At 41.9% G+C, this 71,575-nt stretch overlaps 3 protein-coding genes across 12 annotated transcripts in view; 1 reads left to right on the top strand and 2 right to left on the bottom strand.

The window, feature by feature from the left end:
* The first annotated feature begins 16,622 nt into the window (after positions 1-16,622).
* CDKN3 (cyclin dependent kinase inhibitor 3) lies at positions 16,623-27,125 on the top strand. 9 transcript variants are annotated; one of them, XM_042443156.1, is made up of 8 exons: positions 17,194-17,262; positions 19,256-19,338; positions 20,056-20,108; positions 20,676-20,720; positions 21,885-22,107; positions 24,033-24,064; positions 24,934-25,037; positions 25,511-27,125. In XM_042443156.1, the coding sequence occupies exons 1-8, from the start codon at positions 17,239-17,241 to the stop codon at positions 25,595-25,597; spliced, it is 651 nt and encodes a 216-aa protein (XP_042299090.1). In that variant the 5' UTR covers positions 17,194-17,238; the 3' UTR covers positions 25,598-27,125. The 9 variants fall into 9 exon arrangements, with proteins under 9 accessions (XP_042299571.1, XP_042299090.1, XP_042299255.1 ...); XM_042442982.1 differs by lacking the exon at positions 17,194-17,262 and adding an exon at positions 17,641-17,839; XM_042443241.1 differs by lacking the exon at positions 17,194-17,262 and adding an exon at positions 19,025-19,041.
* A 3,842-nt stretch (positions 27,126-30,967) lies between these two features.
* Positions 30,968-40,080, bottom strand: CNIH1 (cornichon family AMPA receptor auxiliary protein 1). The gene is made up of 5 exons (XM_042445028.1): positions 39,957-40,080; positions 38,228-38,296; positions 34,666-34,778; positions 32,858-33,001; positions 30,968-31,857 (listed from the first exon to the last, which is right to left on the bottom strand). The coding sequence occupies exons 1-5, from the start codon at positions 40,035-40,037 to the stop codon at positions 31,830-31,832; spliced, it is 435 nt and encodes a 144-aa protein (XP_042300962.1). The 5' UTR covers positions 40,038-40,080; the 3' UTR covers positions 30,968-31,829.
* A 13,118-nt stretch (positions 40,081-53,198) lies between these two features.
* The window catches only part of GMFB (glia maturation factor beta), a 25,444-nt gene continuing 7,067 nt past the window's right edge, over positions 53,199-71,575 (bottom strand). For both annotated transcript variants that reach the window (XM_042441263.1, XM_042441252.1), the window contains exons 2-7: positions 69,305-69,401; positions 64,655-64,704; positions 63,077-63,126; positions 62,044-62,126; positions 58,469-58,542; positions 53,199-55,254 (exon numbers count right to left, since the gene is read on the bottom strand). In XM_042441263.1, coding sequence (XP_042297197.1) covers positions 55,183-55,254; positions 58,469-58,542; positions 62,044-62,126; positions 63,077-63,126; positions 64,655-64,704; position 69,305 — 330 coding nt within the window. In that variant the 5' untranslated portion in view covers positions 69,306-69,401 and the 3' untranslated portion in view covers positions 53,199-55,182. The remainder of the gene's footprint in view (positions 55,255-58,468; positions 58,543-62,043; positions 62,127-63,076; positions 63,127-64,654; positions 64,705-69,304; positions 69,402-71,575) is intronic.

Genomic DNA, 71,575 nt, shown 5'->3' with positions numbered 1-71,575 from the left:
TTCCTTTGTCTGATAAACTCCAGAGTGGGAGGTGATGCCCCAGTATGGGGAAACTAAGGCCTGTTACAGACTGCCAAAACAAAGCTGCTTCGGGTCTCTTTGGAAGTATGCTGTTTAAATGATGCATGCACCCTAAGAATCCGGAAGCTGCACCAAAGCTGCACTCCAGTGCTTAGGAATGGAGTGTGGCTTTGGCGTGACCTCCGGACTCTTAGGACCCATGCATCATTTAAATAGCATACCTCCAAAGAGACCCGAAGCAGCTTTATTTTGGCAGTCTGTAACAGGCCTAAAGGACAGCTTGAAAAGGGTCTGGTTATCTCCACCCCTAATCCAAGTAAATCTAAACTCTTCTCTGGAAACCAAAATGAGTTCTAAATTAACTTCTCCCAGTCAAATGCCAATTTTCCTGGAGCCGGAATCCCTCAATAAAGTCAAGCAAATCAAATCAGCCAGGAAGCAGCGATGGAAACCAAAAGGAAGAGCAAGAGGGCTGCAAAATTAAATGACTATTTCTTTGCATGTGAAATTCGGTGTAAAATGTTTCCCTATAAATAGTAGGCCATAAACACAACTGCAGCAAACGTATTTGGTAAATGCCAAGGTCAAAGGCCTTAAATGTTTATAGCCTTGTAAACTCAAAGGCAAGTAAATTTATTGTTTGAATGAGTTTCTGAGTATTGGCCACCATAAAAACCCTCCACCCATGTACAAGAGGCCTCATCAATTCACTCTGTAGCTTTCCCATGGTCTGAGGACCACCACTTGCTTGTAATTTAAGCAAGTAACCAACAGTATGAGGCTCGCTGTTTTGAATCCATTTCACCAAAGAGGAGGCCCATACTGTGGTAGTTGTTACTGCCAGGACTACCCTGCAGCAGAGTAAATTGTTAACATCTAGAAACATACATTATTCAAAATGCAAGTAAATCCTTGAAGACATTGGCTGTGATCCTAGATCACTGTCTACATTTTCAAATCTATAGCTATGCTGCAGAAACGCAATGAAACCCTCTTAATGAATTATAAAGATGTGCAATCAGGAATTGGCAAAGAGTCATCCAGTGCACACCAGGCACCCCTGTTGTGCTCCAGCACTTCCTAGTCAGTATCCAGTTGTGCATCGGAGGGTGCCCTAATGCACCATCGGTGCCCATGAAACATCAGGCCACGTACATGGTGCATCAATCTTTCCATCATTGTGCAATGGATGCCCATGTGTTGTAATGCCACCTCCAGGTTAATAAGGACATTGCAGAACTACTCTTCCTCCTCTCCCAACTTTCTTTGGAAAGATGTTGAGATAAAGATTTCTTTTATCTGAACTATTAACTAGCTAGATGATGATATAGCCTTTTATGTAAATATAGATTAAGCCATTAGTAAACTTTTGTCTTGAACTACAAGCTACTTGTGTTGTTTTTGAAGTCAGTCTCAGTTCTTAGGGGAAGCATAGTTAGACAAAGGCACATTTCTGCTACTGTGCTAATTTAAAGCTAGACCCTAACAGGATTGGCTTTGATATTTTTCATATTTAAATAATTTTGTTTCCCTACAAAAGGCTGAAGCCTTGGGAAACTTAAAGTACCCTACACTAAGTCATCCAGTGGGTTTCCAGGGCTGAGCATGTATTCAAACTGTATGCTCCTAGTCCAATACTCAAACCAATGCATCATGCTGGTCGCATGTACCAGAAAATAATCTGAGGCAATAGAAAGGTCACCTGGATATGTAAAAATATAAATAAATAAATCCCAAGAACTACAGAAACAGACACCGCAGCCTCCTGACACATTTGCCCCTCTAAGAGAACCCCGTTACCTGTGACTTTTCTGAGCCTTTTACAAGATGAGGCTGACATGCTAACAGTCACTCAGAAGATGAATGAATGGATCTTTGCACAAAAATATAAATGCCATCCTGGTCTCTTAAATTGTATATGGTTGTACAAAAACAAATTACATTTTACAGAGAAGCAAGACACTCAGAAGGGCAACAAACACATGTTCAAATGGGCATTTGACTGAGCTAAAACCAGGTGTTCCACCAACAGCTGCAGCCAAGAGATTAAAACAGACATTTTTTTTTTAAGGGATTGGGGTGGGAATCAACCTTATAAATGAAATCTGCAACACAGAAACTCACAGGTGGTTCTGTGACACCTCCTGGAGAATACTGGTACCACAAACTTATACATCTCTTCACAAAGAAATATTTGAGATTACTGGAACAAAATCTAATCTTTTCTGTGGTATTTTAATAGGAGGTCAAAAGAATGTGTTTCCTGATTTAATCCAGACAAAATTCTGAATAAGTCTCTGTTTGGAGAAATTAATCCCTATCACTTTTAGCTGTCTTGCTTCCTAACAAGCCAGCATGTAAAGCACACTGGATAAAGCCTGAAAATGGAATCCAGGTTTTCCTCAGTGACCCTTTCTCACATTGCTCAAGAAACTGTGTCCTCTGTGGAATCACTGCATGGTGCCAGTTAGCAGCATACCAGTCAGTGGGGTGGTGAATCCCTTCCAGGTTTTTAGTTTGACTTTCAAAGGAACTACCTGACATGCTGAATTTTATCCCCCCCAAAATATTAGGTCCATCACCTTGGACATCTCCTTTAAAGTTCAGACTAAAACCCAGAACAGATTCACCATTAAAGTGACATGGAAACCACTAGCCACCACTAGGCACCACTGTTGGTACAGAGGATTCTGGGGCATGTTCTAGGGCAGTGCATCTCAGATTATCTGATGTGGGGAACCAGCAATTTTTCCACCAATGTGCCAGGACAACCAACATGTTTGCATCCATTGACTACAGTTCTTTCTTTCTTGAAAACTCTCTGGGGCAGCAGTCAGCTCATGGACCAGCACCAGTATCTATGAACTCACAGAATATTGCCCTGAACAAAATAAGAGTTCACTGTTACTTAAGAGCTACTACTTCCCAATAGCTAATTTCCTGCCTAAGGTCCCTTTCACAATAAATTACTGTATACGCTCGATTATAAGTCAAAAAATCTATGCCCAAAAATTGACCCTAAAATCCTGGGTTGACTTCTATACAGATCAATTCTGTTCAGAAAGGTACTAAAAGAAGCATCACTGCGATGCCCCATTCTTCATGCCTCAGCAGTGACTTATGAAAGAGCATCCACAGGAGAGAGAGAGAGAGAGAGTGTGTGTGTGTGTCTGTGTGAAACAGGTGATTCCCTTTTCAATCTGATGCTAAAATTTCTCTGGATTTCTCCTGACCACCAAACACCCCATTTCCCTCCAGTTCCTTCCCTTCTCAACTCAAGGTTAAAACCTTCTCCTCCAGCACCAGGTAAATGGTGTTCACTGGTCGGGAGAGGTCCAGAGAGGAAGGAGGAGGGAGAGCAGTGGTGTTTTCCTTTTGTTTTGTCTTTTAAATCCTTTGTTACATGCCCCTGTTTTACTCTTGATTTTTCCATGGGTCATATCAAAATCCATGATTTTGGCCCTAAAACCTTCCCTCGTCTTATACATGAGGTTGACTTGCACACAAATATATAGGATATATTGCTATGATATTTAACTGCTTGAGAACATCCTATGAAATGGACAGGTTGCATACCTGTAAGTATAGTTCTTCAAGTGGTTATCTGTGCCCTGACACATGTAGGCTTTCGTGCCTGTGGAAGGACCACCACAGAATGTTCCAGAGTTGAGTAACATGATAGGAACCCCGTCATGTTACTCATGTTTCCTGAAGGAACAGTAACTTGGTAGATTACAAACCCCAAGATGCCATGGGATGCAGCCCTGTCAGATGAGGTCCCAATTACATTGCTAGAATTTTGTAACATGAAAATTGAGACTCTCCAGGGATTGTACATGTTGATGTTGTTTATTGCCATCAAGTCAGCTTCAACTTATGGTGACGTTATGATTGAGAGACCTCCAGCCTATTATCAACAACCCTGCTCAGATCTTGCAGATTCAGGGCCATGATTTTCTCGATTGAGTCTATCCACCTGCAATGAGGTCTTCCTCTTATCCTAATCCCTTGCCAAGCAATGTTGTCTTTCCATGATATGCTTTTGGACATCTCAGCGGCTTTCGATACCATTGACCATGGTATCCTTCTGGAACGCCTGAGGGAGTTAGGTATCAGGGGCACTGCACTCCAGTGGTTCCGTTCCTACCTTTCGGGTAGATTCCAGATGGTGCAGCTGGGGGACGTGTGCTCTGACAAGAGGGCGCTTACATCTGGTGTCCCTCAGGGAGCTATTCTGTCCCCCATGCTATTTAACATTTACATGAAACCGCTGGGCGAGATCATCCAGAGACATGGGGCGCGGTGTTATCAGTACGCTGATGACACTCAAATATGTTTCTCTGTGTCTCCGACTGATGCAGTCACTAGGGATGGCATCTCTCCTCTAAATGCCTGTCTGGAGTCGGTAATGGGCTGGATGAGGAAAAACAGACTCAGTTTGAATCCAGAGAAAATGGAAGTACTCGTGATAGGTTCTCCTGACCCGGGAAAGGAGATTTCTCCACCTGTCATGAATGGGGTCACGCTCCCCCTGAAGGACTCAGTTCACAGTCTGGGGTTGCTTCTGGACTCGTCGCTCCACCTCACATCTCAGGTGGATGTGACAGTCAGGAGCACCTGTTATCAGCTTCGGCTGATACGCCAGCTGCGACCCTACCTGGGACGGGGGGACCTTGAAACGGTGGTGCATGCTCTGGTAACTTCTCGGTTGGATTTCTGTAACGCGCTCTACATGGGGCAACCCTTGTACCAAACCTGGAAGCTTCAATTAGTACAGAACATGGCAGCAAGGTTAGTCACTGGATGTCCCAGGACTAGCCACATAACACCTATTTTGCAAGATCTTCATTGGCTGCCTATTGGCTTCTGGGCGCAATACAAGGTGTTGGTTATTACCTATAAAGCCCTAAATGGCTTGGGCCCAGGGTACTTGGCGGACCGCCTCTCCCCATATAATCTGCCCCGCACTCTCAGATTGGCGGGGAAGCAATTGTTGAGGGTTCCTAAGTCGAAGTACACCTTGACTGCACAGAGGGCGTTTTCCAACTCGACCCTGCAGCTTTGGAACTCCATTCCCGGCGAGCTCCTCTCTGTCGCCTCCCTTGACCTGTTTAGGAAGAAGCTCAAGACCTATCTCTTCCAACAGGCTTTCCCCCATGTGTCGTGATATCTGCTCTCTCCCCATCATATAAGTTGTCTTCCAGCTAGTTTTGTTTTGGTTTTTATTCTCTGTAATTTTATGGTGTTTTTAACTCTAGAGTGTTTTTATGATGTGTATATACTGTTTGTTCAAATTGTATAATGTTTTATACCCTTGTTGTAACCCGCTTTGATCTCTTTTGGAAAAGCGGGCTATAAATAAACATTATTATTATTATTATTATTATTATTATTATTATTATTATTTCCAAAGAAAACCTTGTGGAGTTCATGGGGTCGCCATAAATCAACAGGTGACTTAAAGTCTCTCTCTCTCTCTCTCTCTTTCTCATACACACACACACACACACACACCAAAGTATGAAAGACACTCTCAATTTAGTCATCTTGGCTTCTATGGAGATTTCAGGCCTGATTTGCTCTTGGACCCATTTATTTTTCTTTTTGGCGGTTCATGGGATCCATAGAAGCATTTGCTTCTAGATTTTCTCTTCTCCTCCTTCTTGCCAATTCTAGCAGGGCTGGTTACACTCTGTCATCTACTCAAAGTGGTGATCCATGGGCTGGTGCCTGTCTACAAGCTATTGCCTTCTAGTCCACAGTTTCCAGGAAAAGGAAACAGTTGTTGTTAAAGGACCCCAATATGTTGCTGGTCCCTGGCACACTGGGGGGGAGGGATGATAGGATCCTCATCAACCTAATTTTTCCTAGACGCATCGGTTAGTATTCAGTATTGCAGTTATAGATTCACACCTAGAGTTAGCGTTCCAGAACTGTATTCAGTAAGACTGCAGAGTCTTTCTGCTAATCTATGGAAATGCCACTCCAGCCCGCCTTAAGACATAGCTTCTGGATAGGGTGAAGGAGGGTTTCCTGAAATAGGGTGCAAGGAGGGTGAGGTTTCCAGCACCTTCTTGTCAGGGAGTGAGCCTGCAACCATCAGAAACCAGACTCCTTTCACAAGTCCTTGTTACAGCATTGCTTCCTGGTGGGATCAAAAAGTCATCCTCCTTGTGTGTTCCAGTCATCAGGTGAATGGACCTTCTTCATCCAATCCAGCAGCTGGACCTTAAGGTGGCCTGGTGGGGTGGGAAGGTTAAGACAGGAGATGTTACTTGGTTATGTCCCAATCTAGTGTGGTTTAGAGTCATAAAGGGAGATGTCACAAAATCTTTGTAAAGTTGAATGTTTGTGTACCCATTCTACACTTCGTTAGTTTTGCAAACAAAATGGATGGCAGATACAAATAGTACATTCACAGCAATATACAGAAAGAGCAAGTGAGCACAAGAGTCAAAAGTGGTGGTCATACACATTAGGATGGGTGCACAGACTATGGATGGAGAATTCACAGCACCAAGCTCTTTTCCTCTTGCTTGTGTCTGCATTTTCCAAAGGGGTTCTGCAAGGCAGAAAGTGTGGCAAAGCACAACCACAGCAAAGGTTCCACCCATGTTATTTAATCTAGTCTGGTGGACATGCAAATACAAATTGTCCCTTCCTTGCCATCAGAACTGGACCCACCTCACTGAAATCAAGAACTGCCCCAGTGTAAAATGCCTTGTTTGGTTTTCTGTTGTTTTCACTGAGCAATGTGGCTTGCTCTGCAGGTACAAGAATTCCTAGGGAATACAAGCAGCAGCAGAGGTAATAAACATATTTGTTTCATTACAACCTCTTTAAACATGTAAAAAATTCTTTATTAAAAAAAAACCCAACCCAACCAACTGTAAGCTGACCTCCAGCCAAAGTACACATTAATTATCCAGCTTAAGTCAGGCGGATGCTCAAGGAAAGGGGAGATAAAGTTACCCTCAGCTGGATACTTTGTAGTTAGCACAAATGTAATATAAAGCGTACCAGAGTTTGTCAAGTGTCTGTCTGGATTTTCAGTTTTCATTAGTGCTCTAATTAAAACCACATTTCTCGACTATATTACCTATAACAAGAAAGGAATGAGAAATGAGGTTGTCAAGGTCAGTCACTTGCTGCTCTTTACGCTGAGGATCTGCAGGCCACGAGCTGGATTTTGGTGCACGACAAAGCAACCGGGGTGGAATGTCACATTACAACTGAAGCTTTGTGGTCAAAAAGACAAACTTATGAGGTCACTTCCTTCTAATCACCAACAGAACATGTTTATCTGAATGGCGTAGGTGAGAGACGGAGGTGGACAGCCTGATGACAGGCGGAAATGGCAGGCTTCCTGAACTCATGTCTTTTGACCTCTTAGGCTCAAAAAAGAGGGACGGGAACGGCTTAATTTGGGCTGGATCTCACTAGGAGTTAGTTCTACAACTCCTTTTGGATCAGTCCTGAAAGCCATAAACAACAAGGCATTGTTACTGCTGGAGACAAAGAGGGAGGCATATATTCTATGTGTGTTTATTCTATATGCTCCATAAAGGTGGAGTTATTATTAAATACTACTCAGGTAGTATTTAATAATAATAATAATTTGTTTTATTTATATACCGCTATTCCAAAGATTATAGCGGTGAACAGTGTGTATTTAGGTACACACATGCAAGTAATCTGGAGAGAGAATAACTGAGGCTTACACCTAGCCTTGCAGATTTGTAGCAAAGTTATGTAAGCTTGTGTAAGTAATACTAAAAGTTCCATTGTATTAAGCACATAGAATCATAGAGTTGGAAGAGATGCCAAGGGCCATCCAGTCCAACCCCCTGCCATGCAGGAAATCACAATCAAATCATACCCAACAGATGGCCATCCAGCCTCAGCTTAAAGATCTCCAAAGGAGACTCCACAGTCTCTGCTTGTCTGGTTGTAAAGGCATCCCTTCCCAAACAACCAGGCAAATGTAGCCTCCATCTGTCCTGATAAGGCAGGGACAGTCCCAATTCATCCTCTACCAGCCCACAAGCTACCAGACCTGAATAACTCTCTGCCATCCACTCTGCCATGCTGTGGATATAGTATATCTTGATTTCACTAAGGCCTTTGACAAGGTTTCCCATGACATTCTTGCAAACAAGCTTGTAAAATGTGGACTAGACAAGGTAACTGTTACATGGATTTGTAACTGGTTGACCGGCCGAACCCAAAGGGTGCTCAACAATGGCTCCTTTTCATCGTGGAGAGAAGTGACCAGTGGGGTCCCACAGGGCTCTGTCCTGGGCCCAGTGCTATTCAACATCTTTATCAATGACCTGGATGACAGAATTGGGAGCATACTTATCAAATTTGCAGATGACACCAAATTAGGAGGAATAGCTAATACTCCAGAGGACAGGATCAAAATTCAAAATGACCTGAATAGACTAGAAAGCTGGGCCAAAGTTAACCAAATGAATTTCAACATGGAGAAATGTAAGGTACTGCACTTAGGGCGAAAAAAATGAAATGCACAGATATAGGTTGGGAGACACATTGCTGAATGAAAGTACATGCGAAAGGGATCTAGGAGTCGAAGTAGATGATAAGTTGAACATGAGTCAACAGTGCGATGCGGCAGCTAAAAAGGCCAATACAATTTTAGGCTGCATCAATAAAAGTATAGTGTCTAGATCAAGAGAAGTAATTGTGCCATTATATTCTGCTCTGGTCAGGCCCCACCTGGAATATTGTGTCCAATTCTGGGCACCACAATTCAAAAAGGACATTGAGAAACTGGAGCGTGTCCAGAGGAGGGCGACTAAAATGGTGAAAGGTTTGGAAACCTTGCCCTATGAGGAGCGACTCAGAGAGCTGGGAATGTTTAGCCTGGAGAAGAGAAGATTAAGAGGTGATATGATAGCCCTGTTTAAATATGTGAAAGGATGTCATATTGAGGAGGGAGCAAGCTTGTTTTCTGCTGCTCCAGAGAACAGGACCCGGAACAATGGATGCAAGCTACAGGAAAAGAGATTCCACCTGAACATTAGGAGGAACTTCCTGACAGTAAGGGCTGTTCGACAGTGGAACACACTCCCTCAGAGTGTAGTGGAGTCTTCTTCCTTGGAGGTCTTTAAACAGAGGCTGGATGGCCATCTGTTGGGGATGCTTTGATTTGGATTTCCTGCATGGCAGAATGGGGTTGGACTGGATGGCCCTTGCGGTCTCTTCCAACTCTATGATTCTATGATTCTATGATTCTCATCAGCAACATTTTAAATGTCTCAGGTTCTCTCTCCTCCTCCCACTTTCCCCCTTTGTTCTCAACTTACTTCAACTGCTGCAAACTTTTGAAATGCAAAAGTAGTAGCAAAGTGCACTCAGTTATCTCAGCCGGTGGGAAAGGAGAAGAGGGGCCAGAGTCTTGCCAGGAAGTTCAGGCAAAAGCAAACTGTTACAGCCTCCCCTAGTTTATGTTCTTCCTCATTAATAACTTTTGCCATCTAGATCACACTCTGATGATAGTTGGCCATATGCATTGTGATTTGCATTTGTGAAATGTTGGAGTGCCTGGGCAAAGACATGAAGGAGATTATCAGATGGGGGATGAGATGTCCTTGTCCCGCCGTCCTTTTCCTATCCTTGTCCTGGGAAGGACTTTCAGATGACGTCACATTGACCCAGTCATTGTCCAGTCCAGGAAGCGTAAATAACCGTGATCATGAAAAAGACTTTCAAATGATGTTGCACTGATCCTGTCATTGTCCATCTGTGAGGTGGAATTGTCTCACCCTTGCCCTTCATTTTGCATTAACAGAAGAACCTGTTAATACAATTCCACTTCACTAACAGTTTGATGTTAATGATGTTGACTTTCGCACAATCTCTGTCACAGACAGGAAAAGGATGTCTGATAATCTCTGAAGACTATAAATGAAGGCCCTATATTGTTCAAATCCTTTCCCTGCATCCTTGTTCTAGTTTCACATTTTGAGATGATCAAATGCAAAGCACGACAGGACTCGGTTTATTTTTAATAGATAAACTGAGGAAGTGGACTCAAGTCTACAAATGCTGAAATTTATTTTTTCAGTTAATCTCTAAGTTTCCTTTGTATCTTTTTATACTGAAAGAGGCTAACATGACTGTGTCTTTGAATCCTATTGTAAGAGGAACACAGAATCTAGAATTTTGGCAGGTGCAAATTCTTATGAAAGGTATAGCAAGCTGCATGTGACCGAGAAGAGAGAGCCTATCTAGTGTACTGGTTTGAGCGCTGGACTCTGGAGACCAGAGTTCAAGTCCCCACTCAACCATGGAAACCCACTGGGTGACCTTAAGCAAGTCACACACTCTCTCAGCCTCAAAAGAAGGCAAAGGCAAACTCTCTCTGAACAAATCTTACCAACAAAAAGTCACCTTAGGATCGCCATAAGTTGATCACCATAAGCAGGAATGATTTGAAGGCACACAACAACAATGTGATGACCTGCCTTCTTCCACACAAACTTTGGCTGGGAAGGACCATGGGAATAGCAGAGAATTCTGTAAGCTAGAAAGATAGCTTTCTATAATGGGAGAGAATTTCATAATGAAGAGGGCAGTTCTCAGTTGAGAACAAGTCAAACATAATTTGCCCCATATGTGCCTCAGCCGACCAGGTGCTCTTGTCTGCCCCATTGTCTGCAGAGTGCTCTCTCCAGTCTGTGTTGTTGTTTTTCAAGCTACAGTAGCAGGTTTTGGGTAGAAAACTATCCTCATCTTTTACAAGGTGCATTAAAACAAAGCCACTGATATGCATTCCTGCTTCTCATCTCCCTTCTATTTTCATCTCTTTCATCATCCAGCCATCCTTTCTAAAAGCAATGCAAGATTGTTCACAAGCATATATGTAAACATCTAAATGTCAAGGCGGTTTATCTTTCCTGCCCAGCCACAGGGCCTGTTGAGATAAGGTGATCCAGGACTGTGAGGATCCCACTTCTTCAGAACAGGGAAGACCTTGGGAACAGTGAATTCAATTGAGGTTTTCACCAGTATTTTGTTCTAGACTCTTGAGTTATGGGACTCTTTATCCCTTCAAGCACAGACAGCAAACCTGAGCATCAGAATATGATCTGGGCACTGAGGTTATATTAGGAAAGGGTGACAACATTAGCTGCTGCACAATTGTAGCATGGATTCCACTTTAACTATCATGGCTCCATCCTACAGAATCCTAGGATTTGTAGTCTAGTGAGGTACCAACTTAGCATTCTATCTGATAGAGAGCTCTAGTGCTGTAGGGGAGGATAGTAGACCAGAGCAATCTGTCAGACAGAACATTAAATTGTTCATCAAATTACAAATCCCCAAATTCCATGGCATGGAGCCATGGGAATTAAAGTAGAATCAGTCTGCTACAATTGTGCAGTGTGGATGCACCTTGCTTTTCATTTTGTTTTGCTAGGGCTGTGTGGGGGAATGCCTTACCCAAGCCTTTGTACCTTGCCCAACCCTTTGAGAGAGTGAAAGCAAAACAATTTCCCAAATAGCTGCAAATGGAGTGGCCAAGGGTTTTTCTTATTTTGAATCATACCATGTTTCTGAAATGGGATTTCTAATATCTCACCTGCTGATTAATAGACAAGGCCATTTGGCCACTGTGATAAGAATCTTTGTTAATTAATCTGCTGGCAATTGGTCTTTTCTCTAGTGGGATACTTCCCAATGGCTCCAGCAAGAAACAATCCAAGGCAGTAAAGAGATTAAGATAACAATCATTGTGACAGCAGGCCTGGCAGAGTCAGCCTGAGGGAATGAAGACACATACCTGCCAAGAGAAGTATTGCCATCCTTTGGGATTTGAGGTTTGGGAATCAAAGCTGACCTCACAGACAAGAGGGATGGAAAACAAGATTGTGATTTATGACAAGTGAAGCTGAAATAGCCTGCCTGCTCTGAGCCTTGTTTGCAACACATCTTTTGTGTATGTGGGGTGGGGGGTGATCTGTGATATGTGGGGTAGAGGATATCATTTTTAAAAGTCTTCCTGGTTTTTTATACTATTCCCATCTCTTCTGTGAAAAGAATTCTGGCCATCACCCAGCTAAAGATTAAGCACTTGCTCTGATGGATTACAATGAGATTCTTAAAAAAAGTGCTTATTTCAGAACCATCCTATCATCTTTCTTTCTGTCTCCCTCCCTCCCGTCTGCCTTCAGATTCGCTATCCAGAAATAGGTTGACTTCTTATTCACTTTTAAAAGCTTTGTATAACTTGGGATATTAATGCCACCGTTCAAGTTCATTTTCAGGCTGCTCCCTCTGAGATTACAGAATCCTAGTTGGAAGAGAACTCAAAGGCTATCCATTCCAACCCCCTGCCATACAGGAATTTGTACAGGAATTTAGGGAAGACACCAAGAGGACTCCAATCAAGAAGAGACCTGCTGGATCAAGCCAAAGACCTATCTAGCCCATCATCCAGCTTTCTACAGTGGACAATCAAATGTCTATGGAAATCACAGAATTATAGAATCATAGACTGAGAGTTGCAAGATACCCCGAGGGTCATCCAGTCCAACCTCTTTTGGCCATACAGAAAGACACAATCAAAGCACTCTCAGATGGGCATCCAGCCTCTTTTAAAAACCTCCAGAGAAGAAGGCATCAACACACTACAAGGCAGTGTATTGCACTGCTGAACAGCTCTTACTGTCAGGACAGGAAACCTATGAGTTTGCAAGATTTGAACAGGGCTGTTAATAGCAGGTCTTGGGAGAGCTCTCATTCATTCATAGGATTCATTCATGGGATTGCCATAAACTGAAGCCAATGATGGAAATCAACAGCAACGTGTGTAACACCCTGTCGCACCCATCCAGTAACAAAGGGTCTCTTCCTAGCACAATTCCCACTTTGGGAGAAAGAATGGACATAAATCCAGTAAGTAAATAATTTCCTCTGTACATGGATGAGATCTCTGCACCAGTCTTACTGGACTGATGCATGTGTGGGTTTGTGAGTCCCCATAATTTCAGTGGAAGAGTTAAGCATGGGCCGCCGCCAGAAGGTCCGCGGGGGAGCCGGAGCCTTCAGACGGCCCGACTCCCGCGCGGACCGAAAAAAGAAGCTCCAAAATGGAGCTTCTTTTTGCGTCGCGTTTGCGACGTAGCGAGGCGCCAGGGGCGCGCTCGCTACGTCAGCAGCGGCGCGACGCGTCTGGACGCTGTGCGTCCGATACGCAAAGATGGCGGCGCCCATGTAGAAAGGGCGCCGCCATCTTGTACGCATTGACTACGTATTAGGGTTAGGGGGGTGCGGAAGCACCGCCCCTTCCTAACCCTAATACGTATTCAATACGTATTTTTTGGCGGTTTGTAACCCGCCTAAGTAAATAAAACAAATAAAACACAAAATCAATGACACTTAAGAGTGTTTATATTCAGCTGGACAGGGGCACTTGGGGCAACACCCCCAATGACGCACAGGGCATACAAAACATGTGTGAAAATACTGTGAATGTTTTATACTATTGTGAACACCTGTTTCTTCTGCAAGCGTGTAACATTACACGAGCAAAAAAAGATCTTTTTAAACTTTGATGTAAAAGCAACCTACATTTGTAAAGCAAGGCTGCCCTCTACTGTCGAAGGAGTCTTGTAACAAAAAGCCTTTCGTTTTCTTCTCTAATATTAATAAAGGGGAGAGAAATCAATAACTCTCAAAGTCATAAAACTCTATAATTAATATTTTCTCTGTGTTAGGAGGGTATCTAGGATTGTCTGGTTCAAGGCTGGCATAAGACATTTTGCTGGTTGAGCTGGAATATAACATTGCAGAGAGTCTTATGTTTGGGAACAAGCTAGACTTGCAGTTGCACACACTCCAACTTTTAACAGAGGAACACTGGGAAGCATGTGGTCAAGATGCCAAAAGTTATTACTGAGGAAGAACACACAAGCTAGAAGAAGCTGCATTTTAGGAGTTTGCTTTTTACTTCATTCTACTGGAAAGGGAAAGATTCTGGCCCTTCTCCTCCTCTTCATCCTGCCGAGTAAATATAGCGCAAAATACTGTTGTATTTCGGATGCCCTTTTGCAGCAAATGAAATAAACTGAAGACAAAAGGAAAAAAAGGCCTAGGCAGCTTTCCTATACTTATATATTTTCTAGGAGCATCCTCTGCTGGAGTCAATGGGATTTACATCTGGAAGAGATACAGAGGGTTGTGCTTGTAATTTAAATACTGTACTTAAATCAGCCTCCCTGTCTGGAAATAAATATGCATCTAAGAATTGTTCAGTCAACCTGGGCTTTTCAGACACATATCTTTCCTCTTCAGTAGTTGTGATCTTTTATAACAAATGCACAATGCCCAAAATGCAAATCTGAAAAACAAAATCCACCAGACCATTCATTTCATTTAAAGGTTCCTGTCTTTTTGAAGGCAGCCCAGTGGCTTGTTAGGCTTAGAAATTATAATTCCAGTGCGCTAATATGCACAAGTCATTCACAGGAGTTCTCTCTTTGTCTGTCCTCATGGTGTAAGCCAGGATGGTTTTTTTCTGTGTGTGTATAAAAACATGCATGAATCATAGAATCTGTTGGAATAATGTTGCTTTAAAGTGTTGTAAAATATTTTGTATGGCTGTAATTACTAAGACATAGCACTTGGCATGATGCAAATTCAGCTCCCAGAATTCCTGACTATTGGCCAAGCTGTCTAGGGCTTCTGGGAGTTGAAGTCCAAAGAAACCTGGAGGCCCAAAGTTTGAAAACCATTGAGCTAGAGCATCCCCTCTCCAGCCTCTTTTTGAAGCCCAGAAAAAGAAACCTCACTACCTCTCTAGGCAATTGGATCCATTGCCGAACTACTCTTACTGCCAAGAAGATTCTTTCAATGTTCAATCGAAATTTACTTATTTAGCTTCAAACCGCTAGGCCTTGGAGTAAAAAGAGGCTGGATGGCCATCGGTCGGGGATGCTTTCAATGAGAGTTCCTGCATGGCAGAATGGGGCTGGATTGGATGGCCCTAGCAGTCTCTTCCAACTCTATGATTCTGTGATTCTATGATTCAATGCTGGCCAAGGAGGTCAGACCAATGACCTATTTCAAGAGTGGGGGATAAAACCTCTGGGGCAGCAGAGAATAAATCTTCTCTCTCTCCTGTGACAGTTCTTGAGGCATTGAAAGAGTGCGATTGTGTCACCTCTCAGTCTTCTCTTCACCAAGCTGAATAAGCCCAGTTCCTTCAGTCTCTCCTCATATGTTTTGTTCTCCATACCTCTTCATCCTCCTCATTACACTCTTCTGAACTCATTCCAACTTGACTCTATCCCTCTTAAAATGAGGTGCCCAGAACTGAACGCAGTAGTCCTGTGGGGTAATTTAAGTTTCCTAAGGCTTCAGCCTTTGGTAAGGAAACAAAAATATTAAATATATAAAAAATGTCAAAGCCAAGGCTGTTAGGGTCTAGCTTTAAATTAGCAGACTAGCAGAAATGTGCCTCTGTCTAACTATACTTCCCTAAAAACATGCAGGGGTAGCCATGTTGGCCATTTAGTAAATTCAAACAAAAATCCACCAAGAGTGATACCTTTACGGGCCGACAATATACTTGTTGCAAGCTTTCGGAGCTCCATTGGCTTCTTCATCAGGCAAGATGTTACGTACCAAACAGGAGAAAAGTACTTATTTTTCATATTTGCAGGCATCTTACTAACATCTCTATTATTTTTTTCCAGGTTTGGTATGTAACATCCTGCCTGATGAAGAAGCCAGTGGAGCTTCGAAAGCTTGCAACAAGTATAATGCGAAGTCGAAGGCTTTCATGGCCAGCATCCATAGTTTTTTGTGGGGTTTTGGGGCTATGCGGCTATGTTCTAGAAGGGTTTCTTCCTGATGTTTCGCCAGCATCTGTGGCTGCCATCTTCAGAGAAGAAACTCTTCTAGAACATGGCCACATAGCCCCAAAAACCCACCAAAAAATAAGTATATTATACCTCCCTAAGAACTGAGACTGACTCCAAAAACAACAAACACATAGCTTGCAGTTTAAAAAAGTTTATTAATGGCTTTATATACAGTATATACATAAAGGCTATATCCTAAACTAGCCAGTTCAAGTGGGGTGTGTCTTTATCTCATCCTCTTTCCAAAGAAGGTTGAGAGGGCAGGAAGATGGAAACACAGCTCAGCTGAAAATACAGTATGTTGAGAGAATGTTATGTCAGTCCCAAAGCGGGAGTGACCTAACTCACAGGGTTAATTTAAATGAGAGAGGGGAGGTTGCATGCAGGAATTCCCTATCTATCCAAAGGGGGAAAGAGAAGGCAACAAAATCTTCCAATAACTCCAACTGAGGCCTAACCAGCACAGAATATAGTGGGCTGTTACAGCTGGCCCCACATTTAAGGCTTTGACTTTTGTGGATTTGATCATTCACAAATTTGATTAATATGTTCTCTCTAGTAATATCTAGGATTCTATGTCCTCCAGTGTAACTCTATGGTCACCTTTAACCAAAAGCCACACTGGAGGACCCAGAGATTCCTAGAGAGAACACTTCTCTGGGCATTTGTAGGTCCTCCAGTGCAATTTCATGTTTGACATCTGGCAGATCTTGACCACAGAGTAGCACTGGAGGACCTTGAGATTCCTAGAGAGTGTTCTCTCAGGTAATATATATATATATATATATATAGAGAGAGAGAGAGAGAGAGAGAGAGGGGGGGGGGTTTTTTTTTTTTTAATTTGTGTGTGTTCCACTTTTTCACAACTTGCAAGGAGCCTATGGCAACGCCATTTATTTCACAGTTTTCTGAGGTATTCAGAGGTGGCTTTGCCAGTTCCTTTCTCTGAAAAAGAGCCTCCAGCGCCTGGTATTCCTTGGCAGTCTCCCATCCAAGTACCAACCAGGGCTAAGTTTAAAGCTTAGTTTCCAAGATCAAATAGGGATTTGTGTGGTGTCTTACAATCAGAACAATTCCTCACTAAATCGCCTCAGTCAGGCTATATAATTTAACGTAATTTATAGCGGGGAGCAAACGCGCGCCTTAAAGCCACCGTCCAATCAGCGTTCTCCTTTCAAGCCAAAGCGAGAAAAAGAGAAGGAGGCAAGAGTAGGGCTGCGTTCTCTCGCGCCACCTGATAGGTCAAGACGCAACCATCTCAAGCAGGTCCGCCCCGCCCCCTTGTTCGAAGCCGTTAACGACCGTTGCTCTGTTTTGAAAGGCGATGGCGCGAGCGCGCGCCTCTGAGGTGAGGCGGGGCGGGGCGGTATCCTAGCAACGCCGGAGACGGGCAGGGGGACCAGCCAGTCATGTGCCCCCTTTCTGAGTTTTGGAGGGAAGCTTTTTCTGGGAGGCTCATCATTATTATTCCCTCAGTTCTGTCTGGAAGTTTCTTTCTTTCTTTCTTTCTTTGGACTGCTGCTCCCAGTATCCCTCTGCTGCTGCTGCAGACTCATACATTCAAAGAAATTTAGGTCCCCAAACCCACTGGAGAAATAATCCAGTTTGAGAGCGCTTTAACTGCCTTGGCTCAGTGCTAGGGAATCCTGGGAATTGTAGTTTTGTGAGACATTTAGCCTTCTCTGACAAGAGAGCTCTGGTGTGGTCACAACAAACTACAATTCCCAGGATTCCCAAGCATGTGACAAAGGACCTAAAGGATAAATCAGTGCCAAAGAACTTACAAAATGCCAGCAAGCATATCTGTTTGTGCTGCTCGCCCTAAAGGCTGGATGGATGAGAGAGTAGAAGGCACCAGTACTTTCAGGGCAGATTACATTCTTGACTTTTACCAGGGAATGGCTCCTTTCTTCATAAGAGCTAAAGTACAGTACTTACTTTCACCCATGGATAAGCTGAACCGTGTTTTTGGAGGATTGATTTTTTGACTAAAATTTCTAGATTTATACTTGACTATATACAGTACTTGCATTTGCATGCTTTCAAACAACTAGGTTGTTACTAGGTTGGTCAGAGGCTAGCCCCTCTCTGACCCAGGAAGCCTCCTTTTGACCATCCATTAAGAAGCCAAGCCCTTCCTCCAGTCCATCTGCCTTGGTCCAGGCCTCAGAGGTGGAGAAGATCTGCTGGACCTGATCCTATTCCCCACCACCACTCCCTTCTCCTTTTGTGTCCTGTCTTCATAGACTGTAAGCCTGAGGGCAGGGAGCCGTCTGACTAAAAGATTGTATGTACAGCGCTGTGTAAATTTACAGCGCTTTATAAATAAAGGTTAATAATAATAATAATAAACTGGAACTAGTGATGGAAGCTCACTCCATCATGTGACACTTGGGCCTTGAACTGCTAACCTTCTGACCTTATGATTGTCAGAATTTGCTTCTCATCTACTAAGCCACTTTGTCCCTGAGAATAATAATAAATAGTAAAATAATAAATAGTTTATTTCTAGCCTGCCTTTCCATGAGATCAAGGCGGGTTACAACATTATAGAGCAACAAACGATAAATATCACCAATACAATATAAAACAAAATCAGAGATTAAAACAAGGAATTAAAAACACAGATTAAAAACCTTACAAAAACTAGCCAAAGTGCAGGTGCAAAAGGTGGGAGGGAGAAAAAGCGATTACAACTGGGGGAAAGAGAAAGGTTTTGAGTCTCTTCCTGAATTGGTCGAGGGAGGGGGTCAAGCAGAGCTCTTCGGGAAGCGAATTCCATAACTGCAGCGGGGCTGAGATAGAAAACGCCCTCTTTGCAGCTGTAGAGCGCTTCCAGGGTGGAACCCTCAGAAATTGCTTCCCGGTTGACCTGAGTGTGTGGGGCGGACTATATGGGGAGAGGCGGTCCTCCAAGTACCCTGGGCCCAAGTAGTAGTTCATCAGCATCTGGAGAGCCATAGGCCCCTGGTCTTTACAGCCACGGCAAGGCCTCCTTCCCCCTCAGCTCTACAATGAGCTGAGGGGCCTGGCCGGCCGGCTAGGTCCCAAAAAAGGAGGCCGCCATGGCAAGGCCTCCTCCGCCACAGCAACTAGCATGAGCTTTCCTGAGATGCATCTCTCACAGGTACAATCTCATAAATGTTTTTGGCTTGTAGTTGATTGTGTCCTCCATTTTTCTTGAATGTCCTACATTTTCAGGCAAATTTGCCCTACATTTTGTCCTGCATTTCCCCCGTTTTGTCCTGTTTTGGTGTTAGCAAATTATGGCAACCCTAAGCGGTATAGAAATGTAAATGCCATTGCTATTGTTAAATAACAGCTTGGTATCTTTCCTTAAGGCATGTGCAGTGCCGACAAATGAGTTTGACTCATCAGATGAAGAACCCTTGGAAGAAGAGCAGACACCTTTTCAAGTATCCTGGTAAGCTGCAAACAGAAATTTGAATGTTAATAGAAAATAGAGTTGCCAGAGTGAAAACCTGGAGAGGCCTCCTGTGCCCTTTAATGGTTGTTTTAGAAGAGACTTAAAGGCATACAACATTTGCGTCGTGGGTGCGTCACAGTGTGCCAATAGCGTACTGATGACGCTCTCCCCGTGCACCCAAAAGAACCCGCTCGAGCCCCTTTGTGTCCCTAGGTAGTCACTGATGGTAAAAGGCATTCCATGCAACAAAAGCCTTTTCGCCTTACAGATAATGCTGACTCCAGGAGAACCGCTCCAGGTTCCAAACCTACTTTCTCCCAGGGCAATGTAGAGCCATGGCAAATCCCTCTTGTTGGAAGTCAGATTTATTGGCCCTTATCCAGTGTCCAGTCACCTTCAGCTGGATTGAAAGGAATCTATTATCTGCATAAGTCAAAATGCACAGCAAAAATAATCCAGTTTGAGACCACTTTAACTGTCCTGGTAGTTTATGTGGCACCAGAGCGCTCTGATGGAGAAGGCTAAATGTCTCACAAAACTACAGTTCCCAGAATTCCCTAGCATTGAACTGGGGCAGTTAAAGCGGTCTCAAACTGGATTATTTTTGCAGTGTGTTTTGGACTATAGGGAGGTTTCCTTTTAAATGCAATTTAAATGCAGTTGTGAAAGTTTCCTTCTATTTTCAAATTCTTTCTTTCTTTCTTTCTTTCTTAGGCTTGCCCTCTCACCAGTTTATTCCCAGTTTCTAGGAATATGTGCATTACCAGGTATGTGGTAATGGCTAATGTTTATTAATTTATTTTAATGGCCTGTAAATCTTAATTTCAAAAAAATATGCACTGGATGTCACTCCAGTGACTTTCTCAGCGGCTGCTCCCAGACTTTGGAACTCCCTGCCTCTTCTGGCCTTATCCTTGCTCTCCTTCTGCCAGCAGGCTAAAGAATTTTTATGCCATTAGTTCTGTCACCAGTTCCAGCTTCTGCCAACCTAGCAGTTCAAAAGCATGCAAATGCAAGTAGATAAATAGGTACCATTTCTCAATGGGAAGGTAACAGCATTTGGTGCAGTCATACTGGCCACATGACCACCAGAGCAGTCCTTGGACAACACTGGTTCTTTGGCTTAGAAACAGAGAGGAGCACTGCCCCCTACAGTCGGTTACGACTGGACATTCATGTCAAGGGACTACCTTTACCTTTTTAACTAAGCCTATCTGTTGGTAGTAAATTGACATGGATGTCTTAAATTTGTTTTTTAAAAAATACTTGTTTCAATGTTTTTACCAGTATACCTATTTATTTCTCTTTCATTCATTTACCCTGCATCATTTTAGGTTGCCGGTTCAAAAATATAAGAAGAAGCCTTCAAAAGGACATAGGTAAGTGTATGTCAACCAAAAGGGGAGTTTCTACCATCCTTTGTTGTTGCTGTTGTTATTGTTAGCAGCCCTCGAGTCAACCCCAACTCATGGCGACCCTGTGAAAGAGATCCTGTGTCCCAGATCCTCTGTCCTTAAATGTCTGGCAGAGTTTGACTTCCAACAAATATCAGGATGGTTGACATCCCCCCCCCCCATTATTACTACATCTCTCCTTTCTGTATGTGCGATCATCATCCAAGTCCTTAGAATGAGCTGTATTAGATCCCCACAATGACATCACTGTTGTTTCTCTCCCCCTTAATGTTTAATGCTTAATGTCTGAGGGCACTTGGAGAAAGGTCTCAAAAGCAAAAGGTAGGGTGTATCCACTCTACATAGTTATAGAAGTTTGATACCAGTTTCATTACCATGGCTCCCTCCTATGGAATTCTGGAAATGGTAGTTTGGGGAGGTACATAAAATTCTCTGCTGGCGAGCTCTAGTCCACTCCCTTGCACTGCCGCACCACAATTTGAGAACTCTTAAGTATATCAGCAAGTCATAAATCCAAGAAGCTATAAACCCGGGATTTCATGGGATGGACTTGCAGCAATTAGTGTCAAATTGCTATAATTATGCAGCATTGATAAACCATTAGTGCATGGGCAAGTTCCCATAGGCATCTTAGTTAACTGTGTGAGTTTAAATATAATGATCAAGTGAGCAATTAAATATCCACAAATATATGCAGTGGAAACATGCTTCAAAGAAAAAGGTAGATGGTTCATATGATGTTCCCCTGTTTTGCAGCGAACAGTATCTCACCAGAGACCCCTTCCCTTCTGTCTTATTCATCTGTCTCATTTGTCACCTGTAGTTTTCTGCAGGTTCTTGTTTTGCAAATAATGTAAGCACCGTAAGAATTTTCTATTTCATTGATCTGCACATTTTGGTCATCAAAATTCTTTTTAATGTGAAACCATTTCTTATTTCCTACTGTCAGACACCAACATTTTCGATGCCAAAAGATCAAATTGTAGCAGTTTCTGAAATTAAGGTCAGCTCTAAACCTAACATTCTTAAATTTTCTGATAGAGAGATCAACCTGAAACGTTTTCCAAAATTGAATTCGTACGGCTTGAATAACTTATTAGCATTTTAACAAGCAAAATATTTTTGCAGAGGAATTGAAGAGCTATGGAGTACAGGATATATTTGTACTCTGTACCAGAGGAGAACTTTCCAGGTACCGAGTCCCGCACCTCCTAGAGGCATATCAGAACCAGGGGATCATTGTGCACCATCACCCCATTCCTGATGGAGAGACACCAGATATTGCCCAGTGCTATGTGATTCTAAACGAACTTAGGAGCTGCCTTGAATGTAATCGGAAGACCTTAATACAGTGAGTTCTAGTCCACTCTTCTTGTTCTCTTCCTCCATACATGTATATGCTGCAATCCCCAACTTCTGCTAAATGACATTTGTAAAATTTCTCTGCTCTTAGCTGTTGTCCCCTTTGCTTTATTATCCACCATAACTGGAAAACAGTAAACAAAATGGAAACATGGTTCATGACCTTTGGCCCTCCAAATATTTTTGAACTTCAGCTCTCAGAATCCTTGACCATGGGTCAGACAGATTGAGGCTTCTGGGAGTTAAAATGCAAAGCTTTTGGTAGAATCAAAGTTGAGAACCAATATCAAGCAGATTCCACAACCAGGTAGTAGCATCACAAGCGGGGTGCAGACTGCACCAGGTGGTATCCTAAGGGGGGATTATAGCACTGCATTAGGGCAGAAACAGGCTGTGGCATTCACCTGTGTCCCTTTAAAGTCTGGAAGAGATGGGGTGAGACTCAGTGGGAGGAGAAAGGAGAGTTCCCAGTTTTTTTAAGTTAAAAATATTTTTTAAACATTTTCTTTTAATAGTTTAAAATTTTCTTTATTTTTTTAACCAAATTTTCACTTTAACCACATGAACCATTCTATGTGGAATGCACTCCCTCGGAAGGTGATAGAGTCTCCTTCCTTGGAGGTCTTTAAACAGAGGCTGGATGGCCATCTGTCAGGGATGCTTTGATTTGGATTTCCTGCATGGCAGGGGGTTGGACTGGATGGCCCTAGTGGTCTCTTCCAACTCTATGATTCTATGATTCTATGTGTAAATACATTTAAGCTGTTCATTGATATTGTAATTTAAAGTAATAATTTAAATTTTGCTAGTTGTTTATGTCACAACTGTTGCTAATACATTCAACGATATATTGGAATTACAATTTATGGGTAAGATTAGTACAAAAAAACCCACTGGTGCTGCAGTGGTTAAATGCTTGTACTGCAGCCACTCACTCACAAACCACAAGGTTGCGAGTTCAATACCAGCCAAGGGCTCCAGGGTTGACTCAGCCTGGCATCCTTCCATAAGTTGCTAAAATGAGTACCCAGCTTGTTGGGGCAAATTAGCTTACACTTTGTAAACTGCTTAGTACATCGGTAAGAGGCATAGAAATGTACTTGCTATTGCTATTGCTGTATGGTTTGGTATGGAAGAAGGTCAGTTGGGGGGGGGGACACCATTAGTTATTGCACCAGGTGACATCTACCCTAGTGATGCCGCAGGTTTAGCCCGGTACTTTTTAAACAGGAGGAGAAAGTCAGTGGGACTGCAAAATCAAAACAAGAAAGATGTCTTACAACTTTCAATTTTAGACTGTTGCTATATATTTTAAAAATCTTACTACTCCATCTAAGGAACTTAAGAGCAGCATTTAAGAGAAGGCCAGCAGTTTCCTTGACAATACTGGAAAGATCCAGACAAAGTAACCTGAGGGAGACACTGTTCAGGAATATGTGATAACTAATCCTCATTAATGAGAAAACTACCCATGACGAGCCTCATATAAAAGATGTTTTAGAAGTGAGAGGCTTGAGAAATGATGGCTGTGATCCTACAGTTTTATGTCCTCACCCTGGCAGCTGCTACTGCCACTTATTAGTGGGGAGGAGAAGGATGGGGAATGCTATTCAGATGATGATGATGTGGCTAGTCTCAGCTTGGAAGGGAGGACACTTGAGGATCCTCTCACTGGTTGAATGTAACTACTTTTCCTTCCCTTGGAACCCAGACCAACCACATTTTCACAATCTGAACTTCCTTCTCCACACCCCCTTAACCACTGCAAAGCAGCCCCTCACAGGGCTTGAGAGCAGTGGAGGGTGGTGAAATTTTAGATAGGGAATAAAGACTCTAACATTGCAGTTACTATTATTGCAAAATACTTGGTTCAGATTTTAAAAAATAAATATCCAATACTTTTTCTTCTTTCAGCTGTTACGGTGGACTTGGACGATCCTGTCTGAGTAAGCAAAGTCTTTTTTTAAAAAAATGAATACACACTGAGCATTGTTTTTAATTAAAATCAGTTGTAATAGTCTCCTGCCTAAATTGGTCTGTCCATGAATCTTGCGTGATACAAAAGTTTCTTCTAGCAGTAAATAACATGCTTGTTTTCGTTAGTGGGTTAGAGGAGTTCCTTATGCCTTGTGCTTCCTCTCAGATAGATACTAAAGAACAGGTTTCTTTGCAGCAAACTTCATTGGAAAAATAGGAGAAGATAATTCATTGGTTTCTGTAATTAGTAAGAAACAATTTTTGAATAAGCTGGCTATGAGAAGCGAAGATGGGCATGTGCATTTCAGAAGCAGGACTCACACAGTAACTCCACCATGTTTGACAGAATGGGCTAGCAGAGGGAAATACTTGGTTTTAAAACTGAGTTCTTCCAACACAACAAAAGAATATGGTGGCACACTGAAAGACTTACATATGCATTGTGGGAGAAAGCCTTCTGAATTAAAGCCCACTTGATCATGATGTATGTAGAGACATCTTGTAGCAACATATTTGAATTGATCATGATGTGTTAACCACAGCTGGTAGTTATATGTACCAAAGGGAGAAAAAAAGTCTTGATGGCTGCTTCTAGACTCTCTGGCTGTAGGGCAAGCCTTTCTTAAGCCTCAATAATCTGCAGTTAGGTTTCTCAGAAAGTGTTCTTAGAAGGGAGTGAGGAAACATGGTTTGAGGGGATACAGTTTAATCTGAGACGTATCTACTCAGAAGCAAGCTCTGTTAAGTTTAATTGGACTGGGAAAGTGTCTTGGTTCACATTCCTCTGGCTTTCGAACAGGTTCTGCCACCACACTAAAAAAATGTCATTTTTTTACAGTTGCAGCTTGTCTCCTGCTTCAGATATCTGACACAGTTGCCCCACAGCAAGCCATAGACAGTCTGAGAGACTTGAGAGGTTCAGGTGCAATACAAACTATAAAGGTAAGGGTACAGCTGAGATGGGATTGCTGGGGAGAGTGATTGAAAAGGCTAGCAGATGTTTTGCTCCACAAAAAGTGTGTCTCCTATTTTTCTAAGAGTTAAGTTGAATATCATTTTGGTGGCAGGATCCAAAATTCACTATTTTTGGAACCACAAGGTCACACCCAAATCCTCCACTGCTATCCCGATACCTCTGTTAATACTTATATTTTATTCTTTTGTATGACTCTTGTTTTCATCTCCTCTTAACCTCTCCTGCTGCTGTTAGCTGTAGCTGCTGATTCTACCTCCCTGACTCTCCTCTTCAAATTCTTCTGAAGTGTGTTATTTCTTTTACAGTTAGTCTCAAAGGTGCTACAAGATCCGTTTGCACAGTGTTTTTCTACTCACTTCAACATGTGTTGTTGCAGAATAGGTTTGATCACCCAGATAGTGTTTGTTCAACTTAAATCACCTTCTGCTTTTTCTCACAGCAATACAACTACCTCCATGATTTTCCAGAGACCTTGGCAGCCCATACATTGACAGAAGGCACAACAGCAAGATCAGTATCCCGATAATGCCAAAACAGTGGAATTGGGCTACCTGTTATATATACATCACATAGTGTTCCCTTTGTGAACACAGCAGAAACTGAACCTGCCTCCATGCCTCATGGGAATTTAGTTGCCTGTCCATAACCCTTGGCAGTTTATTAGGAAAAACAATAAATGCAAACAGAAGAGAGATATGCATAAAGGTAAAGCTGTAGATTGGATTCATAAACTACAGAGAGATGAGTAGTAGAATATATAATAAACATCATTTACTTTAATTTTAATTTTTAAACTTTTTAAACTTTCTTTCTTTCCATACCCTATTTTTCCTGGTGAGCTGGGAGATGTATGTTTGCTGTTGTCAAATTTTTTTGAGATTGACAGGAAACCCTGACTGAATCAGACAGCTTTATGTGGTGAATTTTCAGCTTTTTTTCTTGGATTGTGTTCTACTGGCAACATCTGATGTTCCAGGTGACATGTTTGACCTGGGCTTCCTTTCCAAGTATTTCAACAGTCATTGTAAGAGAGTATCCTGTAAGGTTCTCCATTACCATGGCTTGATGTGCATCTACTAACAAGTAGATCTATTTATAGAAAAGTGTTCTTGCTTGCTACCTGATAAAATGAACTGGAGCAATTACTTGTACACAAACAGACCTGCAAACAAGCATACAGTTTGAACCTACACTTTGGGACACCATCTTCTTGTGTGCCTTTTTAGACTTAGACCCTGAGGTGAACCTATCATGGGAGTTTCCTGGAAAGACTTCTTGAGGAGGGTTTTGCCTTCCTCTCAGGCTGAGAGTGTGACTTGCCCAAGACAAGTTAATTTCCATGGCCAAGCAGGGATTCAAACTCTGGTCTCCCAGAGTCCTAGTCCAGCACTCAAACCACTACACCAGGGTTTCTCAAAAAATTTCCCCCTGTAATCCCCTTTTCATCTACATGCAGACATCACCCCCACACACACACTTATAGTACAGTATATGAACCAAAATATTTTGTGTAGCATGCATATTTTTGTTTGCCTCACAGACAGCACCCTATTGATGGCACCTCTCTCACACACAGGCCCCATGCACCCTCCACCTTAACTTCTGGGCTCTCATGGTCTCTGCCTCTTCTTTTCACTTCCCTCTCCCCTAGTCAAGAAACCATCTTGTAGTGGCAAAGGCCATGTGCCTGCTACACCAAGGACAAACCGTATGGAGAAGCTGAGCAGGATATTCATAAAAAGGGAAAGCTGGGTTTTGCCATGTCTAAAATTGGGGGAAGGGTAATAGGGGAAGACATTTAAGCATTGCTTTTGCAGGGATGGTACATGCACACACAGACTTGCCCCCTTTTCACATTTGCTGCACCACCACCACTCGAGAACTATTGCAATACCTCAGTCTGCTTCTTGGGACACATACTCACAATTTTACTGAACGGCAAGGTGAAGCACCCCCCCAAACAGATCTGCTCTGGGGCTGCTGTTCTGTATGCTGCTTGAAAAGGCATTATGAACTGCTTGCTTGCCAATGATTCTGTTGTAGAAGTAATTTTGTGAAACAGCAGCAACCAGTGTAATTCTTGTGTGTTTTGTGTCAAGTGCAGGGGGGGGGGGATGCATCAGGGGAAGGTATCAGAACAAGGAATATTTTGCACTTCTTTATTACTAGCAGAGGCAGGACGCTGGAGGGGTGTGTCTCAATTTTTGCAGACGCATTTGAATGCATGATCCATTACACTGAATCTCACTCCAATTCCACCCCCTTCAGGAATAGCTTTTGCTCTTTATATATATAAATACAAGACCTATATATATAAATACAAGACCATATGTACTGCTATCCTAGTACATATGTCCACAGCCTATGGACTGCCCAGTAAGTGCACCCAGGAGATTTTGCATTCATTTGTATTCAATTTAGTACCCTCTTTCATGGTTCAGGCATTACAGTAAATACATTTTAAAAAATAACCCTACTTGACTTTTCTGCTGTTATTACTTAACAAGAAAAAACCTGAAAGCTTTATGTAAACTGGACCTATCTAATCAGTTGTTACCTCCTGTTCTGTTTGAATTTTCCTGCACTAAAATAGCAAGGATAATACAATTGAGGGGTTATTCAGACGGTGAAAATAATCCAGGATGAATCTGGATTGAATCTTCATTGTTCACATGCATCCTGAATGCACCAGATTAAGTTTGGGGGATGCCAAAAACCCATTGATAATTGATAATAGTTTTTTTCCCATGTTTTTAAAAAAGATTCACACCATCAGCAGCGTGAATAACCAATTTAAATAGACCCGGGATAAAACTCTGCATCCCTTGAATGAGTTTCAAATACATTCGCACCACTGGCTCCATCCTTATTCGAGTGCTGGCACATAAGCAACCGAACTTGCAGAGATGCACATCAGTGCAGTTCCATAATGTGAGTAACAAACCCAGAATGCATAGGTGAGATTACCTCCATAGTGGCACTAAATAAAACCATGTCTGAATGATGCTTTATGGCTGTCACCCTTTTTGATGTGACCAATGAATCAAAGGATTAGAATGAAATGAACTGACTTCTTGTTTTCTTTCTACACAACCTTTAAGTTGCTTCTAATGTCTTGATGTTAGTTTAGCCTGAAAGATGTCAAGCATTACACAATCTTAGAGGACACTTCTGTTCCATAAATTTGTTGTGTCAGAAAGCTGTGGTTGTGACATCTTAGCTTATGTACATTCCACCAGAATGTTAGGAAATTACTTCTTGACAGTAAAGGCTAAGAGCTGCTCTGGCACCCGGTGCACTCTCCTCCTTCCAGAGGTCTTGAAGCTGAGGCTGGATGGCTATTTCCCAGGAGTTCTTTAGTTGTATGTTGCTGCATGATGGGTTTGGACCCCACAGCCCTCATGGTTCCTCTCTTAATTCTGACTCAGTACACGAGGAGAGTGGCCTCTGCCTGCACTGAGACCCCTCTGGACTACCTTAACCAACAACAGAACATCTGAGTCAAAATGTACACCTGTGACTCTTATAATCACTTTTCTCAGGATTTTTAACCTCACTGCCTGACAAAGAAGCCAGTGAAGCTTTAATAGTTTGCATGATGTATGTTGTGCTTTTGGCTTAGCTGAATAATGGTATCACTGTTTTGCGGGTTTTGGATTTTGTGGTATTTTGCTGCATGGCCAATATGGCTACCCCCAAATAGGCTTCCAGAAATGGCATTACCTTTGTTGTCATTGTTAGGTGCCTTGAGCTTGTTCCCAGTATATTGTGACCCTTTCATGGAGTTTTCCTAACAAGATCTGTTTAGAGGACACTGCTTGCATCTGAGGCTGAGAGACAATGATCTGGCCAAGGTCATCCAGTAGGGATTTGAACCCTGGTCTCCCAAAGTCCTAGACTGGCACTCAAAGCACTACTACACTACACTGGCTCAGATGACTTTTATTAGGACAAATTATTGTAGGTCTTGTTCTTATTTATGGACGAACCCAACAACTTGTTTTATTCCCAGACTGCTGTTCATCTATTATTTTAAATTCCATAACCTCCTTGGTCAAAGTATTTCAATATACATCACTTCTTACAGTTTGCTTAAGCATCATTTTGCTACAGCTTAAACCAGTGATGTCCAAACCCTGGCCCTCCAGGTGTTTTGGACTTCAGCACCCAGAATCCCAGACCATTAGCCAAGATGGCTGAGGCTTCTGGGAGCTGAAGTCCAAAACAGCTGGAGGGCCAGAGTTTGGACATCACTGACTTAAACTCACTGCTGTTTTCCATTTGTTAACATGTCACACTAATTTCAGTAGAACAGTATATTCACTTAGCAGCAGGTTAGAGATCTTCTTTTCTCATACTTCTCTAGCTCCTTTGTAACAGTGACTTTACACATCGTATTTGTATCCACAAAGCATGAAGGATTCTATATTCCCTCCTGTCAACTCATTTTAGACCTATTGTTGTTTTGTGCCTTAAAGTCATTTCTGCCTTATGGCAACTTATAACAAACCTCTCATTGGCACTGCCTTCCCCTGAGGCTGAGAGAGTGTGACTTGCCCAAGGTCAACCAGTAAGTTTCATGACCAAGCCCAGATTCGAATCTTGGGCCTGTTACAGACTGCCAAAATAAAGCTGCTTCGGGTTTCTTGGGAAGTATGCTATTTAAATGATGCATGGGTCCTAAGAGTCCGGAGGTCACGCCAAAGCCACACTCCATTCCTAAGCACTGGAGGGCAGCTTTGGTGCAGCTTCCAGATTCTTAGGATGCATGCAGCATTTAAACAGCATACCTCCAAAGAGACCCCAAGCAGCTTTATTTTGGCAGTCTGTAACAGGCCTTGGTCTCCCAGATTCATAGTCCAACCCTCAAACCATTACACCACACTGGCTTCTACAATACTGTTAAAGATGTAATATATAAGAAAAAGCGAGGATGCAAACTATCCTTTGAATAAAAGCAAACATGTTTTAAAAGAGGCAAAAGTGAAGGTAGTTTTACAGCAACTTCTAATTGCCCTTTAAATAATTAGAGGAAGCTCTGGGGGTGGGGTGGCTTAGTATATATACCACCTCCATAAAAAAAAATACTGCAGATGCTTTATAAAAAATATGGATACATATCATTAGAAAAAATGTGATTTTGTAACTTTGCAGTAGCTACTTTCACTTACACTGGCAACAGTATCTGATAGACATCAGTATGTCACATACTCACCTACAGAAAACTGATGTGTTTGAAGATAACAACTGTATCCCTAGAAGTCTACATGACTGTCAAAACAGAATGCACTCATCTGGATGGGATACCTCCATTTTCATTCCTATTTCACCCTGCTTTATTAAATATGAAAATTTAATATTTCTGTTATTTCAAAATATTTATGGCTGACTTCATAGGGCCCATGGTAAGCATAAAGCCAAATGTTTAGTTATAAGCAGCTACCTTGTACTCCAGACATCCTTTGTCCCAAAGAGCATTAATGGCAGCAGTTGTTACTGCAGCATAGAGGACTTCTGCTACAGTTAACTGTAAGATTTTCAACAGCTGGTGCACTAAATTCAGTCTGCTGTGATCTACTTCATCTCTCCCAAGACCTTCCATGATGCAAAGTGAGTTAAATATACAAAAGTGAATACTAAGAATCTCTTGCAAAGTGTAATCTGTTGCAAAGTCTACACTCCTGTGAAAAACTGTTTTCAAGGGTCAGAAAAAACGCTCACCTTTGTAAGAATTTCACTATCTTTTACCTTGTTGTGCAACTAGTTCAGATGTTTAGTACAAGTTATTTGACTGATTTTTAAAAGCGGAAGAGTACTGGCTAATAGCAAGTTGCTAAAACCACACTTTTTACAGTTTCACAGTATTTTGAAAAAAACCTAAGCAGGTAAACTAGTATCTGTCTTTGACATTTTTATTGTATTGCACTAAGGAACAGCAAAGCTATTTACCCAACCTTGTTGCTTATGTGCCTCTCTATGCAGTTCTATCTTTTGTTGCCATGTTTGATTCAGGATGTATGGTACTTTGAGATGGTTGCACAAGATGTTATCTTTTTTTAAAAAGAATTAAAACGTACCCTTTCCCCAACAACTCTGTTTCCTCAAAATATCCACGTAGCCTGGAAAATTAAAACATGGGCTACTGACTTCATTGCTTGCTGTAAATATGGAAGGTTTGAGCCATGCACATTACAGGGACAGAATATCCAAATAGTAAAAAATAGAACTACAATTATTCCTGTGATTGTACTCATGTATTCATCTATAAGACACATAAAGGTTACCTAAGATATAACACACAGAAAAGGGTTCGGTCCTTTAGAAGCACTTTGTACTCGCAGCTGACAGCTAGATGGAAGTCTGTAACCCAACTGAGCCACTATAAAGTCCAGTAAACAAAACAAAACAAAACCCTCTATTATACTAAGGGACAGCAATTAACACAATTATAATCGAAGGTATGGCTGTTCCTTATGGAGTGCAGGGCCAAAACTGTCCAAAACCAACTGCTTTACATTAATTTATAGTGTAATACTTGTTACTTTATACGCTCCAGTAATTGTTTAAAAGTCTTTCCATGAGTATAGACATATTTTGGGATGGGGGAAAGAAGAGTGGATGTCATTTCCCCCCTACTGAAACTGTGATCGCCAGATCCCATAGCTAAATCTTGATACCAGACTCTTCGACAATAATCCTTTGTTTCGTGGCTTTTCTGCATGCATGTTGCTGGAACCAAATCCGCCAGACATCGCCATTTAAGAGCTCACCAACACATAAATCATGCTGTGGGGAAAAGGAGAAGCAGTAAAGTAAACATATACACATATATGGATCTGTTACACTTAAAACGTGTATTATACAGGCATCTACATGATAAATCTTCACAGCTAAGATTATGGAGTAAGCTGAAGCCAGAGACTTGTATTGTGGTGTCCATTAGTCCCCTAGCAAGGAAAGCTGTTAAACACATTATCTATTCATCCAATATTGTAACAGTTGCAGCCACCATTTTCAACTTCTTCCAATGAACTTGTGGCATCTTCTCCTTACAAATTCATTCACTTTTTCAGATCTGTCAAAGCCCCTGATGTAGAAATTAAATCATTACAGATGTCTTCTAAACTAGGCCTTGCCAGTCGAAATGACCAGACTAAAGAACTTCACCCACTCCCCGTAAAAGGGAGATGCACCAAAGATTACTTCTGTACAATACTTTAAAGACGATGTAAAATGCATGGGCTCTGAGACTTTTGATTTTAATTGCTGGGAGGCACTAGATCCTGTCTGATCTTGGAAGCTACAGTGTGAGCTCATGTCAGTACTTGTTGTTGTAGGTTGCATTTCAGAGGGAGTAACTGGCTAAACCAACTCTACGTATTTCTTGCCCCAAAAAATCTTATGAAACCTTTGGGGCTGCCATAAGGCAACTTTAAGGCACATATAGAGGTTATTGTTGTTGTGCCTCCAAGTCATTTCTGACTTATGATGACCCTAAGGCAAACCTATCACAAGGTTTTCTTGGAAAGTTTCTTCATAGGGTTCTGCCATTGCCATCCTCTGAGGCTGAGAGTGTGACTTGCCCTAGGCCACTCAGTGGGGCCCATAGCCAAGCAGGGATTTGAACCCTGGCCTCCAGTCATAGTCCAGTGTTCAAACCACTACACCCCCCCCCACACACACACACAATATTATGAGGTTTGGTCTTAAATTTTTCATCACCCAGAAAGTGGTATTATAACTTCTGTAATTTAATAAATATATATATATATAATTGATAACTTACCCATATAGGTAGTAAAAAAAGGATAGAAGGTAAAACGCTAGTTTGCACCATCCCTCCTTCTGGCAATATGCTAAAATGTCCGCGTTCATTATGGTCGTTGGGTCATAGAGTCCTGGTCCACTCATTACAGGCCTACTCATATACCTGGCGAAAAAATGAATTTGCATTTTTGAAAGCTACAGGAAATCAGTTTGCTGGTTTTTAAAAAAGAAAATGCACATGTAACAAATATAAACATATGCTTTCTATCCAAAAAATTATTCTCTCTCTCTCTCTATATATATATATATATATATCCACACACAAATAGACATCATGCTAATCAGCAATGGGAAAAATATATTTGCATTCATGTAATTGGGAATTTTGCTCCTGCCACCGTCCAAGGTTTCCTGCCTATAAAATGCATGAACTGAGCAAAACCTCAGCAAAAGGTAATTGTACAAACTTAGTGAAGCATATACCTAACTAGCAAACTTACTAATTAAAACATCTTGTGAGTCACACTTTAACACATCCATCCCATATGAACATATGTCATGCATTTGAAAGTTAACAACCAGCTGAAGGTATTGAAATCCTGTCCCCTTCTTCTTATGCCATTGCTGATATGGTATCTGTTTATGAACAAAAGCATGCATATTGTTTATAATGCTTCCATGTTTTACGATGTTAGCAGCTTTGGGCCAAAATCAGGCCTTCTACCAGTTTGGCACCTTCCCCTGGTGTAGTTTGGGTCCAACCTTCTGGTGCAGCAGAAAACAAACTTGATTCACCTTCTGTGTAACAGCCCTGTAGACAGTTTTCTGATCATATCACTTCTCAATCTTCTCCAAGCTAAACATACCCAACTTTCTCAACCATTCCTCATTGAAAGTTCCCAGATCCTTTTTTATCTTGCTCACCACAGAAGACAAACCAAGTTTGTTTTCTGCTGCTTCAGGAAGTTGGACCCAAACTAATGGATTCAAGATGCCCCCTCCCCCTCCAAAAAACACGATTTCAACAATGGTACAGACTGCCTCAGATGTTTGGTTTGCCTTTGCTGGGTGTTTTTAAACAGATGTTGGGTGATTTCCTGAAGAGGCAGGGGGTTAGACTAGGAGACCCTGAGTATCTTCTGTGTCCATACAGTTCTAAAAGGAGGCCCAATGGAAGACATGAGGACAGAGGTTTGGATTTGAATTAAGGCCTCAGTCATGTGCAATGAAAACTGGAAGGGGAATTTTCCTCTGCTCTGCCAACAGAACAGAGAAACATACAAGATACTTTACTCCTAATTTAGATTTAAGTCATGTCCTGACTTCCTGTCTGATAACAATAAGACAGAAACTGCAGTCTCATTTGCACTGCAGAAATAATTCAGTTTCACACAACTTTAACTGCACTGTCTCAATGCTATGGATTTCTGGGAATTGTAATTGGTTGTTTGCTCGGGTGCTACAACCAACTATAATTCCTAGGATTTCATAGCATTGTCCAGGGCACTTAAAGTGGTGTCAAACTGGATTATTTCCTTTAAGTTAAACACTAAGAAACCAATTCTGGGCAACATGGTTTCACATGCCTATGCATATACTGAATGGCCATGGCAACAATACTCTTCATTCTTAGAAAACTGTGTTTGGTCTTTTTAAAAACTGTTTATGGGTTGTTGTTGTTGTTTTAAAAAAACAATCTCTAGAATTTTTAATCCAGTTTTTAAAAAATCCTTAATTCCATGAAAAAGTCCCTAGAATAATTCACTTAAAAGACCCAGTAAGAAATCTTCCTCAAGTAAACTAATAGCAAACCATTCCCAGTAGTACCTCCAAATGTGGTAAGCCAATAATGGCATATTGAGTCCCAGCGTGAGCCACTCTGTTGCACACAGAAACATAACACAGAAGAATGCATGGATAAGGTACTCCGGAAGTACAAGCTGCAAAGAAGACATACAAGTCAGCCAATTCTGTTTCAACATTTAGCACATTTGAGTGACACATCATTTAAGTAATATATGGCACTGTTCAAAAGAAACAAGAGAAAAGGTACAACAAACAAAGCTGGCATTAGACAAGAGAAGCCAGCATTAAGAATTTCACAGTACTGTGTTGTGATAATTGCTCTGTAAACTTGACACAGTTAATCCAATTTACAAAGAACTGTTTGGTCACTATGAAACACTTAACATCATTTATACATCTTAACAGAACTGGAGTTGAAAAGGCATACGACAGAGAACATCATCAAATAATCGGAGGATTTGTAAACATCTTCATTTGTTTGAACTTTTATCCCAGGAAAAATCAGATTTACTCTAGGGACCTTACATCTCTCACCATGCCTGCTTATTTCTCTTGCACTACCTCCAAACCAGAGCTCACAGATGGGATTTCAGCTGCCTCGAGACAAGCAGCCGTTCCTCACTGTAACACACGGGGGTTAAAATGGTATGTATGAAAGTCTAACTATACACTCATTTAGAGGATAACATGTATAAAAGTAAACACACAGCCCAAAAGATGACCGGCTGTTTGGCAGAGAGCAATTCCAGAGATCCTGAAGTAACAAGACTTGCTTACTGCATCTGCCAAACAAGTGAAGGACATTGACCCTAGAAGTGTTCATTCTCTGGAAACCATGAACCATCTACTCTTACAAAAATGTTTCTGAAATATGTGTTTTTAAACTATTCTACAAAGCGATTCTCTCAGGTGCCTTCACAATCAGGAGGACTAGAAACTTACATGGAACTTTAAGAACATCTACTTTCAAAGCAAAGCTCAGGAATGATACTATTCCATACCATTCTCCATTTTTTGATTACTTTAGTTGTCACAAACCATTCAGATAAAGCTGTGCCCTACAGTTTACCTGAAGTTCTAGACTGTTGTGTATATTACTACATAAAAAATGTCTATAAAAAGCATTATATTTAGAAAGCCTGGCCAGTTGTAACCATGAATGTAGTACAATTCAGATATAACTATAAGGGGCACTAATTCCATAGTGCTGAAGGGAGCAAACAGGTCTGGAAAGGTATTTCCGACTCATTATCTAGAATCACGGATGGATTTTTCCACCGCAATAAAAGTCATCTGCAATTTACTTACTTCTTAAGCATCATGCTTTCCAGTGAAAATCTACAGACAATGTATATTCTGTTTACACAGGAGCATATTATGGACAGCAGACTCAATAAGAATTGGCACCACGAGCCATATAGGCCAAGAGAAGCTGATGATCCTGGATTCGTTTGAGCCTGCAGTTACTGATGTACTCTACAGCACTATAGGTCCACAACACACTGCAGAAATAATCCAGTCTGAAACCACTTTAACTGCCTTGGCTCAGTACTAGGGAATTCTGGGAACTGTAGTTTTGTGATACATTCAGCCTTCTCTGTCAGAGAGCGCTCTGGTGCCATAATAAACTACAGTTCCCAGGATTCCTTAGCACTGAACCAAGGCACTTAAAGAGGTGTCAAAGTGGATTATTTCTGTAGGGTCTTTTGGGCCATAGTTTGCAGAAAAATCTCCCAACTTCACAAATACAATTACTAGAAATTCTAATATTTCCCCAGACCAAGAATACATTTATAGGAACAGGATTCAATCACATGAAAGTCTAAAGACTCTCACCTACACATTTTAAACACAGTTTAACAAACGGAAAGCTCAGAGAAGCACTGATAGTCATGTTCAACATGCATATGGTAAAAACTTGTTGGTTTAAAGTCTGTGATAAGGGAATGCATAAATGCTGTGAACATTTTCTCACCCTCCCACATCAAATGAGAGATGACTGAGTAGAGTAAACTGTTCCATGCGCAGTCACTATCCAGGCTCACTGCATGCGCTCTTCTCCGCATATCCCACTTTGTGGAAGTAATTCACACCTACACTATCCTTGTTTCCAACTGATCTGTTTGCATTCAGCATGGAGACCAGTTCCTGGAGCCCTTCGGCTCAACAGTGGCAGGGTACCTGGGCTATTTTGTAAAATCCTCTAGCTCAATGTCCCTCAGGCTGATGTGGGGGACAGGTGACTTATTTTTAGTCTAATGTGCCAGGGACCAGTACCATATTGGCCCTCATTTGGCTACTGCCATTTCTTTCTTTCCTAGAAACCTTTCACAGACTGGCACTAGTCCATGAGCCACCATTCAGAGTGGTTCTGCTGAAGCTGAATGTAGTCTAGAGAGTGGTTTCAGAGAACAACTTTCTCAATCAGATGTCAGGATCTGGCAAAATGGAAACGCAACACATGAGAAATCAGGCCACTTTACTTGGGCTGATCAGTCTCCTGAGGAAGTGCATGCATCTTGTTAGTATCTATAAAAGTAGTTCTTTTGTTCACTATCTGAACAGTCCCATCTATTTCAACAGCTAGCGGCAGATACACGCCAGCTGGAGGCTGTAGAGACACCATCTTAAAGACTCTACAGACAATGCAGAGTCTGAATCCCAAGAAGAAGGGCGACATCAGAAGAGGAGTTCATGGGCTGTAGGCAATCCCAAATAACTCTGTTTTAAACTGAATGTTTTTAAAGGATATTGATTATGTATCTCCTAAAGTCCTGGTGCAGATGTAACACAAATCATACATTGCATATCCAATACAAACCATGTACTACAAATCAAGGAACCAGCTTTAGGACAGCATTTTCCCCATACCCCACCATATATTCCCTGAAGCATGATTTGGAGTAAAACCTGCACCAAAACCAAAAAGGAGTTCCCATCTTAACCAAAGTTAAGATTCTGAGCTAGATTTGTGAACTCTGGTTAAAGGGAACCTGACATATATTAAATGTGAATGTTAAATCTATTTGATTCTTGGTACCAAGAACTGATAGCAAGCTTGACTTAATTACAGAAGAATTTAAGCATGTAACAGTTTTCCCCGTCTCTTATTAAGCAAGTGAACAATGCGCAAAGTCCATGAAGTTAATACATCCCCTGAATCGACAAAAGACAAGCAGATGAACAAGCACACTGACCAAAAGAAGCATACAGATGTTCCCAACAAATGAAAAACAAAGAAGAGAGTGGCATTAAGACATTAAACTAAGAAGCAGTACACACCTTTAATGCAATTTTGACTCTTTTAATCTTTTTAACCTTTTCAACTGTCTTTGTGCCGAAAATGTAAAAAGCAGATTGAAAGAATGTTAGTATGACCACTTGCAAGATCACAAGCAGATAAGTCAGAATTTCAAGCGTCAGGAAACAAAGGAGGGCAGAGAAAGGATTCTGCCAAGAGATCTTACATCCATTAGATATAATCAAACAACATTTTACTGGCGTATGGTGAATGAACGTTAAGTACTAATATATAGCCAAACTGTGAATTAACGCAAAGAGATCTCTTGCACGCAAAACTTACAGGGTTAAGTGTATTACACTGGTCTATTGGATTCTTGTAGTCAGTCTTCAGCTCATCGAAAGCTATAATCTAGAATGAAATCGCAGTGGTTAGGTAGCAATGGAAGAAGAGCTCAACCGCAGTGGATAAACCTGGCCATTCACTACACCCTGAAAAGACCAAGTTCTAGAGGCAAATTCAGAGACAACATCTCGTGGTTCTCAAATACTACCAAGAAGTTAGGCTCAGTCTCAACATCATGTTAAGCAGCCAAGAGCAAGTTTCTATTCCCTAATCCCCCTTCCAAAATAGTAGTGTCCCTGGTTCATTCCCCACAGTTCAGGACAATTCAATTCCCGGCTTTGTTTCCAATGATCTGGAGAGAAAGCACTCCTTCAGCTTCAAAGGATGCAACACTTAGGGACTCACTTAGCTGGTCCAATAAAAGATAACCACAGCATCTGCTCTATGGCTACAAGGTTGCTATGAACAATGTGAGGGCAAAGGCTTTCATGGACGACATCCATAGTTTTCTGGGTTTTTCAGGCTATGGGGCCATGTTCCAGAAGAGTTTTATTCCTGGTGTTTTGCCAGCATCTGTGGCTGCCATCTTCAGAGATCCAAACCCAAACCTGGACAAGGATAACCTCAGCCCAAACAGCCATGCTGAGGAAGCAGACTGCACTGCCATGTAGAATTGGTAGCTGATTGTAACTGGAACAGGAGGAGAGTCTGAAAGGTCTCTGACAGTTTCATAAGGCAATGCTTAATGCCTTGTTCCTGTCCTTTGCCCATATTCAGGGCACCTGCATGAGAGAAGGCAGTCCCTATCTAAAGACCAACTGCAACTAAATCCAAAACAGCATGAATCATAGAACCATAGAGTTGGAAGAGACCCCAAGGGCCCTGATCCAGTCCAACCCCATTCTGCCATGCAGGAAATCCAGATCAAAGCATCCCTGACAGATGGCCATCCAGCCTCTGCTTAAAGACCTCCAAGGAAGGAGACTTCACCACTCTCCAAGGCAACATAGTCCACTGTCAAACAGCCCTTACTCTCAGGAAGGTCCTCTTAATGTTGAGCTGGAATCTCTTTTCTTGTAGCTTGCATCCATTGCTCTGGGTCCTAGTCTCTGGAGCAAGTGAAAACAAGTCAGCTCCCTCCTCAGTATGGCATCCCTTATCAAGACCTCAGCTCCAACCCTGAACAGAAGCACCCTTCACTTTTACCACATTCTGGGCCCAAACTGGGACGAGAACCAGGATGGACTTAGATGGCAACTCATCACAGCCCTGGAGAAGCTTTTCAGGCCTGGCTGCCCCAAGAGCAACAAGGCCTCTTGCGAAGCGTGTCTCAGTTGGAGTCGATGCGCTGAAAGGCTGCAGCTCTCCCTCTCTGGCCCCCGTAAACACCGGACAGGGCAGGCCTCGCAGTGGCCCTCTCTCGGTCATTTCGGCAGGGCCTCTGCCGTGGCCTCAGAGCCCCCCCTCCCCCCCCCCCCCCCCGAAGAGCCCCAAAGGCCTCTCCTTCCCCCAAATACTCATCCCTCTCTGGCAAAAGGCCCCCAAACGTGGCCCCTGCCCTTGCGGAGAGCCCTCCAAAGGCCCTTCCCTCCGATGATTGAGGAGAGCCCCAACCAAGAGCCAGCTCCTCTGCTCCTCTCCCGATGGGACCCTTGAGCCAATGGCTCCCTTTCCCTCCGGAGGCCTCTCCCCCCTCAGTCTTGCTCCGCGCCCTCCCCGCACTCACGTGCCAGATGGCGAAGAAGATGAGGGCGGCGGTCAGCAGGAGGGCCAGCATGTAGCAGAAGGCGGCGAACGTGAACGCCATGGCGGCGAAGCAGGCCCCGGCCCAGCCTGCCCGCGCGGGGGATGCCGGGAAAGGCCATTCAGGGCGGGGGGCCGGGGCGGAGGAAAGGAGCCACGCGATTGGCTGGTGGCCCGCGCGCGACAGAGAGAGGGAGGGCCCAAAGGGAAACTGCGCAGGCGCGGAGGGCGGGGGAGCCGATAACTCCCTCCCGAACAGCGCTCCGCAGCGGCCACTGGCGGCGGGAGGCGGCACTGCCACGGTCTCGCATTCCCTTGGCCTCAGTTTCTTCCTCATTTTCATGGGAAGGGGAACCCCGTCAGTGACGTCACTAGGGTTGGCGTCTCCCTGCGCAGTAACTGATCACGACAGTGTCACACACACACACACACACACACACACACAGCCCACTGCGAGAAAGCCTTGCTGGTTCATAAAGATGTCATTCCTTTTCCCAGTTTTAACTGGTTTATGGGGTTTTTAGTATTTTTTTTAAAAACTTAATTTTTGTATTTATTATTAATTTGTTATTAATTATTATTTTATTAGTTTTTATTATTTTTAACTTTATCAATGTATTAATAACTTTTATTATTAATTTTATTAACTTTTATCAATTATTATTATTATTATATTTATTTTATTAATTATTTCATTAGATTTTATTACTTTTTATTTTTAATTTTATTAATTCTTATCATTTTTATTAGCTTTTGTTATTTTATAATTTTATTAGTAATTATTTTATTAATTATTTTATTATTTTATTAGCTTTTATTATTAATTTTATTAATATTAATTTTATTAATGCTTCTCATTTTATTAGCTTTTATTATTTTTATTATTGATTGATAATTAATTTTATTAAATCTTATTATTTATTTTTATTAATTTTATTATTTATTTCATTACTTTTATTATTACTTTTATATTAATTTTTATTATTAAAAAACACAAACCAACACATTAAAATAGGCAATATACTTAAACAAAATCTGCCCCTCGGGATCTCCCTGTTTCTTCCTGACAGTATCTGCCTTTTCAGCAATTAACATTCTACCTCAGACACCATAATTATAATAATACAGTACTTTGCTTATATTTTTCCTAACGTTGATTATCCTTGGAAACCTTAACCCTCTCTTGTCTCAAATATTTTATCGTCAGCTCTCAGTCCTGTCTATATTTATTCACTGAGTTCTTGCTTAGCAGTTGTGTTAATTTATCAGATTCCATACATTCATACACTTCAGGGGTTTAATCTCTCTGCGTCAAAGGTCCCATTGTTATTTAGCAGGCTCTATAGCAACAGGGATCTCTAAATCACCTTTCTTATGCCTATTATTCTGTTCGTATATAATGCAAAGTATTACGTTTATCCAATTTTACTTATGGCTACTATTGTCACTATTACATCCCTTGATCTAGGGGTAGGCAACCTTTTTGAGCCGGGGGCCGGGTTGCTGTCCCGCAGACAACTGGGGGGGGCCGAAGCCAAAAAATAAATAATTAAATAATTTTTTAAAAAATTAATTAAATAAATAAACCAGGACAAATGTAGGACAAAATTTTCAAACGGAGGACACTTTTTTAAAAAATGGATTTTTTACAAAAAAATTGTTAAGATAAATGCATGTTTCTGAGGCTTCTATAGACAATTGCCCCCCTTGCCCCTCGCGCAAGTGGCCAAAGGCCCCGGCGGCAATTGGTGGCAGGACTGGGCTGGGGCCGGTCCCAAGGCCTTGCCGGGCCACATCCGGCCCACGGGCCACAGGTTGCCTACCCCTGATCTAGACACTATACTTCTATTGATGCAGCCTAAAATTGTATTGGCCTTTTTCGCTGTCGCATCGCACTGTTCGCTCATGTTCAACCTGGGGTCTACTTGGGCTCCCAGATCCCTTTCACACACAGAAGTCTCCTTAAGCCGGGGGTCCCCCATCCTATATCTATGCATTTCATTTTTTCTACCTAAGTGCAGTATCTTACATTTCTCCCTGTTTCCGTTCATTTTGTTAGTTTTGACACAGCCTCTTTTCCTGGAGCTTGCATCCTTTGCTCCAGGTCCTATTATCTGGAGCAGCAGAAAACAAGCTTGCACCATCCTTGATATGACACCCCTTCAAATATTTAAGCACAGCTATCATGTCACCCCTTAACCTTCGCTTCCCCAAGCTAAACCTCCTATCTCCCTAAGCCTCTCCTCACATGGCATGGTTTCCAGACTTTTCGCCATGGAGAAGATGGAGTGAGCTTCAGTGGATTCAAATTACAAGAAAAGATTCCATCTAAACATTAGGACAGACTTTTTTAATTATAAGAGCTGTTTAAGAGTGGAATAGACTGCCTTGGAGGGTGTGGATTCTCCACCTTTCAAGGTCTTTCTAGAGAGGTTGGATGGCCCTTTTTAGCTGTGTATTCCTGCATGGCAGGAGCGTTGGACGGAGTGGACCTTGTAATCCCATCTAACTCTCTGGTTCTATGATTCCATTCTTACCTAGCTTGTAAAATCCTGTTTTTTCAATGCAGAAAAGCTAATCTCATAGTGTTAACAATAAACAAAAAACCCGACAAGATAGATTTGACAGGTATTATTTATTAACGTTTTGTCATCATCTATACCAGTACAAGCACCATGCTTAGCCAAAAAAAGACAAAAGAACAAAAAATTGGTTTAAAGTTTAAAAAAAACATGCAGAGTCAACTAGGTAGAGCATATAAAACAAAACACAAAATGAAGTGTGCAGACATCGCACAAGCTGTTGACTCTGGATAGTCTCATGGAATTTTCAGGGCTCTTCCATTCATTCAACTCAACAGCTTGTGGAGTAATACACGCACACAACCCATTCAATGCACAAGTTTTTGATACCTTCATCTCAAGAAGACATCTCCATTTTGATAATACATTGTCTCTGGGAAAATGAGGTCCTTTTTGCATGCAACAGGGGTGCTGAAGTAGGGTTGCATGAGCAGCTACCAGATGGCAAGTATAACCCTTTGCCCCCATGGTTTATTCTCACACACATTGCTCCCAGTTCTATGTTTTGTATAAAGTTCAGGGCAGAGCAAATACACGGCATCTTCCAGTTACAATCCCTGGCATTTCCAGGTAAGGCTGAGACAGAAGTTTCTCTGAAACTTACTTTGCCAGTCACATGTTGCTCAAGACGGGCATCACGCCAAATTTTGCAAGCCTCAGCGTTTGCCCCTTGCAATCTGAACCATGTCCATGGAATGTGCTTCTCCTGTAAAATAAGATGCACAATCCATGTGCACTTAGTTTTAACTCCAAATTTACCACCACAATCCCCAAACAGTTTGGTGTTTTTTTTTTAAATGGATGTGATTTCTAATCACTTTAGTTTACAAAATTTGGTGTTTATTGGTGTGGCTTGGAGTGGAGAAAACTGGCCACCAGGCTCACGAAAGGTTCACAGGCTTGGTACCGATGCTACTGATAAGCAGAGACAAGTGATGCAAAGGCAGGGTTAAGGCCAAAGAAGATGTTTCCTGCCACAAACCAACGACTCCACAATTGCTCATACAATTAAGATGCAACCAGATTAAATGGCAGCAGAGTTGTGACCTTAGTCACACCATGTAGAAACCTTTTAATATTGAAATGTTGGATCTCAACCATCTAGATAGACAACCAGACATAGCTCTTGTCTCTTTGCATAGAAGAAGGGATTTCAGCAGGTGTTGCTTATCATGCAACCAGGTAACAAGCAACACCTGCTGATATTATCTCACCTACACAACCATCAAAGGTACAGGAGCCATTTCTAGTTTTCACTCTGCCAACCCTACAACCACCTGACAAACAGACAGTAATGTAGCAAACAAGGGCAAGGTCCCATTCTATGATTTATTTATTTTATTGTTTTTGAAGGACACATACACCACACTTTCGCTTGTGGACTTGGGGCTCGGGACTACCAGCAATGCAAAATAAGAAGCAAAAATATGTGGCTTTTTACTCTCTTGGAAGAGTTTTTACATTTACACAACAGACCTTCCTTGTCCCAGTCAGAGCAGATGGACAACAATTAATTTTTAAGAATTTCCCAAATTTGGGAGACGGATGTTTTCTGATTTTAAACAAATGCCAGCGTCCTTTCCTGAGGGCCTCTTCACATATAACACAGCAAGCTTTACGCAAGACTCAGCAACGTCTATACTGTAGCTATAAAGCCTTGCAAGTGCTCATCTGTAGCATTTACACCTTACACTTGATCTTTGAGCATATACCAAAGGTGAGCAATGGTTGGCATGCAGCCCTGAGGATTTATATTAAAAATGCCCTTAAATACTGTTTGGTGGGTACTCCTGCTGAAGACACCTCCTATGCTAGCTAGGAAAACTAGACAACATCCTGAAGTGTAAAGACATATAATTAAATACTAAAGTTTGAATTATCCACACCGTCGTATTTCTCATTTCTATGTACGGTTGTGAAAGCTGGAGAGTGAAGAAAGCTGATAGGAAGAAAATAAACTCATTTGAAATGTGGTGCTGGAGATTTCTGTAGTACCATGGATGGCCAAAAAGACACATCAGTGGGTTCTAGAGGAGATCAAGCCTGAACTCTCCCTGGAAGCAAAAATGACTAAACTGTGGTTGTCATATTTTGGCCATATCATGAGAAGATGCCACTCTCTAGAAAAGCCAATACCTTCATGTTTGATAAAGTGGAGAGCAATAGGAAAAGAGGAAGACTGCATGCATTTGGAGGGGCTTTCTGCATGGTTTTGCAACAAAAAATGCCCCCCAAAGGAAAAGATTTTTCTAAAATGGAGGTTGCGGTGCACAGGAGGAATGGCGGGGGGTTCAGAAGCTGCAAAAGTGGGTTCCAGGGCAGCAGAGGTGCTCTTTTTCTTTTTACATAACTTTTTTTTTTTTTTTGCACAGATCACACTTTGCCTAAAGTTGCCTTTGACATTTTTTTAAAATGCTTTGTCTAATCTAGCTAATTTTCATTCTACTTAGAGGCACCAGTCTTTGAATTGTTTCCTTCCCCTTCCACTAAAATGAGTGGGGAAACTGTGAGGCCATGGATCACACATGGTCCAATACCATTCTATGTCCTTTGAAACCCCTTAGCAGTTCCCTAAAGCTCCCTCCACCTCTCAACACCATTTTTTAAAAATTGGGGCAAAGCACAGGCAATTATAATTTAGCTTTCCCAAAGCTGTCAGTCCTCCACCCTCTGGCTTGTTTTTGTCAGAAAACTAACTAAAACTGTCAAAAAGACATGATGTGCTATCAGTTTCAGGGTGCCATGATGCAAATTGTTGTGGTTTGTTGGAACAAAAGTTGCTTCCAGCAGCTTGCAAAATAGCCCAATCCTGCACTAAAAGCTGACCAACTGCTGGATTGGGAGAGGAAGACATGATACCCTTTAAATCAGTGATCCCCAAACCTTGGTTTTCCAGATGTTTTGGACTTCATCTCCCAGAATTCCTGTTAGCCAAGCTGGTTGGGGCCTTTGAGAGTTGAAATCCAAAACAACTGGAGAACCAAATTTTGAGAATCTCTGCTTTAAATGTTCTTGACAGTTGTTCCACCATTCTTGACCATTGGCCATGCTGGTGGGGAGGTCCAGGACATTTGGAGGGCACCATGTTGGGGATATCTAATTCATTCTAGGTGCATCTCTTCTCTTCCTTTTCTTTTCAATGCCACAACAGTTTTATAAAATGCTCACTCTGCCGCCACATTGGCCCAACCTTTCATTTGCACCAGGCTAGCAGATCTATCATTTCTATCGAGCAGCATCACATGACGAGAGAACCAACATTAGTGTTTTGAGGTCAATACATTTTCTAGACCTAGCGAAAGACAAACAGCTGGAGAGAGTGAGAAGCTCAGCTTCCTTGGTAACTGGGGAAATAATTACCAAAAATATAAAATTGCTCCCTTTGGTTAGAGAAATGTATTTCTTTCATAAACCAAGTAAAGCCTCTGTTTAATTTGGGGTGGGAAGGCACAACCCATCAGCCACATGCAAGAACCCAGGGCTGTTTTTGTGGATCTCGGGAGTCTGGGACATAGGGGCATTTTCTCCATATTTGGGGGGCAGACAGCCATTTTAGACACGAGAAAGGCTTTTTGTTAAGTGACTTCATTTTTGGGGGGACTAAAATGTTCCAATGGCACCTAAAAGCATGATGAAAACAGCCCCCATCTCTCCTAGAACAGTGATATTCAAACTTTTTACCCTTGAGATCCCCTTTTACAGCTACATGCCGATGTCACACGCCTCCACTCAACACAGCATATGAAGTCTTTTATTTAGAGTGCGTATTTTCATTCACACATTTATATAGATTTATATTTTAACATTTTGTAAGTAAATTGTAAGTAATTCAAATTAGAATAGTTGTATTTAAATCAATATTTAACTCAATGCATGTGTAAAGATTACACCTAAAAAGCTTGGAGGGACTAGAAGGGATTGGGGCCTCCAAGTCTCGCACCACCCTTGAGCAACTCTCACACTCACCCTGGAGGTCCTGACCCAACATTTGAGAACTACTGCCCTACAGGACATGAGGGAGGCAAAATCTGGGCTTTTTCTGCAGTTGAGGGATGTTGTGGGGATTGTTGCCAACTGCCGTCAAGTCAACGTCAATTTATTGTGACCCCATGAATGAGACTTCCAAATCACCCTCTCAGCCGCAGCCCTTCTTGGGTCTTAGAGACTCGGGGTAGCCATGGCTTCCTTGATTGAGTCTGCCAGTACTGCAGCCAGAAGGTTGTGAGTTCGATCCCAGGGCTCCAAGGAAAATGAGTACCCAGCTTGTTGGGTGCAACTGGCTTACAGATTGTAAACTGCTTAGAGTGTGCTGAATTCACTAATAAGCAGTATAGAAATGTATATGCTATTGCTATCTGTAATGCATTCTTCCTCTTTTTCTACTGCCATCTACCTTCCCAAATGTTATTGTCTTTTCCAGTGATGTAGTCGTGAGTCAAGTCACTTCAATGACTTGACTTGGACTTGACTTGGCAAAAATGACACACTGACTTGACTTGAGCCTTGTACGTTTTTAGCGACTGACTTGCTGATGCCATTCATTTTGAGCAGCAGGCTAGGCCTGCTCCCAGAGCTCAGGGTGCATTTCTTGACAAAGAACAGCAACTTTAGAAGACTCCTCTGCTGTGCAGCAGGGACAGGCTGCCTCTGATAAATGTGCTCCCTCAATTGTTTCTGTAGAAAATTGGCTTCCAGACTGGATACTTGACTTGAAAGTATATTTCAAGGACTTGAGAGACTCAAATACATCACTGACCTTTTCTAGTGAGTCCTGTCTAGTGGCCATAGTATAACAGTTTCAGTTTAGTCATCTTGGCTTCTACGGATAGTTCAGGCTTGATGTTCTCTAGGACCCATTTATTAGTCTTTTTAGTGCCCCAAGTCTTCTAATACTAAGCCCCCATAGTTTCCCATCCCAGGTTTAATTCAACGAACTTTCCCTAACCTGGCCCCCTCCAGATGTGTCCTATTACAACCCCCATCAACCCCACCAATGGAAAGATTCAGACGGAAGCTCTCATATTTATTTCATTTCATATTCTGCCTTGCTCACACATCACTACCTCCAGGCCAGTACAGGTTGAGGCTCCCTTATCTGAAATGCTCAGGACCACAAGTGTTTTGCATGTTGTTTTATTTCATTATAATTTTTTGAATTTGGAATATTTGCATATACATAATAAGATATCTTGGATATGGGACCCAAGTCTAAACAGCAAATTCATATATGTTTCGTATACACCACATACACATAGCCTGCAGGTAATTTCACAGGTAATATTTTTTATAATTTTGTGCAAAATTTTATGTACTCTGAACCATCAGAAAGCAAAGTCACTGCCTCAGTCACCCATGTTAACAATTTTGGAATATTTCAGATTTCAGAATTCTGGATAAGCAATACTCAACCTGAACATTATATGACTTTGGCGGCTCCAAGAAAAGAACTGACTCATAACAGAAGGCCCAATTTGTAGATTAACCCAGTTCAAAATGTGAAGGTGTGGATACTGCAAAGCATATGGTCCAGAAAACTGGGTTGGCCATAGTTCCTTGCTCAGTGTACACAGTTGGGAACTCAGGTCTGCCACTGGACATCATGAGCAAAAATGCACAAGGAGGAGATTATTTCATAACCAAGGCACAGGACTAAACATTTTTAGATCAGGATTGCTGAATGTGTGACCTTCAACCATTCGTGGACTGCAGCTCTCATCAGTCCTAGCCAGCAGAGCCAATGATGAGGAATGCTGGGAGGTGAAGTCCAACCACATCTAGAAGGCTACACTTTGCCTTTCAGAACATTTGGTCCCAAATTTAATGCACAGGTAGGTCTCATCTAAATGGAAAGGGAATGGAAATATCCTATATGCTGTCATAATTCCTGACAATACTCACCCACTTGAACCATCACCCATTTTACAGGATTCATTTTCAGGGCATCTACACTTCAATTAATTGAAAACATGGCAGTCAGATTGGGTACTGGTACATCAGGAGTAATCATAGTAAACCAATATTAAAATCACTTCACTGAGTGCCAATTAGTTTCCAGGCAAGATACAAAATGTTGTTTGTTATCTTTAAAGCCCTACATGGTTTGGGTTCGGGTTACCTATGAGATCGCCCCCTCCCATATAATCCACCCCATATAGTCAGGTCCTCTGGAGGACATTTACTCCAGTCAGCCAGGACTAGGTTGGCAACGGTCACCCAGAGGACTTTTCCTTCAGCCGCCCCTGGACTGTGGAATGACCTGCTGAAAGAGAATCAACAGCTGAATATGCTGCCTGAGTTTAAAACACCATTAATGACCAGTCTCTTCCAGCAGACCTATCCAGATGATTTTTAAATTGTGAAGTTTAAACTGTGGATTGATTATTTTTGATATGTGCTGGTCTTATTTGTTCTTTGAAAAGGATGCTACGTGTTTTAATTGGTTCATGTGTTTTTAATTGATGTTATGTTTTTGACAGATGTTACGTGTTAGGAGGGAGGGTGGGATGTTGTTTCTTGTCTCAATCCAAGGGGAAAGGCAGGTAAGAAATTATTATTGTTGTTGTTATTGTTATTATTATTATTATTATTATTATTATTATTACACTAGCAAGCAGACAGAGACTGAAGCTGCTTATTTTTTATGAGGATTTAATTCATATAAGTTACAAAATAGGGACAGCTATACACTTGTTCTGAAATTCTTTGCCACCTTGCTGGGACAGATGTAACTGATTTTTGAGAGCAGAAGATAAACCCTTCTAACTAGGATTGGAAGGAGGTTTCTAATCCAAGTTAAGCGACAACCCATGTAACCTTAATACTACAGCTTATATAGTTGTAAAAGAAATTGCTTCCAACCACAATTAAGGCAGCATCGGGTGTAGATAGGAAGGTATTAATTTTTAAAAGAGGGAAAGATAGGCAGAAGGCACATATCATCCTGCACCTTAGTTCACATCTTAAAGAGTTAAGCAGGGATGAGAATCATAAGGCCCTCCAACTGTTGTGGACTGCAGCTCCCAGCATTCCTGCTCATTGGCAATACTGTTTAGGGCTCATGGGATGTGCAATCTAACAACATCTGAAGGACTCCACAATTCCCAGTCCTAAGACAAAAGCTTGCAACTGCAGTCAATTACTTATGCTAACAGCCCCATTCTGCAAAAAGGAAAATCCAAGGTGTTCTCGCCTACCCTACCCATCTTTGTCAACCTTCTCAAGCCACTGAAACCTTTCTTCTTTTTTCTAACCAGAGATTAGAATCCTCTTTGATTTTTAAATTGATCCTGAGATGAAAGAGAAGCACATTAGAACTCTCATATCTTGCCAACCTAGTTTAATCTCACACACAATATCCATTTTATTCTAGTCGCTGGGGGCAGGGGGATGTCCAAGGGTTTAAGAGAGTTCAGGGTTTATCACGCCAGACTACAATTGCCCTAGATCCATCCTAAGATATACTTATTTGCTACTGAGCAAAACGCTTTGATGTCAACACTAAAAATCTCTTGACTGTTCCCAAGAGTTTTCTTTAGATAAGGAGAGAGGAAAAATGTCCAGCCTTTCTTACACAGATATCTCAAGAGGGCAGCAACAGCAGAGCTTGGAAAAGTTGCTTTGGGATCTACAGCTCCAAGAATCCCTTAGCCAGCAAAGGCAGCAGCTGTGGTAGCTGGGGATTCTGGGATTTGTAATCTCAAAAAGCAGGTTTTTTTCAGTGCTCTGAGAGGGTTACATGACACTTTTAGCCACAATCGACTGGGAAAGTTTCCTTCCAAACTGCTCCTCACGCAATTCCACACATTTTGCAGAGGTCTTCTGCTGAGGTTACTGTTGACGAGTTATATCTATGTAATTTCTTTCCAGTATAGGTTTCATAGCATGGAAAAGAGACTGAGCACCTTTGTTCCCTCAGAGTATACAAGATTTGTCTTAAGCACTCTAGGTCAGTTTTTCAGATTGACAACACCCAGCAGAATAGAATTCCATGCCACTTATTTTAAATGGAAATGGCCCTTTTCCCTCCTTTGCATTTACACCACACTTTTCTCTGCAAGTGACTCAAGAGCAGCTTTAGGCAATCCTGTTTCAGTATGTCAGAAAGGCATCCTAAATTATTACTGTATGCAAAAGGATCTTACAGCAATTTTGACATGCATTTGATGGAGGCATCTGAGGAAGGAGGCTTAAGTCTACAAAAGCTCATGCTACCAACCTCTATCTTTCAGTTAGTCTCAAAGGTGAGACTAACTGGGCCTATGAGGCTTGAATATGCGTGAGCCTCTGTTTTCGCATGGGAGGGGAACAGATCCCCCATGAAAACGAAGGGCCGACTTCCTCACTGGAATGTTGACTGGGATATTTAATGCCGGAATGCATTTTCCTGTTTACAAAGTTAGAAGATGGAAATGAACTGAAAGCAAAGGTGGGAAACCTGTGGACCTCCAGAGTGTCTTCGGCTGAAAGTCCCACCATCCTTCACTATTGGCTATGCTGGTTGGGGATGATATGGGTTGTAGTTCAACAACTGTCTGGAAGGCTGTAAATTGCCCATCTTGCATTTAAAATGGGTGGGTAAAATGTTGTCCACAGGCTGCATATAGCCCCCAGTGCCATTTCTGTGGCTCTCATGGCCAAAAACCCCCAAAAAACAAAAAACAAACAAACAAAAAACCCAAGGTGCACCCAAATGTCCTCTAGCAGGCATAAGAGGCAGTTCCTCCCAGGCCAATTTAGAGGCCTTTTTTGGAAATAAGGTGACCTCTACTTGCTTCCTGCTGTCACAAAAGGCCTCTCCTGAGCCTGAAATGGCACAGGAAAGCTATAACCATAGTGAAAATGTCCCCCCCCCCAGTGCTGAGGGATGAAAAGGCTAGATTTTGTGTGCGGGGTTCAATGGGGGTACAGTCCTCCAAGGTCTCCTGGAGGCTTAATAAGCACATGCACACCCTGGGCCTTCCACAAATTGGCCATCCTGGTCTAAATGAAAGAGAGAACAAAGATGTCAATGCAACATTTTTGAACAAGGTCGCTGACAAAAAAAACCTCTCTAAACATTAAAAGCATTGGGGGGAGAGGAAAAAGGATACAGAAACTAAGCTTTGCTTCAGTCCTCAGTTATCAACCATCCTGTTAAATACAGGTTGAGCATCCCTTATCCAAAAAAATTTTGGTATCAGAAGTGTTTTGGATTTTTTTTTCAAGTTTTGGAATATTTCCATATATATATAATGAGATGCCGTAAGAGATGGGAGTCACGTCTAAACATGAAATTCATGTATGCCTCTTAGACATATAGCCTGAAGGTGATTTTATACACAATATTTTAAAGTAATTTTATTCATGAAACCAAGTCGGTGTACAATAACCATCAGAAAGCAAAGGTGTTGCTATCTCAGCCACCCCATATGGATTATTTTGGATTTTGGAATATTTCTGACAAACATGAGCCAAACTCCACCCGTTCCAAAAGAAGAATGGGTATATCACGCAGTTTTTCTGGCTGTTGTTACCTTACCTACCATGAATGTTGGGTAAAAATACTGACTTAGTCTTAGCTTTAGCATTTAAAAAAACTGTGCCATTTTGCTTTCAGGAGTCAATAAGATATTTCCCCTTTTAGCTCTACAAGCCCAGGGAGATGTCTACAACTGTCCAGGAGAACACCTTGATTGAAAAACCTTTTCTGGCAGATTGATCACATTTCTATCCCACTTTTCCACTAAAACACAACTCTCAAGGCAGCTAGTGCTCAAACAACACCAGTTTTAGGATGCAGCTTGGTTAACTGGTGTGGACTGGGATGAGGGGTGGGAGTCGATGTTGAGGCAACCAGAACTTGGAAATGTATTTTTCCCCCCTCCACCATAATTACAGGAATTTCCCAGAATACGTTTTGTAGCTAGCTCTTCCAAGCTCTGGAAGCAACACACTCTTTGCCCTGTGAGTACTATCTAGGTGCTACAGGCAGTGGTCAGCCCAGCTCTTTTGAAAACCAGGCCATCCAAACCATCAGACCTCAGCAGCCTCCTCCAATACTGGCAACAGGCCAGTTGAGGTCTTGCAAACTCAAGGAAACTGTGGCTTCCTTGATTGAGTCTAGCCACCTGTAATATAGTGGCCCTCCTCTGTTCCCAAAACCATCCACTTTTACCACAGTGATCCAACACATCTGACTATGTGAAATGTAGTGAAACGCATTTGGAGAGTTGGAGAAGGCCACTCTACAGCAGCAATTCTCAATCTCTGCTCCTCCAGATGCTTCAGACTTTATTTCTCAAAAACCCTACCAGCATGGTCATAAGCAAGAGATTCTGGGAATCAGTGTCCAAAAATTTCTGAAAGACCCAAGTTGAGAACCACTCTTCAAGATAGCAAGGGCACTAACAATGTGCAGCCCTTCAGATGTTCTTGGACTGCCATTCTCATCAGCCCTGGCCAGCAGATCCAACAGTGAGGAACAGTAAGAGCTCTTATTCAATCCAACTATGTCTGGAAGGCTGAACTCTGGCTGCCTTCTGCTCCAGGGGGAAAGTCTAGATAGGGGCAGGTCTAAATAATACATTGGATCATTTAAAAAAAAGGGGGGGGGGTATGTTTTGAATGCAAGCAATTCCAAGTTGTGCAAGAAAGACAAGATTATATGGTCCGCAGAATTTATTCTGAATGTTAATACAGTATGACACCTATATCCACAGAGGATACATTCCCAGACTTTCTGTGGAGAGTAAAAATCATGGATAATAGCAAACCCTGTATTTCCAGCGGAAATTGATAGTAGAGTCATGCTGGAGGGCCCCCAGATGCCCAGAGATGTGTTTTCTTTAGACATCTGAGGGTCCTCCAATGTGATTCTCTGGTCAATTTCTGCCAGAGGTTGCCCATAGAGTCATGCTGGAGGACCTCCAGATGCTTAGAGAGACCATATTTTTTCAGATGCAGATACTGATCCCGCAAATACAGGAGCTGTATTGCAGTCAAGAAGAAAGGCAAAGATGTAGGCAGAGAACTGACACCTGGCTCTCCCTCATCCTCTTTAACCATAGAAATACATCTGGCTTCCAAGAGCTCAGGAGCCCTCGAGGGTAGGGAAAAGCTTCAGAGAACAAACAAAAAAGTCAAGAAAGTTAGGAAGCTAAATTCTGCAATCTTGAACACAGATGTCCTTACAAATCTTGGGTAACAACTGTGGACCCTGACAAACATTTAAGGAGGAAAAAAATAAGGAACAAGTGGAGGATAGGAAAAGTAAAAGGACATTTTTTTGGTCAGAGTTTTTGCCATGCCCAAATAATCTTGCTTTTATGCATGGCAATACATGCCATGGCATGTGTTACTCCAAATGAAATTAACAGGAAAAGAGAGAGATCAGACACCGTGGGGCTCTTGTTCATTTGTAGATAAAATCGGCCTGAATCAAATTTAGTGTTTTAAAAAAACTGGCAGTGTACACTTTTCTTACAATCAATTGAGAGACTTTTTTTTAAAAGGCACAAAGACTGAGAAGTACTTGTATAAAAAAGACAAGAGAAGTCAAGAGTACAGGAAATTTAAGTAGAAAGACTTCTGGAATAGATGTCCACCCGAGCGTTATCGAGCCCTTAAAAGGTTGTTGTTGTTGCTGCTTATATCTACTCTCTGTTAGACTAATACAAATGCTATCGTCTAGAAACGCACACACACAAAAATAGGTGGGTCAAACTTCTGACCCAAAGTGAGAATCATGTTGCTACGTGATCAACCAAAATCCTCACTGGAATTTTTAGCAAAAAGGAAATTGTCAGGTCTCAGAAAGATGGACAAACTGGGGCCTTCCAGAATAAATGATTAATATCCATATTTGAGAAGGATTGCATATGAGGCAGTTTGGACCTTTTGGTGCTTAAGAATAAACCAAGAGAGCTTGGGAAAGGTCCTTTAAAAATACAACACCCAGAATCCCCCAGCCAGCACGGCCATGCTAGCTAGGGGATTCTGGGAATTGCAAGAGATGTGTTCCCTCCCAAGCACTGATTACGCCATTAAATACAGTACTGTTTTCGCATACAAGGAATTAGTATCCAGTCTCTGTCAAAAAAAAAAAGGGGGATGCAATTGCCGCTTATGGGTGAGTAAACCCGACCAGGGATGTTTCCCTAAGCCCTGCACCCCCAAAAAACACACAGATACAAACCAGAGCAATACTGAAGGCTGCGTTTTGTCTCTACAGGGCATGTGCAGGAAGGAATCCTATAGAGACCGTGCCCCATAATGGTAAACAGTTACAAGTTCTGGATCAAGCCATATAGAAATATTAGTCACGTGAGTTAAAAACAAAACAAAACCAAAAAGAGATAGAGAAGAAAGAGAAAATTGTCCCTGCAGAAGAGAAGTTGTTCCCTTTTAAACAGTTACGAAGAAGGAAAGGGGGAAGAAAAAAAACCTGGGCAAAGTTTGGTTATGCAGGAGACGCTGCTCCTCCCCTCGTCTGTATAAACTTTGCACGCACAAAAATATATATATGTACATACATATACACACACTGCAGGAAACCACCTTAAGTACAGTGCCTTCTTTTTTGTAGCTCTAAAAAAGGAGGAGTCGCATCTGGTTCCAGTTTGCGCCAGGACGGAATGTTTCATGCGCTGTTCAGTGGAAGAAGCCCAACTTCTCCCGGAGCCATTCCTCGGTGAGGTCTTCTGTATTCCTGATTTCAAATACCTAGAATCAGAGAGTCATAGCGTTGGAAGGGACCTCAGGGATCATCCAGTCCAACCCCCTGCCATGTAGCAAGACATAACTAAAGCACTCCTGAAAGATGACCAGCCAACGTCTGTGTCACCAATCGCTTCTCTTTTCTAAGCTAAATCTATCCACTCCCAAGGGTGCAGTGACGCTGTAGAGATAATGTAGTTTAACACCACTTTAACTGCCAAGACTCCATCCTGCAAAATCCTGGGATTTGTAGTTTTTGCGAGGCACCAGCACTCTTTGATAGAGAAGGCTAAAGATAAGACAACAAATCCCAGGATTCCATAGGATGGAGCTACAGCACTTAAAATGGTGTCGAACAGCATTATTTCTACAGTGTAGATGCACCCTAAGTGGTTCTCATAAGGCTCAGTTCCCAAGTCTGATTTTGTTTTTTAAAAAAATCATATTCAGAATGTGAACATGATAGACTTATGGGACAGGGCCCTCCCATCTTCCAAAATTAAATTTAGAAGGTATGAGGAGGACAGTGCTCACAGACACCCTTTTCCAATAATCGCAGGACCACAGTGTTTGAAATTAATGTGCCACGTGGAAGTGAATCTTTCAGAGCAGGGGTGCAAGCCAACTGGCCCTTGGACTTGATTTTTGCAACCTTTGAAAACATCTTCCAGTCTTCCAATGTCCCCCAATCCCCCCACACACACACACACACGCACACCTTTTTAAACACTACCAAGTTTCAGAGCTTGTAAATGTTACATTTTTTTCTGTACTACAAGTGGCCACATTGGTTGAGACATTCTGGAAAAGTAGTTCCCAGAAAGTTATGCTGGCTATTTGCTGTAATAAATAAAATGAATGAATGTTCCCAGAAAGACTAACCGAGGATGAATCATGTACTTAAGCTTAGCTCAACACACAGGGCTTGCTTGGCTCAGAGTTCAACTATGTGGCAAGCTGACAGGAGGAATGCAGCCTCTACTGAAGAGCTGGGCCCTCCTGATGTTGCTGAATTGGGTCAGAAGGAACACATTACAGTCGCCCCTCCATTTTCGCAGGCAGCAAATGGAGTGGGACAAATTGGGGTGTGCACCCATGGGCACACGCTGCCATTCAAACCAATGGGGTTTGAATATCAGCAAATTTCCATTTTTATGGGGCGAAAATGGAGAGGCTACTGTATTTCCTTGTTACAATAGCTCCACCTGGTACACATTCTGATTCTCAGCACAATTCCAATGGCTGGTTGTGACCTACAAAACCTTATATGGCTTATCGGACAGACTTTAATCTCCTTATATGAGCCTGCCTAGGTCCTGAGATCCGCAAGAGAGGCTGATCTTTCGGTCCCACCACATTCATAGGCATGGCTGGTGGAGATGCAACGTAGGGCCTTCTCAGTGGCTGCCCCATGGCTCAGGGGCTCCCTCCCTATGGAGGCTAGGCTGGCTTCTTTCATGTTGTCCACAGCTGAATATCTTCCTAATGCAGCAGGCTTTGGGAACTGATGGGTTGTACAAGGAAAGGGCTTTTGTTAACGAACAGTGCAGTGGGCTGTTTGTATTCGCTGGGCTTTGGTTCCACGACCCCTCCGTGGATAATAAAATCCATGGATGCTCAAGTGCCATTAAATACAGTGACATAGTAAAATTGTGTCCTTTGTATAAAATGGCAAAATCAAGGTCTGGCTTTGGATATTTATGTATTTTTAAAAATATTTTGAAGCCATGGATGGTTGCATCTGTGAATAAGGAATCCGTAGATATAGAGGGATAACTATACTACTTTTAGTCTTTGCTTTTAAAATCAATGTTTTAAATTGATTTTTATGCTATGGCAGTTTAATCATAACTTTTTAATGCCACTTTAATCTTTACTTTTTGTATTTTATTATTACATGCATTATTACTTGTACTTTTCTTTAAATCTTGTAAATCACTTTGAGTTGGAGGGGGGGAAGTGGGGTAAAAAAAAACAGAACAGAACTGCAAGTTCCAGCAGCTCAAGCCAGCATATTCAGTAACAAGGAGTGCAGGGAGCTGCAGTGAAACAACATTCAGAAAGCTACACAAGGCCACCATTGCTCTACTGGAAGGATAGGGAAAAGCAAGACCAAAGCTTCTGTCCTCTCCAGTCTCTGGCAGCAAAGTTCAGCCTGCATTTGAGAGCTATTGACTCAAATATTGATTTAAATGCAAAGATGGAAAAAAAACCAGGATCAATCATGCAGGACAAATTAACCTAATGCAAATCAGTGACTGAATTCAAAACAGGCTGAAAGTGTTCTGCAGTGGTGAGAGGCAAGGGTTTAACTGGGGAAGGATAATGGACAAGATAACACAGTCCAGAGTAACTCTATTGTAGAAGGCTATGAAGCATCACTGCATGGCCAGAGAATTAAGTTCATTCACAGCAGATTAAAAGTCTGGGGTGGGGAAAGTGTGGCCCATGGGCTGCATACAATACCTCACCTCAACTATTTGTGGGTCACAGGGCTCCTAATGGGCCAAAAAAACATTTTTGGAGAAGAAATCAAACCATATATTTTGCTCTCAAATGCCTTCAGTGGGAGCAATGCTGCCACTTCTCTCCAGCCCATTTTAGGTCCAGGAAAGGCTTTTTTCCTAACAAAAAAGAGACTTGGAAATTGACTTGTCTTGGGGAGGCAGTGTCCCCCACATTGGTCTCAACTACAATTTAAAAAATAAAATAAAACAAAACAGATTCGGAATCCAAGTAGCAGACAGGGAGATTTCCTCACCCCAAAAATATTCCTGGGCAAATCAGGGCAAGGGGAAGGAGAATGGGACTGATCCCACCCCATCCTATCATTCCAAAGACCAACGTGAAACTGGGAGATAATACCTAGTGAGGTCTAAAGCACTAGGGCTGGAGAGCCCCGTCTTACTTGTGGGACTAGACATCATTATATAAGGGGCAGTGTTTTCAGTATCTACTCTGTGCTCCAGCTAGCGGATGTAGGACTAGGTGAAGCAGAATAGAATTTAAATTTAGTGTAATTATAAGGACAACCCACCTACTGCCAGTCAGGCCCACTTGGCACAGAACTGTTGTAAATGTCAAGATATACACACTCCCAATATTACTCCCTCCCGCCACCACTTTCTAACACACTCTTGACAACTGTCATTTAATAAATGATGGAAGAGTTATAGCAACCAGCTTTACACCAAGCGTATAATCTTTGTTCCAGTTTTACCTTGGTGAGTTCTGCTGTCTGTACAAGCTTATTTTTGCTACCAGCATACATCATCTGCTGCTCAGGTTTACACCCTGTAATTGCAGAAGTGGAGAGGGAGAGAAGAGGCAAAGCAAAAGCACATCGTCACCACCACCACCACTACTATTATTATATTCATTTATATCCTGTGTTTCTCCCAATGATTAGACTCAAAGATGGCTAACAACATTTGAAACAATATAGGTTAAAAACACTTCAAAAGTTAAATGCAAGTATAAAATATGCAATTAAACATACTTATATTAAAACAATCAAAAGTATCAAAATGCATTAAAATAAGAAAAATAAGAACTACTGTATATTGTGAAGTTGAAGGCTTTCACGGCTGGCATCCATAGTTTTTTGTGGGTTTTTGGGCTACGTGGTTATGTTTTAGCAGAGTTTATTCCAGATGTTTCGAATGCCAGCATTTTCTGAAGATGCCAACTACAGATGCTGGCAAAACATCACGAATAAACTCTTTTAGCACAGTGGTGGTGATCCTATGGCACACGTGCCAGAGGTGGCATTCAGGGCCCTCTCTGTGGGCACACATGCTGTCGCCCTAGCACAGAGTGTGTCAGAGTTTCTTATTAGAAAGCCAGAGGGACGTGGCACTTTGCAATAAATAAGTGGGATCTGGGTTGAAGTTTGGGCACTTGGTCTGTACACCATCACTGTTCTAGAACATGACCACATAGCCCAAAAACCCACAAAAAACTAAGAACTATATTGTTGTATGCTTTCATGTTGTTTCTGACTTATGGCAACCCTATCATAGTGTCTTCTTGGCAAGTTACTTCAGAGGGGGTTTGCCACTGCTGTCTTCTGAGGCTGAGAGAGTGTGATTTGCTCAAGGTCACCCAGTGGCTGAGGCAGGATTCAAACTCCAGAGTTACTGTCCAACACTCAATCTATTACACTATACAAACCCTTAAAAACAGTACCACTCTGCATTAAGAGCCCATCCTCAACAGTCTGTCAAAGCCTGGAGGCACAAAAATGTTTTATCCTGCCACCAGAAGGAGAGCAAGGACTGGGCCAGTCTGGCCTCTCTGGGAGGGAGTTCCAAAGTTTGGGAACAGCCACCAAGAAAGCCACGTTTCCCTTTTTCCCACCAAAGAAGCCTGAGAAGGTGGTGAGACAGAGAGGAGGGCCTCTCCAGATGTTCTTAAAACCCTAATGGGTTTTAGACAAGTCTGTGTGACCAAGTCTCTCTCCAGTCCATAGCTGCAACATCTACATTCATTAATCACTCTACATTGCAGAAGTAATGCAGTTTGACACCACTTTAACTGCCATGGCTCCTATGGAATCCTGGGATTTGTAGTTTCCTGAGGCATCAGAGCTCTCTGACAAAGAAGTCTAAAGAACTCACAGAACTAGATATTTCAGAATTCCACAGCACTGAGCCTTGGTAGTTAAAGTGGTGTCAAGCTGCATTAATTCTGCAGTGCAGATTAAGTGCAGATCATTTCATTTCAGGATGAAAAGCAATGAGCCATGGGAGTTAAAATTAAATCCTGAGATTTGTAGTTTGTTGTGGCACCAGCACTTTGTAACAGAGAAGCTACATATCTCACAAAACAGCAAATCCCAGAATTCCATAGCATTGAGCCATGGCGTTAAAGCAGTGTCAAACTGCATTATTCCTGGAGTGCAGATTAAGTGCTGATCTTGTCAGGATGTTCTGGTAATACAGTAAATTAAGTTGGGAGAGGCAACCCATGTACTTCAATTGGTAGCTTATGATCCAAACAAGTCATACATCTCTCCCAGACAAACCAAAGGCAGCTTTCATTATCTCTTGCTCAATGCCATTTCCATTTTGAACAGCAACCAGTTGTATTTAATTTAGACCAGTTTGGTTCTCAAACTCTGCTCCTCCGGGTGTTTTTAACTCCCAAAAGCCAGGCATTTTGGCTAGTAGCAAAGAATTCTGGGAGCTGAAACCCCAAACACCTGGAGGGCCAAAGTTTGGGAACCACTGTTTTAGACCAAATAGAATGTTCCCATCAGCTACACCAGAGGCGAGCAAAGAGCAGCCCATAGGCTGTGCATAGGCCCCCTGGGCTGTTTGTGTGGCCCTTAAGACCCCCCTCCAAATGGGGACGGAGAGGCATTCCCATCAAGTTTTGGAGCCTGCCAGGCCATTTAATCCTGTCAGCCAGGACAAGGTTGGCAACTGTGAGCCACAGGACTTTTTCTCCAGTTGCCCCTAAACTGTGGACTGACCTGTCGAAAGATTCAACAGCTACATTTAAAACAGCATTGAAGAGAGCAGATGGAAGAGTGCAATCTCTTCTGGCAGGCTTATCCCTGTGATTTTTAAATTGTGAATTTAGGTGCTGAATTTTGAATGTGAACTGTTTTAAAAGGTGCTTGTCATATTTGTCCTTTTAAATTGTTTCATGTCTTAATTAATGTATTTTAATTTTAAATATGGACTGCTTTAAAATGTGCATGCCTTATTTGCCCTTTTAAACTGTTGCATGTCTTAATTAATGCATTTTAATTTTAAATGTGGACTGTTTTAAAATGTGTATGTCTTGTTTCTAGCAATAGCAAGCAATAGCAAGAAGAGAAGATTAAGAAGAGATATGATAGCCCATTTTAAATATTTGAAGGGATGTCATATTGAGGAGGGAGCCAGCTTGTTTTCTGCTGCTCCAGAGACTAAGACCCCGAGCAATGGATGCAAGCTACAGGAAAAGAGATTCCACCTCAACATTAGGAAGAACTTCCTGACAGTAAGGGATGTTTGACAGTGGAACACACTCCTTCCTCGGAGTGTAGTGGAGTCTCCTTCCTTAGAGGTGTTTAAACAGAGGCTGGATGGCCATATGTCAGGGATGCTTTGATTGAGAGTTCCTGCATGGCATGGGGTTGGACTGCATGTCCCTTGTGGTCTCTTCCAACTCTATGATTCTATGTACACATTTCTATTTCGCTTATCAGTGCACTTAAGCACTCCCTAAGCAATTTACAATGTGTAAGCCAATTGTCCCAAACAAGCTGGGTACTCATTTTTAGTGACATTATAAGGATGCCAGGCTGAGTCAACCCGAGTCCCTGGCTGGTATTGAACCCACAACCTTGTGGTTTGTGGGTGAGAAGGCTGCAGTACAGGCAATTAACCACTGCACCACCAGGGCTCTTGTTTCTCCTTTAAAACTGTTGCATGTTTTAACTAATACATTTTAATTGATGTTGTTCACTGTTAATTTGTTGTTGTTCCCTGCCTCAATCCATGGGGACAGGCAGGTAAGAATATATCATCATCATCACCACCACCACCACCATTATTGGGCCAGAAAAGGTCTTTTAAAAAAAACTGTAAGCAAACCAGAAGCAAGGAAACCAGAAGTGGGGATAAAGTCCTGTTCTAGGGCTAAAGTGGCCTTCGGGTCCTACAAATATGGCAAAATGCTCCCCATGATCCCTAGGGGAGCATGAAAGAGGGGGATTGTTGAGGGTGCAGCCCAAGATCTCCTAAAGGGCTAATGCTAGCCTCCCCTAGTTGTCCCACCTGAGTTAGATCAAGTTCCACTTACCAACAGGGCTGGAGAAGATGAAGCAGAGTGGATAAGAGACTCTCCCGTCATCATGCTGGTACTTGTAGCTGTAGACAATGAATGTTTTCTTAAGGTTAAGGAAAAAAGCAGCCTTTGCAATAGTTGTACATCAATCTTTAAGCCAGAGTTTAAAGGGTGAAAAGTTTATTATGTAATACTTAAAAGGCACCCCTCTCAAGGGGGTGCTTTCTTTCTTAAAGTAGAATCTTCCCTCATCTCATGCAGCAATAAAGTCTAAGGCAATCTTCCATTTTCATTCTAGTAGGCCTCTGATAATTGAACTTTTTTTTAAAAAATGAGAAACAGGCCTTGTATAATGTGCTACACTTTTATTTGTTGCTGTTGGTGTACTCGTATTGCCTCAGTGCAGAATTAAAGTAGTTTGACACCATTTTAACTGCCATGACTCCAACCTACAGAATCCTGGGATTTGTAGTTTGATGAAGCACCAGACAGGCTGAATGCTGGGCTTGTCCACATGGTGCCCAGAACCCAGGATTCCAGGTAAGATCTGACCAAAGCAGTCTAGAATGGCACTATTCCTTCCTTTAATCTAGACACTACACTCCTGTTGATGCAGCCTAGAATTATATTGGCTTTTTTAGCTGCCGCATCACACACTTGGAAGCCACACCACACCACATCCATGCCTCTCTTTGGAAATGACCCATAGAAATGAATAAGAGTAAAAGTGTCTGCAAGCTGGCATTCTAAATGTATGCTGGCCACATCCATCACAGTCAGAAAGAAATGGAGAACCCAGAGTGTGGAAATGCTCCATTTTTGGAACTCCCAGAATCTCCAAGCCAAATTGACCACTGTCTCATGAATCATCATCCACTCACCTATAGAAAGGAAAGGATTCTTCTTTAAGAATCTGCAGGTTCCCTTTGTGGCCTTGCTGACACACTAAAACAGAGGATAGCCCATCAGCTCAAGCCTTTACATGCACCAGTACAGACAAAAGAAATGGATTTTCCAAACAAAACCTTATCCCCCACAGAAAGGATATCGAGGTTGTCTCTCTGGAAGCTCATCTTTGAGTTCATCTGGAGAAATGCCCTGGGGGAAAAAAGAAAAGAGAGACTTTACTTGTACACAAGTCACAAATGAATGACTTATCAAGCATTTGATATGGCCTTGCATCATATTTTGAATAGTAAACTGACTAAATATGGCATAGATGGAAGCACCCTCAAATGGGTCCATAACTGGATGAAAAATTGTGTTCAATGAGCATCAGTGGCTGTGCTTCAAATTGGAAAGAGGCATGAAGTGGAGCACCACAGGTCTTGTCCTGGGGCTGACACTCTTCACTATTTTTTATCAATGATTTATTTGATGGGTGGTGGAAATTCTTATAAAATTTGTGTATGATATAAAACTAGTAGGGATAGCTAGAAAATAGGAACATTGGAAGATAGGAATTCTAAAAGACCTGGGCTGAAATTAATAAAATTGAGTTCAATAGAGGCAAATTCTACATTTAGGTCTCAAAAACCCAATGCACAGGTATAGGATGGTTCTGTACTTATTAATTATTAATAACTGTATTTATATCCCGCTTTGCCCCCAAGACTCAAGGCACCTTAGAAAAGATTATAATTAAAACCATATAAAAAGTCAACTTTAAAATTGAATTAAACTATGAATCATATTAAAAACATAAAAGGTTCAGGAGTCTTGGTTCAGCAGTACTACATGTGAAAAGGACCTTGGGATTACTGTAGGACATTAGCCAGCAGTGTGATGCTGGAGAGAAGAGTGCAAATGCCTTCTTAGCTTGCGTGAATAGAAGCATAGCTTCCAAGTCAAGGGAAATAATACTCCCACTATATTTTGCACTGGTTAGGCCTCATCTGGGTTCAGTTCTGGGCACCTCATTTTAAGAAACATACAGACAAGTGGGACTGAGATCAGAGAAGGGGAAGGATGATAAAAGGTATGGAGAACAAAACATATGAAGAGAGGTTGAAGGAGCAGGGCATGTCCAGCTTGGCAAAGAAAAGATGGAGAGGTGGAATGATAGCCCTCTTTAAATATGTCAAGGGCTCTCACAGTGTAGTGGGCAGATTAGGACCAGATCTATTGGTTTTAGGTTACAGGAGAGTAGATTTCAATGGAACATTAGGAGGAATGTGTTAACAGTAAGAGTGATTTGACAATGGAATCAAGTGCTTAGAGAGGTAGTGGGGTCTCCTTTTCTGGATGTCTTCTAAAAGACACTGGACAGCCACCTGCTGCGGATGCTTTAGCTGGGGACCCTGCACTTAGCAGGGGATTGAAGTCAATGGTCCATGAGGCTCCTTCCAACTCTATGATATTATGATTAAATTCTAGGCAGCTTCCAAACAATGCACAGGTAACAGCAGAGCCACAGAAACCACTCCACCATGGGACTAGTACCTACAAATCTCATGAGCTTTTGTTGACCTGAGCCTACTTCCACTGATACATGTGAGGAAGCAGGCTCAAGTCTACAAAAGCTCGTGTTACCAACTTTCTTTCAGTTAGTCTCAAAGGTGCTGCAAGATCTCTTTGCATACTGATTTTCCTGACTAACACAGCTATGTCTTTGGATTCTACAAACCTCATGTTCTTCATCCAGAACCACCAGCTGCTTGTCTTTGTCGATCTTCACTGTAATAAAAAAGAAAATATAGACAATGAAATCTGTGCTATGTGAAAACCACCACTCACTCTGCTCTCTTTCTCTTTTGTCTCTCTTTTACCCTCCTTCCACTTTTGAATAGCGTGGGAATTTTTTTACTTTTTCAGATAAGTTCCCAGAATCCCTCCAGCCAACAGGGATTTGGGGAGCTGAAAATAAGTTTTCCTAGCTCTCCTCTCTTGGCTGGAGGTATTACCCATGGCCATAATCTTGCAGTACCTTGAAAACAAATAGCAAACTTCAGTGGGACCTGCACAGAACCCGCAGGTCATGGAGATGGAATCAGAGCAAAATGTAAAAAACAAAATGACAGTGGCAGGTAAAAAGACTTTTGTTGTGCTTTCAGGTTTTTTCAAACTGATGAGGGTTGGGCTTTCAAAATGTTGTGCAATTGATAATGAAACTGATGGAAATCAATTACTGTGTAATGGATATAACTTTAGTGCATTTATTGGAGGATTGTAATGAGCAGATTACACGATTGATGTCAAATTTTCTAATGGAGGCAACAAAAATTTGGTACAATTTGAACAGCTGTAGTGCATAGAATAACTTGTATAAGGAAGGAATTTTAAAGTATCTATGTAAATAATTTTAGTTATAATTTTAATTGTGTATTATGTTTTTGAGATGCCTAATAAAGGTTATGATGATGATGAAATGTTGTGCAATTCAAGTCTCATGGTTTGTATTTTAATTTTGGTTCTTAATACATTTTAATATTTGTAATGCATAACATTTTTAACTTTTAAATTATCTAATTTTTTGTACACTTTATACTTTTTAATGCTTCTGAATTTTATAAAATTTATACTGTTTTAAATTTGCTGTTAGCTGGCTCGAGACCCCATATCAGGAGAAAGGCAAGAGAAAAATAAATAAGTAAAATAAGCCATGGACGGTTGAAGCACAGGATCTGAAGCTACAGAGGGCCAAGTGTATTACCATTTTATTTCATTTGGGAGATGGGGTAGTTGCCTTTTCCAGGACTATGGAGGCCTAGAACTGGTGTGGTGATGCTAAAATGGAAAATGGGCAGGTGTGCCTCATTTTGAGACTGGTGGAGGGAGATATTCTTACCCATTTAAAGTAAGAGACATTTTTGAACCTCAAAATTAGGAGGCCACATTGGAAGATGACATCGCAACTTCTAGTAACAGACCACACCTGATCTGTATGAACATTCCTGAGATCATGATTAAGCCTCAGTCTGTCTAGCTTTGTTTCTGCCACAGACAGATATCCAGCAAAGATTGTACCCTTCACAACAACGCAAGATGCCAGGTCTTCTACCACCTGAAGCTGGCAGATACTAAACAGGGTTCCTTCCCAACATAGAGAATGTGCTCTCCTTCCTCAGCCGTGGTCTCTTTGCTCAGTCTTTTTTTTCTTCCCACAAGGTTGTCCATCTTATTTTGATCCTCAAAGAAAAGCCCAAAGATTTCTCTCCAAAATTATAACGTTTGCTTCTCCAGGAAAATCTTAATGCCATATGGCATCAGTTAAAAATCACACTTCCCATCCCTCTCCTTGATATTTGCTGGCACTGATGCTTCAATTTTTGCAGATACCCTTTAAAAATAATCAAAAAACAGCTATTTCAATCTGGTTTGGGAGGAGGAGGAAACACTCTGAGCCTAGCGTTGCCAGATTGAAAAGTGGAGATTATTTTCAACTGCTGTTTTCCTCTGAATGGTTCACAGCCTCAAAGTCTCAAAGAATGGCAGAGATAGAAGGTATAAATATTATTAAAATGTAAGCCCCTCCTTTTTTTTTTTTACTAACAGTCCACTCTTTTGAAAATTGCACTTCCAGCAAACTCTGTAGTTCAGAGAAGTCTGTTAAATAGTACAGGGGAAAGGGTACACAGGGGAAGAACGTGCCTTGATATATTCCAGTTTATCAGTCCAACAATGAAGGCTATAAACATTAACCAAAGAAGGGAATTTTCAGCATCTTTACACTGACAGATCCAAAGCCTAAGATTAGCAATTATACTGGGGTGGGAATCCTGCAGTCTTCCATATGGACAACATGTCCAGGCATTCCTCATCATTGGCTATGATGGCTATGCTTGCTGGGATTTGCAGTCCAACCACATGTGGAGGGCCACACGATTCTCATCTCTAGAATACACCATTTCCAGCCTTTGGAAGGACCTGGACAGAGATGGTAGCAGTGCTGTTCCAGCTGCCAAGAGAAAACCAGCTATTTGGTATAACTATTCGTGTGTAAATTTATGGATTAGAGAGATCCAGGCTGCTCAACAGGTTGGATTCTTATCCATTGGATTTCTCACTCCCTAAATATGATTTTTTAGCTCTACAGAAAGAGTGGAATTCATGCAGTCTGCAGGATCTCCCACAGACCACACTGCCACAACACATGCCAAAAATAACTTACAGTGGACCCTCCACATCTGTTGGGGTTAGGGGAGCAGGACCCCCATGAAAGTGGGAAATCGCAAGAAAACAACTCCCCAAGAATCTCAGGGCCTTCAGGGCAATCCTGTGATCAGGATCTACCAGATGTTGGCCATGAAATTGCGCTGGAGGACCTACAATGCCTAGAGAAATGTTCTCTCTAGGAATCTCTAGTTCCAGTATGACGTTTGGCAGAAGCTGACCACAGAGTCAGGCTGGAGAACCTAGAGATTCCTAGAGAGAACATGTTAATCAAATCCGTAAAAGTCAAAGCCACAAATATGGAGAGCCAACAGTATTCTGAAATCTGACCTTTTAAAACAAAAAATACTCATTCGGGGCAATTTTAAGCTCTCTGAAGATGCCAGCCACAGATGCTGGCGAAACGTCAGGAAGAAAATCTTCTAGAACATGGCCACAAAGCCCGAAAACCCCACAAAAAACTAATTTTAAGCTGGTTTGGAAGGGAAGGGCACACACCCTGAAATTAGAATTGCCAGACTGAAAACTGGAAACAGGTTTTGGTCCTTTAATGGCTGTGTGGAAGAGGGCGTTTCAGTACCTTTACCTTTTACCTGACATGCTTCCCACTTATAGCGACCCTAATGTGAAGGTATCATGGTGTTTTCTTGGCAGTATTTGTTCTGAGGGGTTTGCCTTTGCTTTCCCCTGAGGCTGAGAGTGTGTGACACTACACAGCCATTAATAGTACAGGAATCCTTTCCAGTTTTCACTCTGGCATGTCCTTAAAATGGCAGGTAAAGATGATGGAAATGTCGCTTCTAGTCTGCCCAAATGGTAGTTGCTGCAATGAAGCTCTGCAGCTCTAAAACATACTTGCTCTAAAGAACATGATGCATATTTTCAGAGAGAAAAAATATTGACATATGCATCAGTAAATGAGATTTCAAGCTAAATTTTCAAAAATCTGCAGGTTAATATGGAATTATGATAGCAGACATTAAAGGTGAGCCAGCGTAGTGTAGTGGTTTGAGTGCTGGGCCACAAGTCTGAAGATGCAGGTTTGAATTCCTGCTTGGGCATTTAAACCCACTGGGTGACCCTGGGCAAGTCACACTCTCTCAGCCTCAGAGGAAGGCAAAAAGCAAACCCCCTCGGAACAATTCTTACCAAGAAAACCCTGTGATAGGGCCCAAGGGTCACCATAAGTCGGAAATGACTTGAGGGCACACAGTAACAACAACAACAGAAATCAGAGCAAAGATAAGCAAGTGGCATGTCCCAAAGTAGGCCAATTCACACCCATCTCTGTTTATGGATTATGTAAAGTACTTCATGCACATGTATTCAGGAATCCTTATAACCGCTAACCGCCCATGGCAACCTCCTTCAATCCAGAAAACCCCAGATGTGTTGGACTACTACATCCACCATCCCCAGACTTGTTGGCTGGGAAAGATAGGAGATAGAGTACAATATATCTGGAAAAGACCAGGTTGTTGAAGATCCACTATAGTAAATTGGTCTTACTTTCAGGCAAAAGGTTGAGAGTAGATGTCAGTAGCCAAAAGCCACTCAGACACACAGGAGAGAGATTATCTCAACCAGGGATTACCAGATCATAGTGCTGACCTTTGTTTTATCCCTCACTGGCTTTCCATATCAAGATCACACATGGAATTGTGTTATTGTTGCTGCTGTGTGCCTTCAAGTCATTTCTGACTTATGGAGACTCTAAGGCGAACTTATCATGGGGTTTCCTTGGCAAGATTTGTTCCAAGGAGGTTTGCCACTGCCTTCTCCTGAGGTTCAGAGAGTGTGACTTGCCCTGAGTCACCACTGGGTTTCCGTGGCTGAGCTGGGAATCGAACCCTGATCTCCAGAGTTGTAGTCCAACACTCAAACCATGCTGGCTCTTTGGTATCCTCAAAACATTCAATGCTCTTTCAACTCTGTGCTCCACAGCACCAAGTGAACCCAAGCATGGAAAAGTTACTTCTTTGGACTACAAGTTCCAGAATCCCCAAGTTGGCATGTTACCAAAAAAAAAAAAAAGCTCCACACTTCTACAGGGCTTTGCATGAGTCTCTTCTCCTCCATCCTCCACACAATGTAATGTATGCCCAGACTCATCCCTCCCTTCCCAGATCTTTCCCCTTTGGGTGGGCAGCGCTTTTCATCTTACTGATAATGGCAGCATTGTTTGTTTCTTTGCGGAAACGGAATTTTCTCAGCTTCTCCACAAGGTCTTCGGCAACGTCACAAACCACAAGAGACTCGCTCTAGAAAGGGGGGAAGGGAGGCAGGAGGGCGGAAAAAAAGAAAAGAGGATGAGCAAGAGGTTTTTAATTTCAGTCAGACATGCCTCTCTGATTTCCCATCTGTTGAAGATAAAGCTGGACAATATAACAAGCAGAGAAAAAGCTACAACAATTTTTGGGGATGAGTAGGTACATAGATCCATGAACCTGATTGTAATGGAAAAGTTACTGCAGAGAGAGGATTTCCAAACCTCACTTCCAAAAATCTATTGCCAAGCAGTAGTTTCCATCAAGCATTTACCATTGTGGGCTACTGCCACACTGCTGAAATGAAGCAGTTTGACATCACTTTAACCGCCATGACTCAATGCTATGGAATCCTGGGATTTGTAGTTTGGTAGGGCACCAAAGCTCTCTGACAGAGAAGGCTAAATAACTCACAAAACTACAAATCCAAGAATTCCATAGCATTGAGCCATGGCAGTTAGAGTAGTGTCAAACTACTTTAATTTTATAATCGGAGAAAGAAGGGACATACATAAATATTTATTGTTATTATTATTATTATTATTATTATTATTATTATTACTGCAGTGTTGCAGCAGCCAAGGTCTTTGCTTACCTTTCCCAGCCTGGCACTTTCCAGCTCTGTTGTACTACAACTTGCACCATCCCTCAGCTAACATGGCCAACGCAGCACAACACAACTGAAAGGGCACTGCACTATCGAGCAGTAACAACGACAACATTCATTTATAACACTCTTTCCACCAAAGGGCAGAATATCAAATGTATACAATCAGAGAGAAAAATAACATAACATAACACTCGCACACACAAACAAATCCCAGACCCCAGAGGTCTGCTTCCTAAACAGCAATTTAAAAAGTGAAGGAAAAGATATGCATGCAAAATAGGTTTATGCAGATAACGTTATTCAGAATGACACAATGTACCTCAAAGGAGGTACAGAAGGGAATTATGTCCGTTGTTGCAAAGCTGTCTATGACCTTTTCTCCCTACTGTTAAATCCCATCAGATCCCCATCCATCCATCCATCCTAGAATATTCCTAGAGAAAATATATTAATCAAATCCGCAAAAGTCAAAGCTGAAAATGTGGAGGGCTGACTGTACACGCATACAGCCCAAGAAGGCTACCTTTGTTGTCTACAAGCCCCCAGAATCCTCTAGCTAGCATGGCCAGTAACCATGCCATCAAAGACTTCTGGGAGTTGTAGTCCAAAAGTATAACTTTCCAAAGATCTGTTTACAATAGAGTGGCCACGGACAATTCCAAGCCAGGATTGAATTCAATCTAGCACTAAGACCCACTGAAACCCAATTGGACTAAGTGCTGCATCCAGTTTTGGGTACCACTGTGGAAACATGTCCAGAAGAGGGTGACCAAAATGGGCAGCTCTGTAAGGAATGACTTCGGGAGCTGGGTATTTTCATCTTGGCGAAGGTAACATTAAGAGATAATAGTACAGCCCTCTTTAAATATCTGGTGGGATGACATATAGAGAGATGGAGTAAGCTTGTTTTTGCTGATCCAGTTCACCTCTCACTTTGTTGTCGTTGTGTGCCTTATCATTGGGCAATTCAAGTCACCTAAGGCTTCAGCCTTTGGCAAAGAAACAATATTTAAATATCAAAAATGTCAAAGCCAAGCCTGTTAGGCTCTAGCTTTAAATCAGCAGAGTAGCAGAAAGGTGTCCTTGTCTAACTATGCTTTTCTAAGAACTGAGTCTGACCCAAAAACAACACAAACAGCTTGGAGGTTAAACAAAAGTTTACTAATGGCTTTAATCTACATATACATAAAGGCTATATCATAACCTAGGAATGCCCTTCTTATACACAGATTTTTTTATACATGGATTCAAGTATACACGGTTTGAAAATGATCCAAAAATGTATAAATTTCAAATATCAAACCTTGATTTTCCATTTTTTATAAGGGACACCATTTTGCTATGTCATTATATTTAATAAGACTTGAGCATCCATGGATTTTGTTATCCACGGGGGATCCTGGAACCAAGCCCCAGCAGATAACAAAGGTGCACTGTGGTTTCTGTAAAGAAGAAATCTTTATCTCGCCATCTTTCCAATTGAGAGAAGAAAAAGATGGAGAACCCAACAGGGCAGGAGAAAACCCTTTGTGTGTGTGTGTGTTTGTTTACTGGTTTG

The sequence above is a fragment of the Sceloporus undulatus genome, chromosome 1, assembly GCF_019175285.1.
Source record: "Sceloporus undulatus isolate JIND9_A2432 ecotype Alabama chromosome 1, SceUnd_v1.1, whole genome shotgun sequence".
Taxonomy (NCBI): Eukaryota; Metazoa; Chordata; class Lepidosauria; order Squamata; family Phrynosomatidae; genus Sceloporus; species Sceloporus undulatus.
This window is presented reverse-complemented; position numbering and strand designations above follow the sequence as displayed.

Bases quoted from the DNA above. Each gene is read 5' to 3' on its own strand.
- CNIH1 (XM_042445028.1), bottom strand. From the start codon at position 40,037: ATGGCGTTCACGTTCGCCGCCTTCTGCTACATGCTGGCCCTCCTGCTG. The intron at 34,779-38,227 runs GTAAGTTTTGCG...TCTTCTTTGCAG, and splicing joins AGTGTAATACACTTAACCCT to CTTGTACTTCCGGAGTACCT. The intron at 33,002-34,665 runs GTACTACTGGGA...TTTTTTCGCCAG, and splicing joins TTGGCTTACCACATTTGGAG to GTATATGAGTAGGCCTGTAA.
- CDKN3 (XM_042442982.1), top strand. From the start codon at position 17,702: ATGCCAGCAAGCATATCTGTTTGTGCTGCTCGCCCTAAAGGCTGGATG. The intron at 19,339-20,055 runs GTAAGCTGCAAA...TTTCTTTCTTAG, and splicing joins ACACCTTTTCAAGTATCCTG to GCTTGCCCTCTCACCAGTTT. The intron at 20,109-20,675 runs GTATGTGGTAAT...GCATCATTTTAG, and splicing joins AGGAATATGTGCATTACCAG to GTTGCCGGTTCAAAAATATA.